Source organism: Rattus rattus, chromosome 12, assembly GCF_011064425.1.
Source record: "Rattus rattus isolate New Zealand chromosome 12, Rrattus_CSIRO_v1, whole genome shotgun sequence".
In the NCBI taxonomy this organism is placed as follows: domain Eukaryota; kingdom Metazoa; phylum Chordata; class Mammalia; order Rodentia; family Muridae; genus Rattus; species Rattus rattus.
In genome coordinates, this window is record NC_046165.1 from 67,095,743 (window position 1) to 67,157,551 (window position 61,809).

At 47.9% G+C, this 61,809-nt stretch overlaps 1 protein-coding gene across 1 annotated transcript; it reads left to right on the top strand.

The window, feature by feature from the left end:
* The first annotated feature begins 8,433 nt into the window (after positions 1 to 8,433).
* On the top strand, positions 8,434 to 59,359 carry Lats2 (large tumor suppressor kinase 2). Its single transcript, XM_032917685.1, has 8 exons — positions 8,434 to 8,671; positions 19,713 to 20,216; positions 47,259 to 47,391; positions 49,153 to 50,447; positions 51,729 to 52,311; positions 52,833 to 53,015; positions 54,612 to 54,718; positions 57,228 to 59,359. Exons 2-8 carry the CDS (start codon positions 19,875 to 19,877, stop codon positions 57,708 to 57,710), a joined length of 3,126 nt encoding a protein of 1,041 aa, XP_032773576.1. The 5' UTR covers positions 8,434 to 8,671; positions 19,713 to 19,874; the 3' UTR covers positions 57,711 to 59,359.
* The last annotated feature ends 2,450 nt before the right edge of the window (positions 59,360 to 61,809 follow it).

Genomic DNA, 61,809 nt, shown 5'->3' on the forward strand with positions numbered 1-61,809 from the left:
TGAACTCCTGATTCTCAGGCCTCTGCTTTCTAAGTGCTGGGATTACAGGTGTGCCTACTGTGTCCAGCTTTGTACCTGATGGTGGTGGTTGTGGTCTGTTTATTCGGGGTCTCCATTACCCAGTCCTTGAATTCTGGGCTCAATGGATCCTCCTTGCTTGGGCAGCTAGGGACCACAGGCGTACACTACTGCCTCATTAGCTTTTAATTTGACGATACTTAACCACACAGCTATGTCATCTCTTCTACCCACTCTGTTTACTTCATGTCCCTGCGCTCTAACATCCTCCCTACTCTCTCAGAGTCCATTCTCTGCATGCCTTAAATACCAGCTTTCCTCCTGACTTTGTCTCAGCCCAGTTCCCTTGCTAAGTAGCTTTATTTTAAATTCTGATCCTTCCTCTCACCTCTGTCCTTAGTCCTTGGGGATTAGTTCCGGGACATTCGCCCAGTTCCAACTCTTCTTGGCCTTCCATTAGCCATAATCAAAGGCAGTCTTTGATTATGCAAAGGCAGCAGCTTCCCTTTGCTCTGCACTCCGGCGCGGCCAGGGCTGCACAGGCCTGCACTTCTGCCCTGGAGTCCACTCATCAGCCTCTGCTCGGCTTTCCTCTGGCCACGTTTCCCCGAGCATCTAATGATAACACTTACTTCACTTTTCTTTTCTGATCTGGTATCTGGTAGATAAAGGAAAACAGCTGGTGTCTGTTAAAGTAAGAGTTAACCACCCAAACAGCAGCTCGCTCACACTTCTGTTCACAATCCGAGGTAAACATAGATCTCGAAGCCAGTTCCTTTACAATCAATTACACAGATAAATATGTTTGGTGATTGAGGTTAGCTGGGTCCTCCCGAGTGACTTGGAAATCTTTATTTTGTTATAGAAATTGACTGTGATAAGACAAAAGCCTTGGACTTATTCTTCACAAAGTTTACCGATATTTGATACAAAATAGTACATTAAAATTGTTAGCAGGTGTGGCAACACACGGCTACATACCAGCAGGTGGAGGGGGTTGGGGGACAAGAGTTCAGGCTCATCTACATGAGATCCTCTCTCAAAAACAGGTGAATAAAGAGCGAATGGCTTTGATGAGCCAGCTGAGGCTTTGCATGCAGCTCCAGTATTTGGGAGACTGAGACAGGCTGTTTGGGCCCAGAAGTTTGAGACCAGAGTGGGCCAGAGATACTATTTCCTTGTTTAATGTTTTTGTCCTTTCCTCTGGAGACTAGATGTTACGATATAACCTTAACTAGCCTGGAGCTCACTCTGCAGGCCAAGCTGCCCTGGAATCCATAATGATCCACTTGCCTGTGCCTCCCAGGTGCTGGGATTAAAGGCTTGTTCCACCAAACCTGGCCTGTTTCATTTTTTTTTCTTTTTAAAATTAATTTTATGGATTTAAATTTAAATTATGTATGTCTGTGCACCTCTTGTGTGTCTGGTGCCTGAGGAGACCAGAGGTTGGAATCAGATCCCCCAGAGCTGGAGTGACAGCCAGTTGTGAGCCATCAGGTAGGTAGGTTCTCTGGACGAGTAGCCATTGCTCTTAACCACTGGGCCACCTCTCTGGCCTGTTTCGTAGTTTTGTTTTTATTATTATTATTTAGACAGGGCCTCATTGGCCTGGGAATCACTCTGCAGACCAAGGTCGCCTTGAACTCAGATCCTCCAGACTGCCTCCCAGTGTTGGGATTAAAGGTGTGCATCCCACTCCTGAGCCTTCTTTTAGACACACCAGAAGAGGGCATCAGATCTCATTACAGACGGTTGTGAGCCACCATGTGGTTGCTGGGATTTGAACTCAGGACCTCTGGAAGAACAGCCAGTGCTCTTAACCACTGAGCCATCTCTCCAGCCCCTTGATTTTTTAATGTTTTAAAACACACAAAGTAAAAGCATGGCCTTTTCAGTGGAACTTTTCCAGACACAGACCTGGGTGTGACCCAGGAGTTGCACCCCACCATAACTATATTAAGGAATATTCAAGTAAGGGCAATCAGCACCAGGGGAGTGCAAAGGGGGTATGTTAGGAGACGTCTCCCTTACTAGCTCTCCCTCTTACCAGTACGAGCTGTCAAAGGATTGTTTAAATGAGAATGTGATTCCATCCTTTGTGCTTTCCCAGGAACAAGCCTCTCCTCTCATTGTGCAATGCTCATTTATGTAACTCCTCGTCATCCCTTATCTAAGACACAGAGAGGCTATTTGGAAAACGAAAACACCTGAGTATGACTGGAGGCATCCGGACGAGCAGGTCCGCAGGGTCCTGGGCCCTGAGCTGCCCCAGCTGCATAGGACACTTCTGTGCATTTTCTAGGGCAGTCTCTCTATGATAGCTAGAACTAAAGCTATCAGAAATCATTTAAAATCGGGGACGAGTTCACACTTTAAAACCGCAAGACAAGCCTGAGAGCTGATATTCTATTTAGCCCTGATATGCAAACTGTTTCATTGCTGAGAAAAATACTTAAATGTGGCTAAGGGCCTCAGTGGGACAGCTCTTGAAATGCCCTGGGTTAAGATGCTAATTGGTGTTGTTTTGGCTTTTCTTTTCTTTCTTTCTTTCTTTTTTTTTTTTTTTTTAATTTTTGTCTTAGTCCAGATTTTACTTCTATGAACAAACATGACCAAGACAAGTCTTATAAGGACAACATTTAATTGGGGCTGGCTTACAGGTTCAGAGGTTCAGTCCACTATCATCAAAGTGGGAGCATAGAAGCATCCAGGCAGGCATGGTGCAGGAGGAGCGAGTTCTACATCTTCATCTGAAGGCTTCTAGCAGAATACTAGTTTACAGGTAGCTAGAATGAGGGTCTTAAAGCCCACGCCCACAGTAACACATCTACTCTGACAGGGTCACACCTTCTAATAGTGCCACTTCCTGAACCGAGCATATACAAACCATCATAACACAATTTTTAATTTTTTTTAAAGAATTATTTATTGGGCTGGAGAGATGACTCAGCGGTTAAAAGGACTGGCTGTTCTTCCAGAGGTCCTAAGTTCAAATCCCAGCAACCACATGGTGGTTCACAACCATCTGTAATGGGATCCGATGATTTTTTCTGGTGTGTCTGAAGACAGTGACAGTGTATTCATATACATAAAATAAATATAAAAAAGAATTACTTTATGTATATGAGTACACTGTAGCAAGAGGGTATCAGATGCTAGGAATTGAACTCAGGACCTCTGGAAGAGCAGTCAGTGCTCTTAACCACTGAGCCATATCTCTTGTCCTGTTTTGGCTTTTCTAAAAAAAAAAAAAATGTTTTTACCTTTGTCTGTCTGTCTGGCATTGTGTGTGCCCGACACTGCAGTCAGTTCTCTCTAGCCAACACGTGGATCCCGGGTCAGGTCATCAGGCTTGCTGCTGGCCCTTACCTGCTGAGGTGCACACCAGCCCTTTTTGGTTTGTTTTTTTTAAGATACCATCTTACTTGCTATGAGGCAGAGGATGATGACTTTGAGTCCAATCCCTCTTGCTTTTCCATCCCATGTGTTGGGTATCAGCCTAAGACACCACACTGACAGCCAGACTTGATAGGAGAGGAGAAAAGGGGCCTAACACCTAACTGGAGAAAAGGCAGAGGGAAAACCAAAGGAGAGTGAAAATGTTTTCCATTTTCCATTTCTACTTTACTTACTTCTGTTTGTGAAAACATGGGGTGTGCCCGCCAAGTAATCGTCTGCAGACAGAATGTCCTATACGCACTCCTGTTGTCACTGGGGTTAAGAGTCAGATTCTGCAGTTTGAAGGCTGGCCTATTTTAGATGCCATTGGTTTACAACCCTTTGCAACTCTAGCCCCAGGGGATCTGTTGTCCCTCTTCAGGCCTCACTGGGCATTGCATGCAAATGGTACAGAGATATACATGCAGGTAAAACGCCCATACATACAGAATAAAAATAAATACGCTGGGTATGGTTGAGCACACCTTTAATCCTTACAGTGGGGAGGCAGTGTGGCTCTCCGTGAGTTTCAGGCCAGCTTGGTCTACAGAGTAAGTTTCAGGACTGCCAGGGCTACACAGAGAAACCTTGACCAGAAAAAAAAAAAAATAAATAAATAAATGAATTTTTTTTTTAAAGGTTTAAAAAGGAGCTCAAGGCATCATGGAAATGTATCAGGTAACTAGCAAAGGAATACGGTTAACTCTTCTGAAATCTCTACACCTCACCTTTGAACCAGGGTAGCCAAGGATCAGCCAAGAAGGAGCTCCCTGAAGCTGGGTCAGAGACAGATAATATTTCATTCACGCATTCATACAGGTGTCTTCATACAGTCTAGGCTGGCCTGGAACTCTCAGTCTCCCCATGCCAGCATCCTGAGTGCTGGGATTGTGGGTTTGCACCACCACACTTGAGCAGAAATGGTTCATGCTTAATCTTTGATATTTGACACAGTAAAGACGGCTTTAACGTCTATTTGATGTGCTTGTCAGTTAGGAGGCTCTTTATGGTTTCCTGTTATGCAGGAAGCTGTAGCCCAGTTAACGAGAGGCAAACATGGGAAACCAACTCCTAAGGAGACAAGTCAGTGTGCGCCTCTTCCCGGCATCCGGGCCTTTCTCCATCTGACCTCACCCTGCCCTTTATTTTCATCACTGTTGAGAGAGCGGCTTTGCAGTGAGACGGATCCGATGAGTCTCCATCACACTGGTGACAAGTAAGGAGACAAGAATGTGCCCGAAGACCAGACCGGCTCTCCAGACACCCAATGGCACGAAGGACGTTGAGTCAGTAGTCAGGATTGTTGCACTCAGAGACAACGTGAGCAGGATGTCAGTCTTGAGGGACATTCTCCTTGGGTGGACCCTAAACTATCCTCTCTGAAACTCAGGAGCCTTACTGGAGAGAGGATGCCCAGCCCTAGCCAGGTCTGTGACAGATGTCTCTGCTTTGTGCTGCTTCCTCTCTTCCTCCCTCTGCAGACATTTCTTCTTCCAGTCACACTCCTCTCTTCAGACACTGCTGGGGACAGCTTAGTGGCACAGTGCCTGCCTAGCACCTGTGAGGCCCTGGCTCCCCTCTTCAGCAACACAACAACCAGCCAAGAACAGCACCTGAGTAAAGGGGTTAATTTGGCTTGTTTCCGTGTTTATGACTACGTTGTAATCATGACTTCCCGTGATTACCTGAGGAGAGCCTTATAATTCAGTGCTTCTAAGCTATGCAGTTAGATCTACCTAGATTCAAGTCTCAGCTCTTTGATCCTGGGCAAATTACTTGGCTCCCTGTACTTCAAGGCCTTCTTCTATCAGAAAGGGTTAATAACATGGTTCCTCTAAAGACTGGATGAGACAAAATGTATGTTTGGACCATCACTCTAGGCTACAATACAGCGCACACAAAGAACATATCAATCTATACATGGCAATTTTGTCACTAAAGACGACGCTGTGCTCAACTGGCCTTGTGTTTCTTTCTCTCAACTACATACATCACGTAAGTGTACTTATTTTGCTAGTCTCTTAAGGTTTATTTATTATTTATATGAGTGCACTGTAGCTGTCAGACACACCAGAAGAGGGCATCAGATTACATTATAGATGGTTATGAGCCACCATGTGGTTGCTGGGAATTGAGCTCAGGGCCTCTGGAAGAGCAATCAGTGCTTTTAACTGCAGAGCCATCTCTCCAGTCCCTTATTTTACTAATTCAAAAAAAAATTTTTGTTGGCTATCCTACTATTGATGTATCAAAAGTTAAAGATAAAAACATCACCTAGAATCACTATATTCAGATACTATACTTTTCTATTATTATTATTAATTATTATTATTTAAAGATAATGTCTTGCTGGCCTCAAAGCTGGACTAGAATTCACTATGTAGCTGAGGGTGACCTTAACCTCAGAGCCTCTGGCTGACACCTCCTGAGTGGTGGGACTATGGGTACACACAATGCCTGACTTGACTGACTGTCAAGTAGTTTCTTCTTCAAAGCCCTATCTTGGACACTTGTTTCCAATTTGTTTCTAGTTTCCTTTTTTTTTTTTTTTTTTTTTTTTCCAGAGCTGGGGACCGAACCTAGGGCCTTGCGCTTGCTAGGCAAGCGCTCTACCACTGAGCTAAATCCCCAACCCCTGTTTCTAGTTTCAAAATACATGTATTTAAAAACATTTTAAAAATTAAAGGCATACATAGTGTACCATCACCTTTGTGGCTCACAACCATCCGTGTCTCCAGTTCTAAGGGATCCAATGCCCTTTTCTGGGTTCCACAGGTACCCGGCTCACATGTGGTACACAAGCCTACATTTGAGCAAAATACTCATACACAAAAATAAATGTAAAAAAAAATTAAATGTTGAGAGTTTACCTTTGGCTTTTTAATAAAAGCAGCAAGCACTGTAGATTAAGTTAAAACACTAGTTTGCCCTCCTCAGCCCCATTTCCACTCCTTCTAAAGAGGCCACAGCTATCATGGATGTGCTATGGAAGAGTTCATACTTATACTATGAGGTGAGCATAGGTCCTAAAGCCTGTGTTTATTTGCAGATATGGTGTCACAATATATGCACACTTCTGCAGTTTGCTTTTGTTCACCCCACACTGGTTTTGAATTCTGCCTGTAACCATTTGTCTATTGGCAAAACTAAAGGTAGCCTCTTCCCTTAGCTGCCGTATGTATTCCACTGTGTGACTTTTCCCTCTCTGCTGCTCCTGCAGTCAAGATGTTCTTGGCTTTTCTCTATTTTAACAGTCGCTACAATTGCAAAAAGTTCTTGTTTTCAAAAAGCTCTTGTTAAAAAGTTAGAGGCATTGGTGCGTTCCTGCTGGAAGTGTAGCAAGTGCTTTGAACGGCTAAGCCCCTTCTCCAGTGCAAACAACTGACTAAGTATTTTCTATATGGACAGAAAGAGTCTATTCGTATCAGTAAGCAACTTAAAGGAAGTGAAGAGGTGACTGGCTTCAGAGGTCTGTGTCTGTGGTGGTCAGCTGGCTTTGCTCTCTGGGTGAGATAAAGCTGCTCACCTCATAGGCACCATGGAAGCAAGACAGGAAGAGTCCCAACATCCTCTCCAATGGTACACACTTCCACTAGGCCCCACTTTCGAAAGGTCCCAGTAGGGTTCAGGTTGGAAGTTAAATCTTCAGTACATGTACTTTTGAGGGATATTTCCATTCTAAACACCACCACCACTTACTTTATAGCATTTTTCATTTGACAAAAGCTACCCCCCATCCCCCAGCCACCACCCCGATTCTCTGTGTAGCCAGAGAATTGCCCTGGAATTCTCTCTGTAACCAGGTTGACCTTGAACTCAGAGATCACCTGCCTCAGCCTCCTGAGAACTGGGCTTATAGGTGTGCACCACTTAATGGCTTCACTAACGTTTCTAAGTCTTTAGACATACAGTGAAGGTTGCCAGCATGCTTCCGAGATGGGAGAGGACGTTCACAGGTGAGTGGCCAGACTCCTCTTTGATAGAGCATTACTTGATGCCTTGGTTTCCTTCACTGTGCAAGGCGTCAGTGTAGCACACAGGGTCTGGCTGACTAAAGAAAACGAGGCTAATCTGCAGGAGGCTTAATTATTAAAGTTCAAAGGACAAAGAAATGAGAACTCTGAGAAGATTCTCTGGAAGACGCCTTAAGGGATTTAAGAGAAGGGAGGGGGACAGCCCAGGACTAAAAGCTGGTGAGGCAGTTAAAACGGTCCTGACAAAGGTTCCTCTGATAATACAGCCTGAATGTGGCACAGAAGGTTCGAGTTCTTTCCCCAGGACAAAAATAAAAACTGGTACAAATGATCTTCACTCTTGAGAATTTCTTCCGGAATTGAAACTCCAAATGTCACGTTTGTTAAATAAAGAGGAAACCGGGTTGACTTTGAAGACTATTTAGTCCTCACCATCACTTACCACAGACCGTAGGTGGTGAGAAGTGTGATGTTAGACAGCCAATAGTAAACGAAGGACTTGGCTTCCACGCTGTTATTTCTCAGCGTCTGTCCCTGGACCAAATCCCCAAATGGAGGATAGAGGAGTGGCCGAAGTGTAAACGCCAGTCTCCCTGGTGGGTTCATGCACCACTGATGTGTTTCATAAAACCTATAAGGCATTTTCCTAAAACGTGCCCGGGGAGGGAGCTGGTTATCCTGCGTGCAGTTGGGCTCGGTTTGTCAGGCGTCCCAGTTTATTATTTGATGCCTGGGTCTCAGCAGCGGGCTGCACTTTCTGTAGCTGACACCCGGGCCTGTGAACTTACTTTTCTCACCGACTGGTACGAGGCGTTTGGGAAAACCGGCGCTCCCGGGCTGCCGACTTCTGACGCGAGCCCAGCGTCGGGCAGGTGGTGGCCGGGACAGGCGGACGGCGCAGGAAGCGGCCAGCGGGGCGGAGCGGGCGGCGGGGAGCAAGGCCGCGGGCGCCCCGCCCGGGCTGGTATGCGGCCGGGAGTGACGCTGGAGGAGGGGTCACGTGACGCCCGTGGAATGCCAACAATGTAGCGAATGTCCCGCTTGGGTCTGCGCTTCGGAACCGCGGCGTGAGCGCCCCGGGAAGATGGAGCCGCCGCCGCCAGCGCCGCCGCCGCTTCCCCGAGCTCCCCCGACCCTCCGGGGTCAGCAGCCACTGCCGCCACCGGCGCCCGGTCTCCCGGCGCGCGAGGTCCCGGAGCCGCGGGCCAGGACGCCGCCGAGGGTGTAGAGCGCTCCCGGAGGTGAGGGGCCGCAGCCGGGAAGTTTGTCGGGACAGGGCTCCGCCCGGTTCCACAGGCGAGCCGCCCTGCGGGTCACCGACAGCCCGTCGGGTGGGTCTCGGGCGGGTGCGGGGCAGCGGGTGGCGGCGGCGGGGCGGCTTTGTTGTGCTCGCGCGGCGGCGTCCGGAGGCCCAGACCCCGGGTCCCGCGGCGCCGACCCCGCCCAGCCTGGGCCTCAGTGCGCCGCGCCGTCCACCACGCGCGCTCGCGGCCTTGCGCGCTGTACCTCCGGCCCTCGGTGGCGTGGTGCCCGTCCGGTGCCCCGGCTCCTGCCGAGCCGTCCGGCGGTCAGTCGGTGCGGGGCAGTTGCGTAACGCCTCTCTTGAGCCGACTTCTCCGGGGCCGGCCTCCGCTGCTCCTCCCCGTCGCGACTCCGCGGCCTGAGTCCGCAGCTCCAGTCCCCAGCCCTGGTCACGCACACACAAGCCTCGCCTGCGTGGCCGGGGTCTCACCCGGGAGATTTTGGCCACCAGCGGCGTGCTGGAGGCCTCCGGGTGAGAACGTATGCCTGGGAGCGTGAGCGGGAGAGAAGTGGACGTGCAGATTTTGTTGACGAAAAAGTTTGAGCGAGGACTTTTCACGCCTTTAAATTTCCCCTGCTTGCCTGTAATGTAGCCGTTTATTAGCGAATTTGTACCAAATCTTGCTCCGTATTTTTAGTTTAACCCCAGGTTTGGTCTGTAAATGATGCTCACCAGTTTTGAGTGCTAAATCTGGAGACAAGGCTACTTTTTGTGACCCCCCCCCTTTAGCAACTGTTGTAATAAGGGGCTAACAAAAAAATCTTACAGCACTGGAATGCAGGCGCTGCTTAGAAAGCCTGTTTTAACTTAACTATAATTAACAAGACATTACAGTATTGAGCCTCTCGTAAAATTTTGTCTGGTTAGCCAGGTATAGCAAACTCAGTTGAACGAATTCACCAAGGTGAAAATTGCTTAACTTTTACCACATTTCAAAATGTCAGCTTCATATGGTACCAACAGAGGCTGCTATGCAGAATTAGAACACAGTTACAGAATCCGAAGTTTTGAACTGAGCCTCGCCATCTAGTTGGAATAGTATACATGTAAATTGGAGCTGTCCGTATTTCTTCGTGAATCACGGCTTTGGTGGGCGGGACTTTCAGTGATGGGCGGGACTTTCAATGGTGGGCGGGGAACACGTTTACAATAAAATGCCTTGTTATTTTAAATGCTGTGTTGTAAATAGCCTGCCCTAGGCTCTTAAAACCCACTGGAGAGTGGAATGGAGGTTGGAGCTGGTAAATCCACACTAAACTCGTTTGAAAGCTATTGGGGAGCCATGTGGGGTAGGGCAACAGGGGTGGGGGTGTTGTGTTTGTATCGGGAAACCTAGACCAGCACATATTTATTTCATGCTTGTAATAACGCGAAACTTTTCAGCAATATTCCGTACTATTTAAGAATAGTATGCTTGAAGGACCGCAGAATATAAATTTAATGCATTTATATTGTCTGTGCTGTAAATGTGTTCTAAAAATGGTTGACATGTTCCGGTCCACAGAAGGAGCGTGTCAGCTTCGTGGAAGCTGTAGAAACTCCCAGAAATCTCGGTTCTTCTAAAAAGCCCGTTGCTTGGGGTTGTTCTCTGGAGCAGCTGGAGTTCAGGGAAGTGTAAAGGCACAACTGCTGTGTCACCCTCTGAAAGGCAGCCCGAGTTTTTAAGGACCTGCTTGGGCTGCTAATATCCCTGAATGTTATTTAACTGCTCTCTCAATGCTTGCTTGCTTGCTTATTTATTTATTTATTTATTTATTTATTTATTTATTTATTTCTCTCAATGCTTTAAAGCTGAGTGTTTCATCTTGAAGCTATAATAAAAAAGTAATGTTGGAAATAAAGATAATTGGGGGGGGATGCTAAAATTAGGGAAATTTGGCACCGCTTAATGCTTACCATTCACTTGGCAAGTACTTTATGTTGGTTAATGTCTAGACTGTGTCGACATAATTGAGATTGGGGATTTTTTTTTGAAAGTTAATTAACAAGTACTTTTTGTTTGTGTGCCAATATTTGACATACATAGGATTGTTTTGGAGGGAGAATGAAAAGTGTCATATTTCATAGCAGGGCTGCATTGCATGCATTTCTTGTTAACCCTGATACCTTTGCAGACCCTGCAGACCTCTAAGTCAGTTAGGGTGGCACCGACCTTGAGGAATGGAAGTTGGTTTTTGAAAGAAGTAGGGTTTAGAATGCTAACCCCTCTGCCCTCAGCAGTTATCTGAAGTAGGAGAACTGAGGGCTAACACTCTCCATTACTAATTAACTCCAGCCTACCTCCCGAGGCTTTCTCTTGTTTTGTTTTATTTCATAAACATTAAAAGTCCCCCAGACAGCACCTGCCCCCTCCCCTGCATTGTCTGACTGCCTGGTTCCATTCTTCATGCTTGTGTTCAAGCTTTTACACAGGAGTTGGAGAGTCCCAAGAGTAGCTCCACACTCCTCTGTCAGCTGTAGTCCTCCAGCTTTTCCTGTTTGTGTAGAATGTGGTCTTAGACCTGAAAGACTCATGCTCTTGCATTAAAACAGGCAGGCGAACACACACACACACACACACACACACACACGAATGCTTGAGCAAGGTTGATCTCTGGGGTTCTTTAATAGAATGCACATTATGGGGAACGTGGAGAGGGGTGGGTTCAGAGGAGGCAAAGCTTGTTCAGATGTGGAATGCTGATGGAGGTGGTCTGTCCTTTCCTCTTTCACCGATTGCTCTTCGATTCTGCAGGGAACACTTGTCTACTGTGGCCACTGCACATAGACTCACCAAGGTCTTATGGTGACCTGATTATTGGACTGTGGGGAAACTGTTTTCCTGAATCCTTAGGAAGACAGCAACTGCTTTCCTTGGGGAGACCCTCCTTAGCCAATGACTTTCTGGGGTAGGCGGGACTGGGGTGGTATCTATGTGGCGGTATGTAAATCTGACATTTTGTGTCTGGCTCGAGGCCTGGCCTCTCTGCTTGATTGGTTTCATCTTTGCTAGTTACTTATGCTGGGAATGAGATTTTAATAATAATTGGAGGTTTTGGTCTAAGAAATGCTGTTTTAAAATATGCTCCCCGTCTTCCCCCCCAGAAAACATATAAACAAATGAAACAAAATGGGAGCATCGAGGCAAACATTTGCCATCCCAGTGCAGGGGAGCTAAGGCAGGTGGACTGTGCGTTTGAGGCCAGCCTAGGCTACACAGACCATTCACAGACAAGGCTGGCAAGATAGCCCAAATCTAATGACCTGAGTTGGGTCCCTAGAACCTGCGTGGTTGAAGCTGCAAGCTGCAAGCTGTCCTGTGACCTCTCTGGCATGCTGTGACATTCATACATACAAACAAACAACAACAAACTCCACTAAAGTAGGGTCAGCATGTGCACAGGGACAGGCCTTGGCTGGTTTGACGTTTGATATGTGCTTCGCAGCCTGTATGGGATTGGAAAGCAGGAGGAGAAACTTTTGAGAGAAAGACATCTGCTAGCATTCATTGTCCTGGATCCGGGAGGACTGGAATTGGGTTTGGTAGGAAGCATGGAAGGAATGCTTAAAATGCTGGCTCAGTGGCTGGGAGCCGCCCAGCCCTGCAGAGCATTTGGTAATGGGCTCTCATTTTGCAGTGAAGTGGTTTTGTTTCCTGATTTGTTGCAGGTTTTTTGTTTGTTTGGGGTCTTTGTTTTGCTTTGCTTTGAGGTAGGGATTCATTAGGAAGCCCTGGCTGGCCTGGGACTCACTGAGTAGACCAGGCTGGCCTCCTGAGGGCTGGAATTACAGGTGAGAGTTACTTAGTTGTTTCTGGTTTCCGTTTCACTGTCTTCTCTACTCTAGAATACATTTAAATCAGTTGTTAATGCCAAAAAAAATTTCTAAAGCCGGATTTACTTACTTGATATTCCCAAGGGTCATATTTATAAACTTATTGATGAAGGAAAAATTTCCATCTGTCAGGTCTGGTTAAAATGGCGTGGGAAGAGCTCAGTGTAGCTCATCCCCATCTGTAGTCTTCATTTGCCTGATGAGTACCTCCATGAAAATTTCACTTAAAAATTCAAGATTTGGCTATAACGCCAGGGTTTAGTCTTTAAACCTTAAAAATACAAGGTCTGTGAGCTGTGACAAGAACTTTTCTTCTTTATGACACTGAAAGGATGCTTCTTTCTAGATGATTCTGTCAAGGACCAGGGACGCCAATAGGTAGGACCAGGGATGTTTTAGAACCAGCACTTCCTACAAAATGTTGGGCAGAGATGGAAGGAAAAATCAAAACACTGAAGAAAACCAGGTGGTAGCTTTATGAGGTGTCACTGAAGAATCTTCTCTGCCTGCCTGTGCTTCAAATTGATCATGAGTCCGGAAAGGGCAGGCAGAAACAAAACACTGCTGTTCCAGGCCCCTAGCTCAGCTCCACTCTCACACAGAAGGGTCTTGACTTTTTCCGCTCTGGTCAGCTGTTTGTACTGTGAGACACAAACTCAGTATAGCCAAGGGTTCTGAACTCCTGCTCTTCCTGTGCACCCAACCTCATGGGGTTGGTTTTGTTTGTTTGTTTGAGGAGGGGTGGATTGTGTAGTAGGACTTGACATGGCTGGAACTCAGGGCCTCCTGCTTACTAGGTAGGTGTCGTACACTGAACCACACTGCCAGTCCCTTGACTGGTTTTATGACTGGAGTGTTTGCAGAACACATGCTGGACAATCTCTGAAAGTCCTCCCTTGGTGTTTTGGTGTCTGAGTTAGAGTGACAGAGGGGTAGGATGGTGTGTGAGCCACCCCTGGCATTTAGTCAGAGTGGGAACCAGTGTCTGGGGGCAGTAATGTCAACTAGAAATCATGGTTTAGAAAGAGAACCAGTGTGTGTGTGTGTGTGTGTGTGTGTGTGTGTGTGTGTGTGTGTGTGAGAGAGAGAGAGAGAGAGAGAGAGAGAGAGAGAGAGAGAGAGACTGTTTGCAAGTATGTACAGTCGAGTCCCATGACATAAGATGTATTCTCGTCACTGTGTCCAACGGCATTTGTCTATTACCTAAGACTATCATGGACATCAGGCCATCACTTCCTGTCTCCTTGCTTCTGATCAATCTCTGTTCTGTCTCTGGATTTGCTTACTCTAGGTATGCAATGTGAGCGGAGTGGTACAGTGTATTTTGTGAGCAGCTACTTACTCAACACCATGTCTCTAAGATCGTCTATCTACCTTGTGGCCTGTCTGTCATGGGACTTCCTTGGGAAGACCAAGCACTAGTGTGAGGGCATGTGAGGCTTTGCAGTGGTCCTGGGAGAACTGTCTTTAGCCAATTTATTTATTTATTTTTTTGCTTGTTTTTGTTTTATTCTGTTTTGTTTGAGAGACAGGGTCACGGTTTGTAGCTCTGGCTGGCCTGGATCTTGCTGTGTAGACCAGGTTAGCCTTGGACTCACAGAGGTACACCTGCCTCTGCCTCTGGATTGGAGGGGTGGGCCACCATGCCTGGCCCCACTGAGTGACATTTTGTTTGGCCATTGGAGTCATACTCAGAGGCAGGGCATTGCTGTGGATGGAGCACTCTCCCTGCCCAGCCCAGATCTCTGTGCTCTACAGCACCTGCTAAGGATGAAGGAGGACTACTGTCAAACAGGTATACCCTGGCTCTATGGGGCCATGTGTTAGGTACTAGTGGGGGTGAGCAGAGACAGCCCCCTGCCTGTCTCATACACTGCTTGCAGAAAAGCCCACTGGTCCATCTTATAGGCAGATGTTGCATTGGTGTAGGTGTGAAGTGACAATTGGACCCTTAAGTTGCTGTCAGGGGAGGGGGGAGAGCCAATTCTCAGTGAGTTTGTTCTCAGTGTGCCATTTAGAAGTGACGAAAGACCTGGTGCTTTTAACTTGCATGGGATCTCAGTGTCTACTCTGACGAGGCTGTTGGGCCAGAGGCTGAGCCACTGCTCAGATGTGCACAGCCTGGTGCCTGGCTGCAGGTCTGTGTTCAGTGGGCTTGGGATATGATTGCACCGGCATTTTCCCTTGAACTTTTCTCCTCCTCCTCAAGCCATCCTCCCACCCTGACTGACCAAGGAGGCACGTGGACGGACACGCCGGCTTCTGTGTTCATCGTGGCATCTTTTCTGCTATCCCTGCTGAATTTGGGCTGGTTCTTGTCTCTGGATCTGATATGCATCACTGTAATATACTGTAGCCCTGTCCTGTGAGCATCACTAGTTCCATTAGGCTGGACCACTTACATTTATCCTCTAGACACTAGTCTGTGTGACGGCCCAAGCGGTTTTTAGTTTTTGTTTTTTCCCCCATTTTCTCAAAACAGGTTTCTGGCTGTCTTAGAACTTACTCTATAGACCAGGCTAGCCTTAAATTTAGAGATCCGCTTATTTCTGCCTCGCTAGTGTTGGGATTAAAGACATGCACCACCACCCCTGGCTTTCTTGTCAAATTTTCATCAACACGTTTCATACAAGTTTTAAATAATTGGTTGTTTGTCTCTCAAAGTCTAAGCTGCACGGTCACAGGTGGCCATCTTTTAATGCCTAGTGAAAGGGACGCCTTGTATCATGTTCAGCTTGTGCACTGGTTCAAAGTCCTACATTGTGAGATTCCTATCACAAGTATAACCATTTCTTCGAGAGTATGTTTAGCATATATGAAGACTCTGGGCCACTCTCAGAGGAGCTGGGCAGCAGCCAGTCCCAGTCCTTGGTCGTCTCATGTACCCTTTCTGCAGAGTATACATGGCCACCCTCTTCTGGGACACGTGCTGAGACTACTCCTGTTTCCCAGTGCCTGGAGTTGGTCCAGCCTCTACTGTCCTTCCTCACACCAGTGTCACAGCAGCTGCCATGGGCTCGCCAGGCCTGGAGGAAAGCTTTGATGTGGGAAGCAAAGCCTTGGAGCAGACCACTCACTCAGCCTCCTCCTCACTACAGACCATGAGCTTGTGTCACCAGGCATTAGTTCTGGGAGATCTGTACAGGAGAAGAGCACCTAGCCAGAGTGATGGCTGCTGCCACACATGACATGGATGAGTGAGCAAGTATCATGCCCCAGTAGCAAAACAGAAGCCAGAGGCTGTGTAATCCCACAGTAAGAAGGACAAAAGCTGGTCAAAGGGATTGTCTCAGCCAGGGTTCACTGCTGTGAGCAGACACCATGACCAAGGCAACTCTTAAAAAGGACAGCATTTCATCGGGGCTGGCTTACAGGTTCAGAGGTTCAGTCCATTATCATCAAGGTGGGAGCATGGCAGCCTGCAGGCAGGCATGGTGCAGGAGGAGCTGAGAGTTCTACGTCTTCATCTGAAGGCTGCTAGTGGAAGACTGAACTTTCAGGCAGCTAGGAGGAGGGTCTTAAACACACACCCACAGTGACACACCTCAACAGAGTCACACCAGTCCCTGGGTGGAGCGTGTATAAACTGTCACACTGCTCCTAGGTGTTGGGTTTGGGCAGCGGGTGGTAGTGGCTTGCTGCCTCATACAGCTGCTGCTTCTGAGCACGTGAGTTCCCTGTGAATGCTGTCAGCCTAATAGTGTATGCACTGGGAAAAGATTGCCATGGCCCCGTCCATCTGCCCTTCCTGACTTCAGCAGCCTCTGTTTCAGAACAAATTTCAGGGGCACGTGGAAGGCTTGAGCTCACTGGGGCTCCTTTGTTGCCCTGTGACCAGGCCTTGGCACTGGGTTGGGCAGAAAATATGGCTTAACATGGTGTAGTCTATTAGCGTCCTTTGGTGGTAGTCTGGCTGTGACAGACCACACCTTCCCAAAGGAAGGGAGGAACTTATAGCCTCTGTCCTGATGGCGTGTGTGAATGGTTAATGCCTAAGACTCTTTTGGTCTCTCCTTGTGCCTTTAAGCCTAGATCACTGGTTTGTTACCAAGCCCTGGAGCCGTCTCTGTTTCCTGTCCCAGCATCTGTGGACTGGAGTGTTGCACTGGCTCTAGCTAGCCTCTGGGTTCCTGGCCTGGACCCTGCTTTTACCCCAGCTCTGCACATTTGCCAAAGGCCCTTCTACCTGGAGTCCTGCTGCCCGCTGTCCTGGGTTTGTGCTCAGTCTCTGGGAAAGCCCTGTGGAGACTGCATTCTTCCCTCCAGCTGGAATTCCACTCCCACCCCCTCCCCAGGCAGACTCCTTATCTATTCCGTTTCTCTGACCTTCCCCTCCATCATCCAGCCTGTGCTGTGCTGTGGATTCCCCTCCCCTGCAGCCTCTCCTCTGCTGCTCATTCGGTTACCTTCCTCACCCTCTGCCTCACTTCACTGAAAACTGCTGAAGATGAGGTTCTTCGTCATCTGTCAGTGCCTGAGACTTAATAGGCATTCGACCCATGCCTGTAATCTAAGCTATGGGGAGGCCGAGTCAGGATTGTAAGTTCCAGGCTTACCTTGGCTGTATAGCAAGGCCTTATCTCAAAAAAGATGCCACCAGGGGCTAGAGAGATGGCTCGGAGGTTAGGAGCACTGGCTGCTCTTTGGTGCACATCCGCACAGAGGCAAGTACTCATACTCTCCATAAGAAGACACTCCTTCCCCACTTACAGAGTAGATGGGGTAGGCACAGTGGAGGAGGGGATGGATGCATTATGTCAGGTCCCCTTCTTACACTGTCATTTGTTATAAAGATGGATGGTGTTAGTTTTAATTGTCAACTTGGCACAACCAAGTATCACGTGGGAAAGAGTCTTAGTGAGGGGTTGCTTGATCAGTTTGGCTTGTGGGCCTATCTGCAGGCATCAGTTTGATTGTATTCATTGAAGCAGAAGACTCACACAGGCCCTGCTGTTCTCAGGATGCTGGGCTGTGTCTGTGTAGAGAGTGAGCATGAATGTGTGTGTTTATTCTCGAGTACCTGCTGTGTGATGTCCTGCAATGAGAGGCTGTAACCTGGAGTTGTGAGCCAAGCAGAGCCTTCCTCCCCTAATTGCTTATTGTCCAGTGTTTATCAAAGGTGTGTTCACAATTCTAATTTTTGAAAGAAAGGGAAGAAAGTGGAAGCTTTAGAAACTGATTTTAGGTGAATTCTGAGTGGAAAGGCAAGTTTGTAAGTTCCTAACCGAGTGAGTCCTCCCAGGATTCTCCACACATGTTTAGCAGGCTTGTAGAAACTGTCCTGGTTTTGTTGGAATGTGAGCTTATGGTTTTAGAAATCTAGGTCTCTCAGAACAGATGATCGGTCCAGGAAGTCCCTGGAAATGAGTGTGGTTGCAATATGCCCCATTTTACATCAATTAAGCAGAGCTCTAGGCTTCTGGGCTGTAGCCAACCTGGGGCCTGGGGACTCAGCTGCCTGATCTCATAGCTCACTATCTATATTGCCTTACACAACCATTTCAGTAGCTCAGAATACTAGAAACCATATATTAAAATGTAGATTTCATGTTGGGAACTTTAGTCTACTTCTTTTAATGGATTCTTGTCAGTTGTACTAAGAGATTGGATAGTTACAACAGTGAAGACCACTGTCCCCATACAAAGCACAGTCAATATAATGTCATTTCTAATATTTCCTGCTGTATGTGGTTATGTAAGAGCATGTAACTTAATTCATATAAAACTTAGGACAGTGTCTAGCCTGTAGTAGGTAATGGATAATGTTAGTTACCTGTATTTTTGCCCCATGTGAAGAAGTCTGTTAAGCAGGGTCTTTTTTTGGGTTATGGGGTTCTTTACTGAACTAGAAGTCCCAATTCTTTGCCTTTCTTTAGAGGGTACTCTTCTGGGGGTCAGTTTGAAACTCCAAACAAAGTATAGCCTTTGAAGCAGATTTCTGCGCTCTTTTGAGTGAGAGGGAGTCAGAGGGAGGAGTGTAAAAGACTGGTATGATCTGGGGCATGTCAGTCTGTCTTTCCTACAGAGGGCACTGTGCAGGTGAAGACCGTGTGAGTGGCGAGGGCACAGTGTCTCACTATGGGGAGTATCGATGTTTCTTGGTTCGTGATTGGGTTACCTCTTGATAAATGCATCATAAAGTGGAAATATTGTAAGTAGAAAATATATTCAATCCATAAACCCTACAGCGCACAGCTCAGCATCACAGCATACTGAAGAGTATCATGCTTTTTTCTTGTCATCTCAGGGCAGCTGACTGCTCTGGACATTGATGAGCATCAATCACCAGGGCATCAGACCACGTCTGAGAGCCCAGGGAAAAGGCCTGGTGCACATCGTGAGGGTGGCGCCTCCCAGTGCCCTTTTCCTGCTTTCTGAGAGCTGAAGGCTCCTGAGCATGGCTTCCACTGGAACACTCTCCAGTACCTCACTCCTTTAAAGCGCATTTACTTCATGTGCATGAGAGCTTTGCCTGCGTGTAGTTAAGTGACCGGTGCCTGAAGGGCATCAGAACGTCAGATTCCCTGAACTGGAGTTAGAATGGTTGTGGTTACCCTGTGGGTGCTAGGAATTGAACCCTGGCCCTCTGGAAGAGTGACAGGTGATCTTAACCGCTGAGCCAGCTCTCCAGCGCTGTCACTTTCATTCTCAGGGTATTGTGTGGGACACTTTGAATTATAGTAAAGAATACCTTCAATAAGGCAAGTTTTGGATCTGTTTTCTTCAGAAAAATTGGGGAGGGCTTCGTCAGGAAAATTTTCAAACAATGCGAAGGACCACAGCCTCAGGTGGGTGAAGATGTTGGGTGAAGCCACAGGCTTAGGGACATATGGATCGGGAATTGGTTGATATTAGGGACAAGCTAGACGTCTATTTGGTGTCTTGAGCTCTAACCCCAGACGTGGTTTTCAGACACATTACAGACCGTGAGTTTGCCTGTTGTTGAGATGCTGTCACCCTGGGCGTTTGTGGATCCACCTGGCTGTGGCTGCCTGTTACAGGGACAGCTCCAGAGCCAAGTAGCACACGACACTTTCTGAAAGTGATGCGCTTGCGCTTTACTCTCTAGGTGGAATATTTCCAAAATCACAGTGCATTTCTGGAAAGTAGCTTTAACATTATGTGAGATCCACAAATGAATACTCTTACTCCGTTTTCTTTTTCAGAAAGCGATGGTCTTCAAAATGAAAACTCTGGAAAATTTTAGGTTCTCTTTAGGAACGACAGAAATTGAAGGAAGTTGTTTTGGAAGCATGTTTACAACTCACTGACACTATTACCTGTTCTTGAGAAGATTGTATTTATGGTAAAAGGAAACTGGACTAACGATGAGGCCAAAGACTTTTCCTGCTACAACTTACTCTGGAAATAGCCGGCAGCGACTGCAAGAGATTCGAGAAGGACTGAAGCAGCCGGCCAAGTCTTCCACCCAGGGGCTGCTGGTGGGACCAAACAGTGACACTTCTTCCCTGGATGCCAAAGTCCTGGGGAACAAAGATGCCTCCAGGCAGCAGCAGATGAGAGCCACCCCAAAGTTCGGACCTTATCAAAAAGCGCTCAGGGAAATCCGATATTCCCTCCTGCCCTTTGCCAATGAGTCAGGCACGTCGGCAGCTGCAGAGGTGAACCGGCAGATGCTGCAGGAGCTGGTGAATGCAGGATGTGACCAGGTGGGTCCGGATGCCAGCGGCTTCAGCAGCTCTGTGCACGCTCTGAACTGTTCTCACACTGCCTCCTCTGTGCACCGTAGCCGGTGGCCGCCTTCTCCCCAAGGGCCTTAGGCACTTTTCCTTCTTGAAATTGCCCCTTGCTGTAACTTTGTCACTCTGCTGTGGGTTTGTTTGTGTGTAGTGTATGGAGCCCAGGGCCCTGTGCATGCTAAGCATCCGCTTCCCTGCTCAGCTGTGCCTTCTTCCACTTCTATTCTTAGCCCTCTTCTTGGGACCTGCTTGGGGTTATTCTGAGCTTCTGTGGCAGGAGACTGGCTCTCTTACCGTGTTTTTGGTTTGTACATTCATTTCCTTCCTGGCCGAGTGCTGTTCATATTTAACATGCGTCAACCAGTCTCTGTTCTTCTGACGACTCTATACCTGTCCTTATTCTGATTCTTATTTATTATTTTAAGATGAAGTTTCACCTAGCTCATGCTGGCCTTGAATTCCTGATCCTTCTGCCTGCCCCTCCCTAGTACTTACTGGGATAGAAGTGTGCCTCTGTAGCCAGGTGTTTTCTCCTACTTCAAGAACGAGTGAGTACTGTTAGAGAGGATATAGCCGTGCTCAGAAAGCCAGAGGCATTGATAGACAAGACATGGGAATCATCAAAATGTGGTTGCTCAGAACCCGTGTCTCCATTGGTGGAACACGGAGCGTCTGTTACATGGCAGCATGTAACTCAGAACCGAGTATTTAGGACACCGGCACAGGGTACACATCTGACTGTGTTACAGTCATAGCACAGGCTAACCACGCCACCCTTTACTTCCAGAGGGAATCTCACTAATGTCTGGATCCCAGTTAGCACAAGCTAACCATGTTACCCTTTACTTCCTAAGGGAACATCAGTCCTCTTGTAGTTTACTGCTGAACTCAGAGGACTGGCCACTGTGGGAATGTCTGTGAAACATCCCATGCTTTGTGCCTCTCGGACACTCGGGATGTGCTGCAGTTAACTTGGCTCCTGGCGAGTTACCTTTGTACAGAAGAGTGTTGTGAGTGGCGTGTGGCCTGCCATAGCATTGGAGGCTGACAGTAGCCGCATGGCCTGTCTTGTCAGAGTCTGAAGTTAAATATGCTACCAAGTGCTGCTCCCTAACAGAAACAACATGGCAGTTTAAAAGTAGAGAAGGAACAGCTCTGGGGAGACAGCAAAGTGAGGTGGAGGAGCAGGCTTTCCTGCCAAGAGCAACTCTTAAGATCCTCTCCTACTGTAGATCAGTTGCGAGCGAAGGAGGCAGCCAGAGCCTGAAATGTAAGAGAAACAAGTCAAGCAAACAATCCAGGGTACAGGTGCGGCTTATTGAAGTAAACCCCATTAGCGGTAATTGTGAGCAAGAAGTGAACTGAGTGCTTCTTTAATACAATGAAATACAAATACAGGGAAGCTAAGGCAGGATGCCTGCAAGGCCCATCCACGTTAATTTATGTTAATTGCTAGCAGAAAGGCCTCCCATTTACCATAGTCAATGCTCCCGAAATAATTCAGTCAGTTTGCAGTCTAGTGTTACTTTAAAACTTAAAACAGCTGCACCCCTCCCCCTCCAGCTCAGCCGAGAGTGCATTTGCTTTCAGAAGGTTCTGGTAGGAAAGTCATGCTGTGAACACAGACTGCAGGAGAGGGGACTGACAGTGCCCTGGAGTGTGTGTGTGTGTGTGTGTGTGTGTGTGTGTGTGTGTGTGTGTGTGTGTGTGTGTGTGTGTGTGTGTGTGTGTGTGTGTGTGTGTGGACTGAAGCTCCTTGCTAGATCTGTGCACTGGGGAAGCCATTCTTACCCAGGCCCTAGTGCATTAGATGCTCTCTTTTTTTTCCTTTTTTTTTTTTTTAAAGATTTATTTATTTATTATATATAAGTACACTGTAGCTGTCTTCAGACACACCAGAAGAGGGCATCAGATCCCATTACAGATGGTTGTGAGCCACCATGTGGTTGCTGGGAATTGAACTCAGGACCTCTAGAAGAGCAGTCAGTGCTCTTAACCACTGAGCCATCTCTCCAGCCCTAGATGCACTCTTTAGATGCAACTTGGTCCTCCCTATTTTGACTTAAGTGCCATCTTTAAGTTTCCTGTAATGGAGCAGAGTGGCCATAGTGCCATGTTTCCTGGTGGGGCACAGTGGTGGCGGCCCATGAATTTTCCACACACACTATTTCCTTTTTGAGCCAGGTTCTTGCTATGTGTCCAGACTGGCCTTGAACTCTGGAACTCAAGTGAACCTTCTGTCTTGCTCTACTGCACTTAACTCACAAGTAATATCTTATCTGTGCACACACATTTGCTTTTCTATAGTGTTTGTACTATGATATTTAAATGTCATTTTAAGGTAAAATTTACATTTTTTTTTTTTGTTCTTTTTTTCAGAGCTGGGGACTGAACCCAGGGCCTTGCGCTTCCTAGGCAAGCGCTCTACCACTGAGCTAAATCCCCAACCCCAAAATTTACATTTTTAAATGTCCACAATTTATAAACTTACAGCTCCATTAATTTTCACACATTAATCACACCCATATCTAGCATATTAGGGTACTTTTGTAATTAAACCTTTTAAAATGGAAGTATCCGGAAAAAGTGCCATTAGGATATTTTCAGTGTAACAATGTAAAGTGTTTGCCAGATGATATACCATGTACATAATATGTATAACTTTACAAATAAAGCACATGAAGCTTCATAGGCAAGTAACTGCGTTAATGCTGTAGAAGGAGCTAGCTGCTCTCCAGCTAGCGATTGAGGCCTTGGAAGGTGAGGTCTAACCACACACCACAGGTGTGGCAGCATTTCTCTGTGGGATGTGTATCCCTGCTTGAGTTGTAATGGGTGGCAGCAGGAGGGGCAGCTGCATGGTGAGTGTTGCAGAGTTGCTGGGAGACAGGCGGAGCAGGCACATGGGTACAGAGGTGTCGCTTGAAGGCAGGCGGGTCTTCCTCATGGTGCACACGTAGAGGTGCTGCTGGGTGACAGGCAGAGCACATGCGTGGGGCCGAGTGTTGCTAGGTGCCATGGCTAAGGCTCAGGGGTGCTGCTGGGACAGTAGACTGCTTCTGCAGCCTTCACGTGGGATACTTTTTGGTTTCCTGTTCTCAGGGAGCCTGGGGTGTTTTGGAGCCTGAGGTCTTGAGTGTAGCTCCAGGTGCAGACCCATGGCTGCTGGCATTCTTCTAATAGCACCTTCCTCAGGCTGTGTCCCCTAGGGACAGATTTAGATGAGAAATTTCTTTCAGTAGGAGTTCTAGGACATGGCTTTGCCTCCCTTAAAGAATGCTGTTTTTGGGGTTGGGGATTTAGCTCAGTGGTAGGCCCCTAGGAAGCTGCAAGGCCCTGTTGGTCCCGCCCGAAAAAAAGAAAAAAAAAAAAAAAAAAAAAAAGAATGCTGTTTTCCTCCTGCACCCCGAATCTGACCTGTGGTTTGTGCTTGTCTAACCAGCCTGTGGGCTGCGTCTCCGTGTCCTTACCAGCTCTTCGGTCCTGGGTTTCCATGTCAACTGTAGTTTCCCTAACCCTCCCCACATGTGCTGAAGTACTTCAGGCCTTTAATGGAACCAGGGCAGAGAGAATGTAAACAAACAGACTTTCTGCACCGCACAGGCAGTGGTCAGGATGTGCCTTCTTGCAGGCGGCTTCCTGACAGGAGGCCCAGTGCGGGTGAGTGGGATGCTCTGGAAGTTAGTGAAGGAAGTCAGTTCGTGACATTCTTAAGCCATCAAGGGAAGAAGGCGAAATTTTCTCAGCAGTAAGTCTTTGGCAGCTCTACAATGAGGCAGAGTCCCCATGCACCAGGAGCTCAGCTAGGAGTGAGCGAGCTGTTTGCAGCGGGTCCTACATGCCATGTGGCGTGCCCTATGTGCCATGCGAGATGGGTTGTAGGCCCAGTTTTAAGCTACAGTGAGTTGAGGAGAGTCAGAGAGAGCCCTTCCTACAGAGCACTTGCAGACTTGAGGACTCGGACTCTGAGTGGTAGCTAGGAGTTCTGGTTTGACATGCGATGCTTGTCACCAGGCTCAGTGCTCAATGGCTGTTGGCTTTTCTGTTTGTTTTCTGTGTGCTGTAACTTCTCCCTCTTTTTCCCTCACATCCTGCTGAGGGTGTGGGTTATCAAAAAGCCTCTTCTGGCCGAGTACACAGCCCCTGCAAGCACTGGTCTCCTCTGCTCCAGCTGCAGCTCTGGCCCTCAACACGCTCTGACAGCCCGCTCTCCACCAGGGACAGATTTCCTGTCTGCTTATTCGGACGTTCAGGGTTGTATTCTGTAGTTCCTACCTTCTTCACCGAGGGATCCTGGTGTCTATCAAGCTTGTTTTGTTTGAGCAGCAGCCTCTTCCTGAAGTCCCTATGTGGATTTGAGCTATTCTGTTTAGTTCTCTGTAGCAATTTGTTTCTAACTCATAGGGCACTTGGTTTGGGAGGCCTGTGACAACAGACTATGCTACTGTTGTTTCACATCCCCTGCTCTGAGGCCTGACTTTTAAGGGTCCCTCCAAGTGCCCCACAGGCCCCCCAGCTGCTGGTTAATGAGATGTGACTCACATACTGGTCCAGGCAAAAGCCTCCATCGCCTCCCCCAACACCAAATGAGGGATGGCCCATAATCCACCAAGCAAATCTTTATGAAGTGTATCTGACTAACATGAAGAGAGCCATCAAGAGCTAGACGTGTCGTGCACACCTGTAAGGCAGTGCTGAGTTTGAGTCCTCCTGGGGCTTTGTAGGGAGACCCTGTCTAAAGCAAGGAAAGGGGAATGGGAGGAAAGAATGTGCAAAAGGCTAGGCCAGGCCGCTGTGCTTGGCTTTGTGACAGGGTCCACTGAGGCTCCTGAGTCTCTTGAGTACAGGTAGTGGCCAGTGGCAGGACAGTGCCTTTTGATCTCAGATATTTCCTCCTCCTCCCCTTTTTCTGGAAAGAGACCCGCCTTTTGACATGAACCTCCCTGAAATACTAGTAAGTGGGGAAGGAGGAAAGCTTGTTTCAGTTTGCCCTGCCGCTGACCGGAAATGGCTCACAATGGTCTTTGGGTGGGACAGTTGTTTGCCTCACTATCTCCTCTCCTCTTCCTCTTCCTCCTCCTCCACCTCCTTCAATGGCTTTCGAATCATTTGGCCCTTACAAAAGGCAAACCACATACTTTGTGGAAAAGAATTTTTTTTAAAGGATTTCAGGGTAGCTCCATGGCAGAGTATGCGCCTAGTAGCATGTGCAAGGTCCCATTCTCAGCGCCTCATGAAGCCCAATAAGTAGATAAATAAAATGAGAGTTTCTACCCCTTGTCATCCCTGCTCCTGGGTCTTCTTTCTACTAAATAAGGCATGCCCCTTGTGGACGTTTAGCACTAGAGACCTGGTCTAAGACAGAGTTGAATACCTGCCATCCATCCCAGCCCTAGCCAGGCCCAGCCTTGCCTTTAGCATGGAGTTAGGTAGATTCACGGAACTGTGGCTGTAGAGAGGTGGCTTGTCATCATAAGAACGTGGATATGACCACGCTTTAACCTTTTAAAATTGAGCAATGTTTCCTAATTTAAAAAAGCATGTATTAAGCAGTATACGAATGTACTAGGCATGGCTTTTAAAAAAAACCAGCAAAAAAATGTCTGTCATAGTCTGTGACCGCTCTCTCAGCACTCTTGAGTCTTTTCACAACTGGAAACATTCCCCACCATCCTCAGAGGGGCGCTAGAGAACCTGTAGCCGTAGGCTACCCTGTGCCTTTTGTCCTCTGGTCCTATGGATTTTGTTCTCAGACTTCCTGGTGCTCTCCCACCCTACCCCCAGGCTGTCTTCAGGCAGTTTCATTTGACCCTTTCCCCAACCTCCATTTAAATTAGATCCCTTTTTCTCTCATCACCCTGTAATTCATTCTTGGCATTTATCAGAGCTTGTTGCTAAGTGCTAGAGCACTGTAAGCCACAGCCAGGAAACAACACCACCAGTTTCTGGAACTCAGAGCCAAGCAAGCACAAAGATACCTATAAGCAAGTCAAGGGACAGACATTTCAACATGAACATTTTCATGTCATTTAATACCATTTTAAAACATGACTTTTAAAGCTTCATTGTAGTCTGTTGCTCACATAACTGTCCCTTATTTTATCATAAAAAGCTGAAATGAGCATCTGAATCTGAACAGACGATTCTCCATGAGCTGCACTGACTTCCTTAAATATTAGGGTAAATGGCATTTTAATAGTTTTACCCGTATTGCTGAATTGGTAATTACGCTTAGGCATGCAATCCCTGCTCACTTGGACTAAGAAACAGCATTGCAGTAGTTGTCTGTCATGTCTGATCTTGGCATGGATATGTGCTAGCAACCTAAGTGGTGGCAGTTGTTAGAGGCTCCCATTGAGTAGAGGCTGACCTGCTCCTGTTCACTTATGAAGGTATCTCTTTCCTCTCCAATAGCTACATTTGTGATGGTGCAAGTTTTAGCTGACTTTAGAACCCCACTCTTTGTCAATTAAATTTTTGAAAGAGCTGGCAGTGGTCAGGGAGATGTGTGAGCCCTGCTTGTTGGGGAGAAGCCAGCAAGACACTCTGGAGCTAGGCTTTCTCTTCCCTGCTGCAGCAGCCAGGGTCCAGAGGTTGATCCTCACGGCCCCTCACTGAGCTGAGACCCTAGCCTCTATTTTAAGCAGCCTTTCCCCGATCCCAGCCCTCATTCAGTACAAATGCTAGCATTTTCTCTGTGTGCCACAATGTGAAGATTGCTGGCAATCATGAATAGATTTACTTGAAGCCCATTTTGTCACCCTGAAGTTTTCTGTCACAATTATGTGGTGGTCAGCCGGGCTCCCAGGCCTTACGTAGCACAAATGTGGCTCAGATTAGGAATCATAGCAGTTTGACGGGAGGGATCTTGGGAAGACTCTGAATTCCAGTCTTGTGTTTGCACTGCCTGCCAGTGACTTTAAAAACTTTCTGTTGCCAGCAAACCATTTTGTGGATCTAGAGTAGCTTCCCTGGAGAGATGACACAATCAAGAGCACTGGCTGCTTTTCCAGAGGACTGGATTTGATTCCCAGCACCCACATGGCAGCTCACAACTATCTGTAACTCTGGTTCCAGGGATTCAGCTCCTCCTTCTGGCCTCCTCAGGCTCTGCGTGCACAGTGTGCAGACAAGCTATGCAAGCAACGTGCTGAGATGTTGTTAAATGTCCCTTCGTCTTTACTAGGCTGAGGGAAACTCTTGGGGACTTTGCTTTTTGACCCATGTCCCTCAGCTCAGCACTGCTCTAGCACCTGCCTCCCTGTGTTGGGAACAAGGTGCTCAGTTGTAGTGAGAATTCTGGAATTTTACTTTCTTTAAAATACACAAAAATATTATATGAATGTGTTTCCATTTTAATCTCAGGTGTGGGATATGGGACTGCTTCAGATCGTCCACAGCAGCGGACTGTGATTTGTCCTGTGCTCTAGCAGGGGTGTGATTTTCCTAGCTGCAGATAGTCTCTGCAGTTGTGTGAGATTTGGAATTCTGGGAACCTTTAAGAGAGTATATAAATGCTAGGGCCCCAGAAGTAGGGCTGGGGTGGGGTATAGGTATTTGGTTGTTGGTGGTCATGGTTTGTTAAATAGTCATGCACAAAGAAAACACAACAAGAAGAAATTAAATATTTGATGGCGAATATGGAACTTGATGTCTGTAATCAGCAGGAATTAGTCCACCGTAACGTTGCCTCCTTTCTGACCCCTGACTTTACTCGGGGATCTCTTTCCTTTCCTCTCTATGCTTGTTTCTCTCATCTAGTGTTAGGGTGAGAGGGGTGGAAGAGAAGAATCCACAAAGTGACAAAGACAGCTGTACTGGGTGATGCTCCGAGTGTCAGAGGCAGACAGACGGTAGGAGCGCCACCTGAGCTGGCCATGCCTCTGCTGGTGAAGATTCCCAGTCCCAGGGCTGACTGCCATAGAGAGAAAAGGGCAGCTGGAGTAGGGCAGAATGTGGCTGCCAGGTAAGTAAGGCACATGATGTCTTTAAGGGCCCAGGGGTCATCCTGTGCAAGTGGCGTGTTTTCATCCAGGACAGCTTCCACTCTGCTAGCTCTTTCTTCTAGAGCTCCCTCCCTAGGCTAGGACCTGGGGACTAAGGCACCTCAGCAGTTAGCCCGTCAGCCAGCACAAGGCCACCCCTAACAACGCTCAGTCAGGAGGGAAGGAAGAGAGTGGGGCTCTTATTAGGAACCTGCTGTATAATGGCATCATCTGGAGTCACCACCAGACAGACTCTTGTCTCCAGATTATTGAGTTAAATACTCTTGCATCGTGAGATGCCTTGAGGAATAGAAAAGAGTACCTTCTCGCACGGTGGCTGGCACATGGCTGGAGCATGTTGGAATATGCCATCTGCCGTATTTTGTTAAACACAAAGATAGTTGTCCTCTGACCAGCTTTCAGGGTTCTGGTCCCCTTTTCTTTGGAATCACATGAATATTTCCTTAAACTTAAAGATCTGTGTATCAGATGGGTATACATTTGGCTGGTTATGATATAAGAAGAATTATTAATCATATGATAAACATAAAGTTGTTTTGTTCAAAAATAAATGATTAACAACAAAAATTTTATCCCAACTAGCAAGTAAACATTCAGTGTAAATTTGACATAATGTCATTTGGTTTATAAACACTTTTATTCAGCAAAAGAGCGTTGGTGACAAGTGACATCTAGGAGTTCCCAAGACTGTGGCAGAGTAGAAGAACAGAGAGAACCCTGTGTCAGCTGTCTCAGTGTCTTAGAGGCGGCTTCAGGAAGCTCTGTGGCTCCGTCCCTTTCCTCTTTGCTTCCAGCCTTCTGTTCAGCCTTGCTGTTGCTTCCTGGCTTTCTGTTTTACTTTGGAAACGTTCAGGCGGGCAGCAGTAGCTCCCCCAGCGGGAATGAGCCCATGGACCTTGGCAGGATGGTTGTTCCTGTTCACTGCTCTGCCTTCGGGTGTCCCAGAAGAGTAAAGGACCTCAAGCAGAGACCCGCCCCTCTTTCAGATGCCTAGGAAGGTTTCAGGGCCCTTCCTCAGACAGGAGCTCTGCCACCTCTCTCTCTGGTGCCTCTCCCTTCCTGCAAGTCCCTTTTGCCCCCTTACCTCTCTGTTTGTCTGCTTGTCTGTGTTTGCACCACATGGATGCAGTGTCCCTGGAGCCCTTAAAGAGAGCATCAGATCCAGTGGGACTGGAGTTTCAGTTGGGAGCTGCCTGAAGTGGGAAGGAGCCTGAGCCCTCTGCAAGAGCTGGAAGAGCTCTTAACAGACCCTGATACTTTTGTTTGTGTCTTGCAACATCTTGTATGTGTTTTGTTCTGTGCGTTGAGTTTGTATCCTGAAACTTTGTTAAAAGTCTTCACCAGATCTGAGAATTTTCTGGAGGGGTCTCCAGGAGAGTTTAAGTATAGGATTATGTTATCCTCAAATAGTAATAATTTGACTTCCTTCTTTCCTGCTTATAGCCCTGTCATTCTCTCCCTTTACTGATCTGACTACATATTGAAGCTCTTTATCATGTAAGCTCAGTGAGAATGGATAGCCTTCTTCATCTCCTTCCTGATTTTAGTCTAATGTTTGCTATAGTCTGTCATATACAACACTTATTATCCGGATGCCGATGTAACGTCTATTGCTAATTTCTTCAGGGCTTTTATCATAAGAGAATTTTGGACCTTGTCGCAGGCTGTTTCTGACCCTCGTGATGATTTTCTGGTTTCTATCCCCAGGCGTACTTTTGCTGTCTTGCATTCTTACTTTTCATACGTTGAACCAGCCTTGGACCGAACTGGCTTGTTTGTGCTATGTATTTTTTCTCCTTTAATTTGCAAATGTCTTACTGAATTTTTCTAGCTGTACTCATTAGAGAATTAGATGTTTTTGTTTGTTTTCTGATCTTGTTGAGAAACCCTGTGCGTTAGAGCAGACTAAGATTTGTTTTGGTGGGGAGGGGCTGTGACAGTATGAAGAATCATATTGTTTTGATTTTAACACACATTTTCTCTGTACAGGAGGATGATGTTGTGCTCAAAGCTGAGCCCAGCGAATACTTTTGTCACCTGCTGTAACCATCCTTGTTTCTGGGAAGTGTAGGAGGCAAGCATTCTTGCCAATCATGACTGTTGGCGGCTGTATGTGCTTTAAATGGACAGCATCCCTAATGAAGGCAGCTCAAAGGAGGAAAGATGTATACTGGCCACAGCTCTAGAGAATGGTCTGTCATGGCAGGAAAGTCATGACAAGTAGCTTGGAACCACTGGGTGCACTAAGTGTTTGCTCTCCTTCTCCTTTTGCTTGGTCTAGAACCCTAGCCTGCAGAGTGGGCAGTATTTCCTACATTACGAGTGGGTCTTCCCACATCAGTCAGTCCATCCAATCTAGAAGCTCCCTCACAGACATGCCCAGAGAGTTGTTTCCATGGCGATTCTAGACCCCATCAAGTGACAGTGAGCTGCACACCACACCAGTGTTGTAAGTAGGACATGGTGTCTCTGTGTTTCTCTAATGTGCCCTAGTCTGAGTGCTGGTACAAAGCTGAGACTTCTCTGTCCTCATCCTTGGGAAGCTGTACTTGATAGTGACAGGAAAGGTCAGCAGGTTAGTCCATAATGTTGCTGGGAAGCATGGGAACATGCAGACAGACATGGTAAATGCAGCTGTTTGAATGTTTGTGGAATTGTCTGTGGGAAGTTTCCTAGTTTCTCTTTGTGATGTCCCTGTTCCTTGTGCTGGCTCAAAGAGGCAGCCTTTCCCTGCAGGTCAGTGAGAGCTTCTGGGTAACTCAGCTTTTCTACAGGCTGCTGCTATTTCCTAGGCATCAGATGGGGTCAGATAGATGTAAAGAAATTTCATTGCAGATGAGAACTTTCTGGATGCTTTTAGGGAAATGAACAGTACAGAGGAGAAGCAACTTTATTTTGCAAACTTCTGGTTTTCAAAACCAGATTGTCTAATTTTCTTTTTTTTTTAAGATTTATTCATTTATTATATATAAATACACTGTAGCTGTCTTCAGACACACCATAAGAGGGCATCGGATCTCTTTACAGATGGTTGTGAGCCACCATGTGGTTGCTGGGAATTGAACTCATGACCTCTAAGAGCCTTAGTCGGGGCTCTTAACCACTGAGCCATCTTTCCAGCCCGTCTAATTTTCTATAAGGTAATTTTTTGAGTTCTCTGAAATCTGCATAGGGGAACTATTTAGGAGACATTTACAAGTTTCGTGACGTAGGGTTTCCATTGCTGTGAAGAGACACCATGACCATTGCAACTCTGATAAAGAAAACTTTTAATTGTGGCTGCTTATAGTTTCAGTAGGTTAGTTCATTAATGTTTCACTGGGAAGCATGGCAGTGTGCAGGCAGACGTGGGCTGGAGGAGCTGAGAGTTCTACATCTTGATCCACAGGCTGCAAGGAGAGACTGTACCACTGGGCGGGCTTGAGCATATATGACCTCAAAGCCCGCTTCTACAGTGACATATTTCCTCCAACAAGGCCACACCTCCAACAAGACCATACCTCCTAATAGTGCCACTCCCCGTGGACAAGCCTTCACACGTGCGAGTGAAGGGCCATTCCTATCAGAGCCCACACTGGGTATTAGTAAAGCCAAAGTTAATTGGCTTGTTGTCGCACGACAGCGGTTTGTCAGGCCTTCTGAGGTTGTGGTGAATGGGGTGCACACTGTGGCTTGCAGCTCTTGATGGTGTGTGCCTGTTTCCCTCACTTCTGTCTCAGGAATTGTGTCCTCTGAGGATCAGATATCCAAAGTGTTCTAGAGTCCTAGTCCCCTCTGTATCTGAACTGTGGGGTGTCTCGCAGGGCAGGATCCTCAGGGCAACCCCAAAGCTGCCCAAACCCCACCCAGCCCTCCGCCAGGCACCATGACATCTCCACGCCCGTCCTCATCTGTGCTGCTGGCCTGCACATCCTGGCATGTGGACGAAAGGAGGACAGCGGTCCCTCCCAGCGTCCCTGCATTCTGAGCTTCAGTCCCTGCAGAGAAGGGTTCCCAGACTCCTTCTGTGAATACAAGCTCCATGGGCATGTCAGTCCTTTGTATGAAACCGTAGTGTCAGGGTGAGGCGACACATGCCTGTAATTCTAGCACTCAGGAGGCTGAGGCAGGAGGGTCAAGCATTTGAAGGAAGCCTGCACTACGTGACAAAACTCCGTCTCAGAGTGCTCACGTGGTGTCTGTGCAGAGCCGATGCCCAGGCCCTGTGCAGTGTAAGTAGTCTTCCCACTGCTCAGTGTGTAATGCCTGTTTTCATGTAAACGCCACATACGTAGCTGTTAGACTGTAGCGCTTAGAGAGTGAGAATCACAGCCGAAGTGTGGACATGACTAGTACACATCAGTTCAGTTTTGAATTTTGTTTTTGATAGGCTGTAGTCCAGGCTGGTCCCATTTCACAATCCTTTTGCCTCAGATGCTTCCTGAGAGTTGAGATCACAGGCTTGGCCACCCACACCCAGATATTTTTTAGTGTGTGTGTGTGTGTGTGTGTGTGTGTATGAATATGTGTGCAGGGGTGTATGTCATGCATGTTCATGTGGAAGTCATAGGCCAATGCCAGGTGTTTTCTTCAGTCACTGTCCACACTAATGTTTTTGGAATGAGGCCTCTCACTGAATCTGGAGCTCACTGATGGCTAGGCTGTCTGTTCAGCAGACTCTCTGATCCCTGATACAGCAGTTGAGGGCTACAACGGAGCACAGCATGTGTACCTTGGCCTGACTGGGCTGTGCACTGATGGAGAGAGAGCATTGCAGTGAAACCTTTCTAGTAGATGGTTTCCTAGTAGACCATCAGGCATGGTCTGTTCCAGGGCACTTCTCCCTGTCCTATTAGCTTCATAAGCTCATGCTTGATGATTGGGTCAGCATTCGGCTAAAGCTGACCTAATGGTAGCAGCAGGCCTTCAAAGGGTTGGCTTAGCGATGGTTGATATTTTCAGGGGCTAGAGTGTTCCAGTGCTGGATTTTGTTTCATATAAATGTTCTGACATGACAAAATGCTCTCCCATTGTTACTTAGCTATGGGAGAACAAAACAGGCCATTGGACCTTGGAAGTGCCCATCTGTGGTGGTTTACATGAGAATGGCCCTCTTAGGCTCATATATTTGAATGCTTGGTCCATAGTTGATGTTTGTGTGTGGTAGTTTAAATGGAAAATGTCTTCCATAGGCTTGTGTATTTGAACACTTGGTCCCCAGGTACTGTTTGGGGAGGTCATGACATGGATCCTTGCTGGATGGATGAAATGTCACATTGAAAAGAGCCTTATACTGTTTGACTGTGTGTGTTTGCTTTTTTTTTTTTGGAGACAAGGTCATACTATGTAGTCCAGGCTAACCCTCTGCCTCTTTATTGATGGTATTATAGGTGTGAAGTTCCCTACTCAGTTTGATTAGTGGGTTTGCATGAGAGAAATATAGCTGAATACAGTACAGAGGCTCTACCACTGAGCTATAACCTCAGCCCAAGATACAGCTGAGTAAAGTCACTCACTGGAAAAGATGTCTCTTCTTGAACTGGCTGTTTTATGATGAAACCAATACTTAGAACAACGTTCCCACTCACCTCCCATCCATGTTTCTGGGTCCAGTGCTAATGCAGTTCTTGTTTTGGTGATTTTGTTTGAGACAGGGTTTCCATGCATAGCCCAGGCCTAGTGAACTCTGAGGCGCTGTGCCTTAGCCTCCTGAGTGCAGAGCTGCATGTGTGAGATCCCATTCCTGGCTCTCGCCACTTTGAAATGGGCAATGCTCGTTTCTAGGGCTGCTGGCAGGGTTTACAGAGCAGCACCTGGCCCCGTAAGACTCTGCTCATCCTACAGGCCTCTCATGCTACCATTTCCTCTGTAAGTTTGCAAGGGCTTAGACTCTGCTCACTGACTGTCTAGCAAACGTGTAGGGTGGATTTTCTAAACTAATGGTAAGGTAGTGCTAGACAGGAAATTTCCCAGAGAGTTAGACACTTAGTTAACAATAATGTAGTATTCTGTCCTGTATTTTTTGGCTTTGATCTGAGCTTGGAACTTGACAACAGCCAGCATCCTTCAGACCCAGGAAAAGTGCACAATAGGTGTTAAGATTCCTGGAGCATGAAAGACTCACTGCAGCAGTAGAGACTGGACCACCACCCTGCCATCATTCCTCACAGGGAGCCTCTTAGCTGATGAGAAGAGCCATCTCAGAAGATGCTGTCCACTTGACACCTGCCGTGTGAGCTTTTGTCCTAACCTTAGTGTGAGTGTGTATAGTGGCCACACTAAAAACATGAGTCTCGGAGCTGGGAAATGGCTCAGTCAGTAAGATGCTTGCTGAGCATACATGAGGACCCAAGTTCAGATTTCAAGCATCTATGTAAAAAGCTAAGCGTTGCAGTATGTCCTTGTAATCCAAGCTCCTGGGGATTCCTGGCCAACCAGTCTAGCTAAATTATCCAGCTTCAGGCCAGTAAAAATACATACGGTGGACTACAATAGAGGAGGAGAAGATGCCCAGTTTCAGTCCCTGTCCTCTAAACACCCACACACACACACACACACACACACACACACACACTCTCTCTCTCTCTCTCTCTCTCTCTCTCTCTCTCTCTCTCTCTCTCTCTCTCTCTCTCTCTCTGCCCTGTTAGGAGACATCACAGTGACAGTGCAGATTTCTTGTGTGTCTGAGCCCTTGGCAGAGGCCAGTAGGAGCTGTAGGGACTGGGATTCCGACTGACCCAGAACTGACACAAGCTGACTGGGGCTTGTGAAGAGGAGTGGAGGCTTCAAAGAGTAGTTAAGAGTCTGACGAGGCAGAGAGCACCTCCTGGGTCTGGCCTGCTTGGTGCTTCACCAGTGTCCATTTCTGTAGAACTTGTCACACAGCCACTGCTGTGCTGACACATTTGTAATGCTAATTTCACAAAAGCTTTCCTGAGCCTAGCGATGTGGGTGTTCCTGTTTCACGTGCCTTGAAGAACTTTGCTTATCAAGATGCTGGGTGGCTGGCAATTTTTTTCTTTTTTTCGGAGCTGGGGACCAAACCCAGAGCCTTGCGCTTGCTAGGCAAGCGCTCTACCACTGAGCTAAATCCCCAACCCCAATTTTTTTTAATCCATAGGCAAAACTCAGTTTGTTTTTTTTTTTAAAGAAACTCTTGAATTTCATCTAAGATGAAATTCAAGATCATTTGTGAGAAGAAAAATGTCATGTAGCTTTCAAGATCAGTTTCTGCAGACCGTCTTAGAGGAGAGGGTAGCAGAGGAGCAGGCCCTAGAATAAAGTCTGTCATGCTTCTGAGTCAGGGGGAGCCTACCTACCTCTTGGAGCTGACCATGCAGCTGTAGTGGCTGGCATTGCTCCCTTTCTTCCTCCCTCCCTCCCCTCCCTCTTGTAACCGACAGTGGCCATAAACACAGTTTCTGGCCCAAAGAGCTGACAGGACAGGGAACAACAGTGGAGAGTAGGGCTCGGAACCACAGTCTAGGTGTTTACTGCCACTGCAGGACCCAGCTGGTGTTGACCGATGACAAGTAATGCTGCCAGTGTTTATGAAAGCAGTAAGAGTAACAGAACATCTTCTCGTGTGTGTGTGTGTGTGTGTGTGTGTGTGTGTGTGTGTGTGTGTGTGTGTGTGTGTGCAGAAGCCAGAGGCAGAGGACAGCTTAGGTTTCTTCAGGCCTCATCCTCCTTTTTGTTGTCATTGTTGAGACTGTTTGCTCACTGTCCTGAAACTTGCCAGTGGGTCATGCTAGCCAGACAGTGAGCCTGGGTCAGTTGTCTGTTCCCCCTGGGCTGGAATATCAAGTCTTTGTCTCTACACCTTGCTTTACTAGAAGGAGTGCTGGGATCGTTTGTTTGGTGTTTTCCCTGCATGTATGTGCATCGCCTGTGTGCCTGCAGAGGTCATCAGTCCTGCAACTGAGAGCAGATCCCTTGGAACTGAGTCACAGACAGTTGAGCCTCCAGATGGGTGCTGGGACTCATGGAGGGCTCTCCAAGAGCAGCCATGTCTTCTGCCTGTTTCAAAGACCTAAAAAGAAGTGCCCTGTGGCATGTGCCGCAGGGTTACTTATGCTCTTCACGGCCCTTCCCGTGTGCCTGCTTCTCATCTAGAGACAGACTATACCTGCTTTATGCACTAGGACCTTGTGATCCACCTTCTTCATTGTTTGGTAGCATTGTCTGTAACGATGGATGTGGCCAACTCATCTCAGCTGGTGAACCATGAACTCTGTGGTGACACCTGTACCACTGCCCTTCTTGTTGTCACACTGAAGACCGTTTAAGTAGTCTAGTTTCCATTGTAGACAGGGAGGCACACAGTCTGTCTGCTTGTGTGGGGCAGTCACCAAGAGTGGCCATGTTATCTTGGGCTGTGGGATTTATTTGAGTATCTTTAATTTTGGGCCAGTTCTCCTTTTTCCTTGTGTCTGTGCAAATCCCTAGCCTTGCTGCTGCTCTCGGGCATCCTGGATATTTACCAGCGTAAGGTCGTGTGCCATTGCTCCTGTTTTGTGGAATGATGTTCTGGGTTTACTAATGGCTTTCAGTTTCTTTGACGATTCGGGTTTTGTCTGTTAAGGCTCTGGGGCTGAATCCAGGGCTTTGTACTTGCTAGGACGGGTGTTCTATCACCGACCTCCAGCCCCAGTCAGACCTTACCTGTGTGAACCTAGGAAGCAACTACTCACATGGCGATTCAGCCTCTTGGTCTGGAAAGATAAACGTCTACGATTTAGAGTGAAGAGCATAGGAACCATGCTCACAGCTCCTGGTGGTTGTCGTTGTCGTTGATGGTGGTGGTGGTGGTGGTGGTGGTGGTGGTGGTGGTGGTGGTGGTGGTGGTGGTGGTGGTGGTGGTGGTTTTCAAGACCTGGCTGTCCTGGAACTTGTTCTATAGGTCAGTCTGACTTTGAACTCAGAGATTTGCCTGCCTTTGCCTCCTGAGTACTTTGCTCAGTTCCTGGGTCTAAGCATGCCTTGATCTCGAGTCATTCTTAGGGGTGCTGCCACCAATTGGAAGGGACCCTAATTGTCTAAAGCAACAGGAGCTAGGCAAAGAGGTTGGTTGGTTGAAACTGGCAAGACCCTCCTGAACAGAGGAGGCCCTGACAGTCTCAGGAGAATCGTCTGGACCTGTAGTTCAGGACGGAGACTGGCCATGGCAGCTGGACACACTGCTAAGACACCCTGTCTTTGGTGTCGCACCAGCCTGTTAGTATAGCTGCCCACCGCTGCCCTCCTGGGTAACTCTCCAGAGAAGTGAGGTTGAGGATACAGAAGCACAGCTCTCACCTCAAAAGAAGTAAAAACACTTATTCTGGAGCCAGAATCAGAGAGACCATGACCCTGGAACAGAGACTTTGGTACCCTCCAGATCCACGTGCAGCTTGGTAATGGTGACATGAAGACTTATGGTAACCAAATAAGAAAGTAATAAACCAAGGAGCAGGAAGGTCTCAGCCGTTGACCCCAGATGCCATCTGATGGCATTGTTAACCTTCGGATTAGTGGAAGTTAGAGGTCTATTTGTACATTCCAAGGGGATTTACCTCATAGTCACAGAGGTGTTAGATCACTCAGGTAGACAAGGAATGGCAACTAAGGGGAGTTACACATAGTGAGGGCGTAGCAGGGGTGCTGAGTGGCTTTTAAGGGGATGGGTCAGGATAGGGACAGGTTAGGAGGGACTTGAGTTCCAACAGCAGCAGTGGAGGGTGCTAACGCCACCTTTACTAAGCCCAATTTCCTGACCATATAAATAATACAGAACTCTCAGGAGAGTCTCGTCTCGTTTAACCACCCAGAAATCCCTGTCCCTATGCTTGTGTCCTTTCTCCAATGTGAAAGCCCTCAGTGTGCTTTGGATGAAAAACTAGAGCCCTGATTCAAACAGTGGTGGCCATTGCCATGAGGAAATCTGTGGGCGGAGCTGCGAATGGTGACCCTCTTCATTATTTTGCACGAAGGTTCTTTTCATCCTGGTTCACGTGCCTCCATCACATCACTTTCAGGCCCCTTTAACTTTATTTTTTTATATTTTGTGTGTATGTGCCTGAGTTCAGGCACATGTCACAGTGCACATGTGCAGGTGTGTCAGGACAACTTTTGGGAGTTGGTCTCTCCTGCCTTGTGGGGCCATCAGGTCTGTGCAGATCAGATCTACCTGCTGAGCCAGCTCACGCCCCCAGGCCCGTTACGTAAGAAGCCACTGTCTGTGGGAGGTAGGAGTGGGCTCGACTGCCTCTCCCTCTTCAGAGCCCACCATCAAGTCAGGGTGCTTCTCTTCCCAGTGCTGCCTGCAGTCCCCTAACGTCGTTTAGGACGAAGCTTGTAGAGCCACCTTCCGGCTCCTGCCCAGCCCAACCCCATCTCACACGCTGGGCTCTGCTTCAGGGGCTGGCTCCCTGATTTGTCGTTAGGTTTTCTCTTGCTGGAAAACGTGTGTCTGCGTACGTGGCAGGTGGTTTCTAGAACTTTCCTCTGCACTCCTTCTCTGTCTTCCTTCCTGTGCCTGGGATGTACCTCTCCCGTGCTGGCTGTAAAAGACTTCCTGCTGGTCTCTGCCTGAATGATTCTGGCCTCCCCAGCCTTCCCTACATCCCCCCTCTCCTCTCTCTCTCTCTCTCTCTCTCTCTCTCTCTCTCTCTCTCTCTCTCCCCCAAAAAGGGTTATTTCCACTGAAAGTAAGGCACACGATCACTCACTCTGTAGATTTCCTCTATGTTTGCTTTGGGGCTTTTTCTTGGGGTGAGTCACACACAGTGGCTTATAGAGTATCTGAGGCCTTAAAAGTAGGGATGTCTTGGTTAGACGGATAAGAAAGGAGGTAGATCCCACTGGGTGAGACTTTGGTGTCTTCTCAGGTGAGTTGGTGTCACCTGGGGCTGTTAGAGCCGAGGACTTTCTGCCAGCAGCTGTGACAGAAAGGAGCTGGCTGCCTACATGCACATGCACACGCCTGTGCCCACTCACTCCTCAGCGTTCCACTACTGTTTAGACCACGGCAATGATTATTAAGGAAATGCTGCTACTGTGACTGCGGATTCTGTTAAAGGGCGACTCCCCCTCTCACCTGAGTAGTTCCATAAGTGCTTTTTCTATCTGCTGTTGGTTTTTACTTATTAAAGATTGAAGTCTCTCTCTCTCTCTCTCTCTCTCTCTCACACACACACACACACACACACATAGATTGAAGTGCATTTTCACAAAGATTGGACACAATAATAGAGTTTGACATACCCAAAAAGGATAAAACGATGACTCAGGTAACTATTAACCCAGTTAAATACTTTAGAGCCCATAAGGACACAGATTGCTAATACCTCAGCGCTGTTTACTGGTGGGGTGGTAGAAAGCTAGAATGTACTACACCGAAGGGAATCTCACAGCTTCTAACCTTAGAAGCATCAGCGGTCAGGGTCGGGTTACTATCTCATCCCATCTCATCTCATTAGCAGTCTGTTAATAGCATACATTTACCCTTAAGAAAATATTTTGGGTCTGGAGAGATGGCTCAGCGGTTAAGAGCACTGACTGCTCTTCCAGAGGTCCTGAGTTCAATTCCCAACAACCACATGGTGGCTCACAACCATCTGTAATGGGTTCTGGTGCCCTCTTCTGGTGTGTCTGAAGACAGCAACAGTGTACTTATATACATTAAATAAATAAATCTCAAAAAAATAAAGAAAGAAAATATTTTGATCTTTTGGGGATGTTTTGTTTTGTTTTGAGACAGAGTCTTACTATGTAGCTCTGGCTGTCCTGAAACTCACTATGGACACTAGGCTGGCCTCTAAGTCACAGAGATCTGCCTGTCTCTGCCTCCAGAGTGCTGGGATTAAAGGAATGAGCCACTGTACCTGGCAGATGGAAATATTTTAACCTGAAGAGCAAATTTGAGTTTATCCAGGTAAAAACTTGGGAGCTATAATCATTCAGAATTTAAAGACGAGTGGGTATATCTTCCAGGTTATGGACAGAGAAAGCAATGGTTCTGTTATTGGCGCCGTGGAATCAACCATCCTATACCTTAAAAGCAGCGGTGACTCATCATGGCTTATGACTCCAGTTTGGCTAGGCCCTGCTGAGCAGTTCTGCTCTCTGTGGAGTCTGTGAACTTCCGGGTGGAGCTCAGTCCTGCCCTGCTGGGAGTGGACGTAGACAATAGCTTCACTCATAGGTCAAAGCTGCAGCATGCTGGCTGGGTCAGCTGGGTGTCTCGCTGTATGGACTGGAGGAGAGGAAACGGACACAGCCAGGCTCTGTGAGGGTGAAGCCCAGACTGACATTGCACTGGCCATGAATAGCCTTCATGCCAGGCTATTGTTGGGAGCAAATAGAAAGCCTGGGCTTGTGCAGACAGTGGGGGCGGGGAGGAATTGCGGGTGCTCCTAACATAGCCGGGGACAGAATAGAAAGATAGACCCACGACCCCTGAAGTATGCATGCAGCTGTGCAGAAACTGATAGGGGTTGTGGATAAGTTTCCGACAGCTAAGCCATAGGTTCTTTTTTTTTTTTTTTTTTATTATTATTATTAACTTGAGTATTTCTTATATAAGTGTTATTCCCCTTTCCCGGTTTCGGGCAAACATCCCCTCCCCCCCCTTCCTTATGGGTGTTCTCCTCCCAACCTCCCCCATTGCTGCCCTCTCCCCAACAGTCTAGTTCACTAGGGGTTCAGTCTTAGCAGGACCCAGGGCTTCCCCTTCCACTGGTGCTCTTACTAGGATATTCATTGCAACCCTACGAGGTCAGAGTCCAGGGTCAGTCCATGTATAGTCTTTGGGTAGTGGCTTAGTCCCTGGAGCCATAGGTTCTTATATCTGTACATGGTGGTGGAGTTTTCTTTATTTTGTCACACATCTCTGTTTATAGAGTTGAAAGGAACTTTGGGACACTTGTCTCATACTCATCCAATTCACTTTTAGTCTGGAGAATTTAGGGGATCTGACCATCCATAATTAGAAGATAAAAATAGCACAGGCAGTTTTGATTACATTGAGATTTGATGTAAACAAGTGTTTTTTATCTTTAATAAAAAAATTCATTACTTCAAATTGAAAACATTAAGCCGACTTATTTTACACTTTTCTAACTAAGCTCCGTTTGAAAGCCTGCTGGGTTGGTACCAGGAGACAGTGTTCCCACCCTTGCTCTTGTTGATCTTCTGAAGAATGTGCTGATAGAATTGCCACTGTGGGCTTCCCCATGCCCGTGCTGCATGTACCTCAGAGTACACAAACATTTGGCCTTCCCCTCTACTAGGAAGGCAGGTTGGCTCTTCGTCGCTCTCCCCCACTGCTCCTCTTTGGGGAGCAAGTAGACCATGGCCAATGTTATTACGGAGATTGGCTTTTTAACAATGGTGGCTCCTTTAAGTAGCCGGAAAGTAAATTTCAAGAAGAAAAGTCTTAATAATTTTTAAATTACTTAGTGTATGTGTTAGGGTAGTGTGTACGTGTGTAGAAGCAGCCTGCCTAAGCTGGTTCTCCTTCTATTTCATGGGTTCTTGGGACCAAACTCAGGTGGTCAGTCTTGGAGGCGCACACCTTCTCCTACTGAGACATCTTACTAGCATAACTTTTCATTCTTGATGTTTTGCAGCTTTATTTTATGTGCATGGATGTTTTGTCTGCATGTCTGTCTGTCTGTACACCACATAGCCCGGGTGTTGGAAGAAAGAGTATCAGATTCCCTAGAACTGGGGTCACTGGTGGTTGCTGGCCACTGTGTGGGAGCTGGGAAGCTAACCTGGTCTTCTATGAGAGCTACAAGTGCTCTTACATATCTAGTCAGTGCTCCAGCTCATAATTTTTTATTCTTAAAAATATTTGCTTGAAAGTGTTTGTTTTGGGGTTTTGTTTTTTATTAAAAACCTTATTTTGGTGCTGACAAGCTAGAACACACTTTTTTTTGTTGTTGTTGTTGTTGTTAGTGTTTGATCATTGACAAGGCTGACAATTTCTCCTGTTGGTTTCATTTTAGAACAACATTCCTCACTAAGTACCTTTGAAAATGTATTTTCCTTAGCAGTGATCAGTGTGCAGCCCCGGGGGTAAAGAAACTGTGAAGGAGAGGGAACCGCACCTTCCCCAGCAGGCTCAAAGGCTGGGTGGATGCTCCTATTTGGGGCACAGATGTGAAGTAGTAACTGTTTTTTCTGTCTTGTACACCCATTGAAAACGCCAAGGCCACTTCTGTTCTTCCACTACGCTTCTGGCTTTCGGGAACATGCTCTCAGAGCCCTGCCGAGCCTCTAGGCTCTCTCCACAAAGCACACGATGGATAGATACCCTGGGTAGAACTGAATTGTCAGTGGGAGGCTCTGAAACTCTATCCCTGTGCTTCCAAAGGTTCCTGGAAGCAACTTCAGAAAGGCAGCAGTCAGCCTGAGAAGGACAGCGTGGAGCAGGAGGCCTTGGCCACTACTTAAGCCTCTCTGGCATCCTCTACTCCTCCCCAGCCTGGGGAGCCACTGCTTCTTCCCTTTCTTTGTTCTCTCCAAGAAATGAAATCTTAGGCTTCGAAACAACAGTCACCATGGTCTGCAGACCCAGCCCCTTCAGCCAATCGCTCCCACCCTTGGACTAAAATCACAAGTTGTGTGAGAAACCCAGTGACCGTGGCAGCCACAGACTGATGCAGGCACTGGAAGACCTAGCAAGTCCAGAACACTCCATTCCTAGCTTTTCAGCCAAACCTCAGAGCTGGAATGTTAGAGCATGGGATATGGCTTTGCTAATGTTTGAAAAATGCTTCCTCACCAGGAAGGGTGGGAGAGGATCTGCATAGGAAATTCTTTCCTTCATACATAATAAATTGTCACTGAATTTAAATAACTCACAGTCACAAGGGATGCTTGTAAAACCATAGAAAGTATAAACTTTATAGCAACTGTAAGCTCAGTTCCTGCTTGCCTCTGAGCTGGGTGAACCTGTAAGAAGAGATTTGCTCCCACAGCAGCCCCATGGGCCTTAACTTGTGCACACAGAGAAAGTGTGGAGAAGTGAGCTGCAGAGGAAGAATAAGGTCACTGGTGGGAGCCTGTAGTTGGTTGGTTCCTGTCCTGTGGGTAGGCAGGCTGACAGGTAGAGTCTCCCAGCCTGAGCTGAGCTTGGACAGAGCAGATGTGAGTGATGCCGCAGCTGCAGCAGAGAAGTTTCCCTCAGATGCAGAGAGAGCAGTCTTGAGCATCCAGAGGGCAGCTGAGCCCCGTGCCTAGGACCCGGTGCACAGCAAGGTTTAGCTAATATCAGTAGGAGCCAACTCTGTAGGGGAGCAGTGTTCAGGCAGTCTTCATGGGGATAGGAGCAGCTTTGGTGAAAATTCTCTGTACACATTATCAGTATCCACCTGCGGATCAGGGGGAAGGGTTTACCATCTCCATAAGCCTAGTCTGGGCTTGAGGTAACCCCGAGAAAACCAGAGATAGCTGTTCCGGCCTGGTGAGGGGAGCGCAACTCAGTGTTTATGTAATTATGGTTTAAAGGATAAAGTATGAAGTATTAGAGGTATTTGATACCAAATGCGCATAAATTCTACAACTTTATATTTCTTTATATTCTTTATATTCATCTTTATATTTTCTGCCAGAGACACATAAGGTGCTTCTGAGAAGTATAGCAGCTGATGTTGAAATGGTCCTGGGACACAAGGATACCAGTGGCCCACTCAATCCCAGAGCAGCCCTAGGTAACCTCATTCCTCAGATGAGCAGACATGCGCAGAACAGGTAGGAGGTTTGAGAAAGCTGCACAGATGCCAGGCAGCAGTAGAGTGTGTGTGCAAACACACGCACTGAGTAGTGTGTGTGCAAACACACGCACTGAGTAGCTTGCCCATCTAGCTAGCTCAGTGCGCTATCTTCTGGATTGGTCAGACAGTTCTAGATCAGGACTCCACACTGACTCAATGTTTTGAGAAAGGAAGGGGAGAGGCCACACTCAGTCCTCAGGCAACCTCCTGCCATGCCCCATTGTAACTCTACATGTATTGTCCTTGACACTGAGATCCCTGCTCCTGGTAGACTTAGAAACAGACTCTGGACTTCCTTTAACTTTTTTTTTTTTTTTTTTTTTTTTTTTTTTTTTTGGTTTTTTTTTTTTTGGAGCTGGGGACCCGAACCCAGGGCCTTGCGCTTCCCTAGGCAAGCACTCTACCACTGAGCTAAATCCCCAACCCTTCCTTTAACTCTTAACTAAAGACCTGAAGGGGCTGGGGGTGAAGATTAGTAGTAGAGCATTGCCAGCATGTGTGAGGGCCTGGGTCCCAGCCCAGCACTGCAGAAGCCTAAGTGTTTGGATATGTGCAGGAGCATATATGAGAGAGAGTTAGTGTTTAGAGACTACAGGCTTGCTAACCATGTAGTGACGTGTGACAGATTACAAAGGACAGAACTGGGGGTTTATTTATAAGCATGCTGGTTCATGAATGTCTCTTGGTCTTGTGATTTAAAACATGCCTGCCATTCCAAGTCTTTGCCTGAGGTTTCAGTAGACTCCTCCTGGCTAAGTCCCTAGGTCGGAAGCACGGAAAGCTCACAGATCTTGAAGTCAGTGGGGAGTTTGGCTTCGTATCTTACCCTAAAGAGACAGCCAGTTCACACAAAGAGCAGCTGGGCTGTTAGTGCCAAATGGCCTGTGGTTAGGGGCAGCTCCACTTGGCACATTTTTAATAGGAACAAAAGACTCCAGGTGGCGAGCTCAGATGCGGTCTTGAGCGAGTGTAGACATGACCTCATCACATAGCTTAGCTGTGAAGTAGGGAAGGTGAGTTTCATCACCGACTGCAGGTGAGGTGGAAAGTGCTTCATGTCTGAGCTCCGCTGTCTTCCTACCTGGCAGTTCCGGGTGGTGAACATTGGTTCTTCTGTCAAGCAAGGTGCTGCCTCATATAATCCCCACCACCCTTTCCCAGCCTGCTCTTCAGCTCTCAGGTCTGCTCCTCCTCTTTGTAGTGGTACCTCAGACCTCTGTCTGTTCATCCTGCATCCTTTGACCCTGCCAGATCTGGCCGTGACTTTACGGTGTGCCCTGTCACTTGGCTGTCAAACAGCCAGGAACATAGAACACGATTTAATGATAGATGATTGATGGTTAGTTCTAGGTACTATGAAGTGGGTGGATGAAGCTGGGATGGATATGGGGCTTCAGACTCTGCCAGATTTCTCACAGGTCTCCCTCCCCCACCAAACAGGGTTTCTCTTTGTAGCCCTGACTGGCCTGGAACTCAAAGAGATCCACCTGCCTCTGCCTCCCAAGTGCTGGGATTAAAGGAGTGCCCTACCATGCCCAGCTGGTTTCTCCCAGTCTTAAGGAAGTAGACTAGGATAAATGGCCAGGCGTCACCAGGCCTGGCCAGGAACATGGAGGGTAGTGCTCTTTCTCCAGAATACTACTCTGCAGCTGGACTACCTACTATTAACCAGCTCTCTGTGCCCCTATTGCCTACCATTCTCACCAGATCTGCCCCCTCTCACTGCCTTCTTCCCAGCCCTAGAGAATCAGATGCTTGGCCCCCTGGCCCAACCTTCTGCTTCCTACATCTCTACCTCAGAGCCTGAGCTCTGCACCCCACTCTACATCTCTACCTCAGACTGCCTGAGCTCTGCACCCCACTCTACGTCTCTACCTCAGACTGCCTGAGCTCTGCACCCCATTCTACATCTCTACCTCAGAGCCTGAGCTCTGCACCCCACTCTTGCCCCCAGCCTCATCTTCATACTATGTGCATCTGTGCTTGGAAGTTCCCTTGGTATTGCAAACAGGCAAAGGAAGCCATAGCCCAGCCCTAGATGGGGGTTCCCTGTCCCATCACATGCCCCTGGGTGTTGCCACCACCCTCCTGGTGTGCCCTACAGCTCTGAGTAACTTTCTCCACCTTTTCCAAATACATCTGTCCTCAAAAGGATCTATGCCATGCTTTACCCTTGGGTAGAAGGCAGCCATCTCTACAGCTCACAGTTCTGTCACTTTTTTTTTTTTTTCCGGAGCTGGGGATCGAACCCAGGGCCTTGCGCTTCCTAGGCAAGCGCTCTACCACTGAGCTAAATCCCCAACCCCAGTTCTGTCACTTTTAAGGGACAGAGCTGTGCAGATGTGGACAGAGCTCTAGGGGCTTCATGAAGTTTGTCTTGGGCAACTCCTTAACTGTTGTAGAGAGCAGAGGACATTGTCAATGGGAGGCGTTCACTAAACGTCTCATAAGTTACTTCAGCAGTTGCTTCCTGCACACATCCATGCTTTCAACTGACCCTAGAGCTAGCATAGAGATGAGCTGGGAGCAAGACCAGTTTCCTTCTGCCATACTTCTTTAAGGTAACATGTCTGCCTTAGGTTCATTCTGGGTCCAGCAATCCAGTCACTAAAGTTCCTTCCTTCCTCCCTCCCTCCCTCCCTCCCCCCCCCCCCTCCCCCCCTCCCTCCCTCCCTCCCTCCTTTCCTTTCCTTCCTTCCTTCCTTCCTTCCTTCCTTCCTTCCTTCCTTCCTTCCTTCCTTCCTTCCCTATGAGTGCTCTGTCTGCATGTTCACCTGCAGGCCTGAAGAGGGCATCAGATCTCGTTACAGATGGTTGTGAGCCACCATGTAGGTGCTGAGAATTGAACTCAGGACCTCTGGAAGAGCAGTCAGTGCTCTTAACTGCTGTGCCGTCTCCTCAGCCCCATCATTAATGTTCTTTAAAGATCCCGAGCCTCTTTCAGACCAACCATCAGAGACCCCACACATTCTTTTTTTTTTTCTTTTTTCTTTTTTTTTTTTTCTTTCTCGGAGCTGAGGCCTGAACCCAGGGCCTTGCGCTTGCTAGGCAAGTGCTCTACCACTGAGCTAAATCCTCAACCCGACCCTGCACATTCTTGACACAAGCTCTTGTGTCAAGTTCCATGGTATACTATGTGCAGATGATCACAGTGGCCATCTGCAGCCACAAAGGAGGCACAGTTGGCTTTGTGGTAGTAAAGATGATGACGACGACGATGATGATTATGGCGATGACAGTGGTGACATGTCTTGCTTCCTTCTTAGGAGATGGCTGGCAGAGCGCTCAAGCAGACAGGCAGTAGGAGTATTGAAGCCGCCTTGGAGTACATCAGTAAGATGGGCTACTTGGACCCCAGGAATGAGCAAATTGTGCGAGTCATCAAGCAGACCTCCCCAGGTGAGGCTGGCTGTGCCACAGGAAATGGTTTGTCTGAGAGCTGGAGGCCTACACAGAGAACCAGACCTAGTCAACCCTGGGATTTAACCTAGGTGCTCACATGACCCTGACCTCCCTTTACAGCAGCCTGTGTTACTGTCTAGAGAGTTCATGTGTCTGCTGAAGTTTTTCATCTTTCAGGGGAAAAAAAGAGTTAAGAGTTCAAGTTTTTAAAACCTTTTTTGGGCTTAGGAAGGGTCTTTGAAAAGAGAGACTTATCAATTCCCAAATCACCTTTTTTTCTCACATTCAGTAGCAGGCAGCTGAAGGGATAAGGGATACCTCCCTGACTGCGTTGGCCGTGGTCCTCTGCAGAGAAGGAGTAGATAGTCTGTGGCTCCTGTGGTGTGACAGTCTTCCCTTGGTGAATGAGGACAGCACAAGGCTTCCCAAGTGTTTGCATTGTGGTAGGGATGCACAGTTCTGTGTGCCTCACCGGGTTCTGGAGTCTGCCCTGGAGAATGGCGCTGCAGGGAACAGCCCCGCTGTAGCCACCGCCTTCCTTCTTGCTTTTGGTTGTTGTGCTAGTGACGTTTGCTCAGTCCAGGCTGCTCAAAGTCCTCCATCAGCTGAAACTCCTGCTCAGTGCCAAGGCTGCCGGGTTCTTCCTGCCAGGTGTGTTAGGGGTGGTGCGGGCTGTTCCCTCCAGTGGATAAGACGCCGCCTGAGCAGAGGAGTCTGTGTAGGAGACGAAAGAAAGGAGCCTTTGTCCTCTCAGACGTCTACTTTACGTGAGGAGAGAGCTTCGAAATGGAGAAGTCAGGAGTAAGGACACAGCGGCCACCTGTGCCTCGGTCTTGGTTAAGAGAGGGACTCTTTGTGAGTTTCGTTTTTTTTTAAAGATTTATTCATTTATTATATATAAGTATACTGTAGCTGTCTTCAGACACACCAGCAGAGGGCATTGGATCTCCTTACAGATGGTTGTGAGCCACCATGTGGTTGCTGGGAATTGAACTCAGGACCTCTGGAAGAGTAGTTGGGTGCTTTTAACCACTGAGCCATCTCTCCAGCCCGTGAGTTTCGTTTTTTAAAGGAATCTTAAAATGACTTGTATTTTACTTTTAATGGGAACGATGCACTTGATTGCAGTGAATCCTCTAAAGCTGCAATCACAGGCAGTTGGGAGCTACCTGACATGGCTGCTGGGAACCAAATTCAACTTCTCCGTCTCCTCTCCGTGGTTTTGTTCTTAGTAATGTTGGGTATTTATCACTTTGTTGGTCCTTAATAAAGACAGAAACCCAACAGAATTTTAATTTGGAAAATAGATGAAAGGAGAATGAATGTTTGGACGGTGGGTACAGTTCTGCCCTCTGTTAGGAACAGTAGACTTTTCCACCATGGCAGTACGTCAACGTGGCCCCTCCCAAATAACCACACGCCACGGAGAGCACAGTGTCGTCTGTCTGTCCAGGTAGTCCCTAGCATGGCAGAGGCTGACTGACCTTAGGTGTTGTGTCACCTAAGGCACTGGACCCCCTCTGGCCCATAACCTTCCCATATGCTCTTTGACCTTTAGCCCCGCGAGCCATTTCCCCCTACCTTGCATGCCACTTTAGTGTGACCAGTTTCTGCTGGGGCAGGACACATCTTGTCAGGAATCTTGAGTAGACCTTACACATTTGCCCAACCCCAAAGATTAGGCTAGTCTGAGGCCCACCCTGCGAGTAGCAGCCCACCATGTGCTCGGAAGCTGACTTCTCCTCCTTTCCTCTCTAGGAAAGGGCCTGGTGCCCACTGCAGTGACTCGACGACCCAGCTTTGAGGGCACAGGGGAAGCATTCCCATCCCACCACCAGTTGGGCGGTGCAAACTACGAGGGCCCCGCTGCCCTGGAGGAGATGCCACGGCAATATTTAGACTTCCTCTTCCCCGGGGCCGGCGCCCACGGCGCCCCGGCTCACCAGCATCCCCCCAAAGGCTACAGCACCGCAGTGGATGCGGGCGCACACTTCCCAGGCGCACACTATGGTCGTGCTCATCTACTGTCAGAGCAGCCTGGGTATGGGGTTCAGCGCAGCCCCTCCTTCCAGAGCAAGACGCCACCAGACACCTATTCCAGCCTGGCCAAGGCCCAGGGTGGCCCTCCGGCCAGCCTCACCTTCCCTGCCCATGCTGGTCTGTACACCACCTCGCACCACAAGCCAGCGGCTGCAGTACCTGGGGCCCACCCCTTACATGTGTTGGCCACCCGGGGCCCCACGTTCACTGGGGACAGCTCTACACAGGCCGTTCTGGCACCGTCCAGGAACAGCCTCAATGCTGACTTGTACGAGCTGGGCTCTCCCGTGCCCTGGCCCGCAGCTCCACTGGCACGCCGTGACTCGCTGCAGAAGCAGAGTCTAGAGGCCTCCCGGCCGCATGTGGCCTTCCGGGCTGGGCCCAGCAGGACCAACTCCTTCAGCAGCCCACAACCTGAGCCCTCACTGCCCGCCCCCAACACAGTCACTGCTGTGACGGCTGCACACATCCTTCACCCTGTGAAGAGCGTGCGCGTGCTGCGGCCCGAGCCTCAGACAGCCGTGGGGCCCTCGCACCCCGCCTGGGTGCCTGCCCCCACAGCCCCTGCCGCCGAGGGCCTGGAGAGCAAGGAGGGCGGTGCAGGCCCACCCCCGCTGGATATGGACTTCGGGGGCTCCGAGCGCAGGTGCCCACCGCCTCCCTACCCAAAGCACTTGCTGCTGCCCAGTAAGTCTGAGCAGTACAGCGCTGGTCTGGACCGCCTGTGCACCGGTGTGGAGCAGAGTCTGCGCGGGGCCACCGAGCAAGACAGGAATGACAAGGGCCACAAGGGCGCTAAGGGGGACAAAGCTGGCAGGGACAAAAAGCAGATCCAGACCTCCCCAGTGCCTGTCCGCAAGAATAGCAGGGATGAAGAGAAGAGAGAGTCTCGAATCAAGAGTTACTCCCCATATGCCTTCAAATTCTTCATGGAACAACATGTGGAGAACGTCATCAAAACCTACCAGCAGAAGGTCAGCCGGAGGCTACAGCTGGAGCAGGAAATGGCCAAAGTAATGTCTCACTTCCTTCCTACTGTGTGCACTCTCCCCTCCCCACCGTAGCAGCCACACACCTTCATCACATGCCCATCTCATATCACAGGCCTGGGTATGAGCCAGACACGTGGAGAAGCCTCCGTGTGTGCACGGCTCCCTCCTCCTTCCCCAGCCGCAGAAGACTCCGAGGACCCTGGCTAGCAAGTGATCAGCACCCTGGTTGGTGTGCTGTGTCTACTCTGAAGAGAGCACACAGGGAAATCAAGGGTTACCTAGTGTTAACATTTTCAAAGGATGAAGAAAGCTTTCTTAATTAGACATTTTAGTGAAAAATACAGTATCATTGGCTCACCAATCCACATTAGAACATGATGTTGGGTTGTTTCTTTGAGCCAATGTCTTGCATTGCCTGCACGGAGCTGGGTCTCCCAGCCCTGCCCAGCTTCCAGTGCCAGGTTGGGAGGATTCCCAGAACCGAGCTCAGGGTGGAGTTTTATGTTGATTTTGGTTTGTTTTGTTTTTTTGCTCCTTACTGTGTGTGCGTGTGTGTGTGTGCGTGTGTGTGTGTGTGTGTGTGTGTGTGTGTGTGTGTGTGTGTGTGTGTATGCATGCATGCATGCTGTTTCTCTTTTATGTGTGTGAGTGTTTTGTCCGCATGTCTGTCTGCACACTCTGTCTGTGAAGGCCGGAGGAGGGCATTGGAGCTGGAGTCACAGGCGGCTGTGGAGTCACCTGTGGCTTCTGAGGATGGAAATAGAGTCTGTGAAGGAGAAGCGCAGCCCGTGCTCCTCCCCACAGCCATCTCTGCGGCCCCGGTACATGGTAAACATTCTATGACTGACACTGTGAAGTCTTCTAAATTTATCTTCTAGTATATTTACAGCACATAAATTAGTCACTTCAGATTCTAAGGCTTAATTTGCGTTCTCATTCTCTGTTCCAGTCATTGCTTGGTTTCTATTCTCCCATTTTCTCTTAACTCCTGAAATACTAACTAGAGTAAGGATTCTAGGAATGTTTCCACAGGACATTTTTATTTTTGAAGTACCAGTGGATTTCCTTGGTTTTTACAATGTAACTCACCCAGACAAAGGCTTTTCTTTGGGTTCCATATTTGCACGTGTGGGGATGAATGCTGCGGATAGGGGCAGATGTATGTCCGCCTCCACATGTAGAGATGGCGGCTGGCTGCTGTCTCCTGTGTTGTCTGGTAGACCTAGTCTGGAGTCCTCCCTGCCCTATCTTGGCTGCCGTGGGGTCCGTCTGACATGACTTCTTGGATTTCCCTGTGTGCAGGCTGGACTGTGCGAGGCTGAGCAGGAGCAGATGAGGAAGATCCTCTACCAGAAGGAGTCGAACTACAACAGACTCAAGAGGGCCAAGATGGACAAGTCCATGTTTGTGAAAATCAAAACTCTGGGCATTGGTGCCTTTGGAGAAGTGTGCCTTGCCTGTAAGGTGGATACTCACGCTCTGTATGCCATGAAGACGCTGAGGAAGAAAGATGTCCTGAACCGGAACCAAGTGGCCCATGTCAAGGCTGAGAGGGACATCCTGGCTGAGGCAGACAATGAGTGGGTGGTCAAACTCTACTATTCCTTCCAGGACAAGGACAGCCTGTACTTTGTGATGGACTACATACCTGGTGGGGACATGATGAGCCTGCTGATCCGGATGGAGGTCTTCCCTGAACACCTCGCCCGCTTCTACATCGCAGAGCTGACTCTGGCCATTGAGAGTGTGCACAAGATGGGCTTCATCCACAGGGACATCAAGCCTGACAACATCTTGATTGACCTGGATGGGCATATTAAGCTGACCGATTTTGGCCTCTGCACTGGATTCAGGTGGACTCACAATTCCAAGTACTACCAGAAAGGTACTGCTTCAGGCCTACTGTGTGCACCTCCACACACACACACACACACACACACACACACACACACACACACACACACACACACACGGAGAATAGCCGCTCTAGGCAGCTGTATAGTCCTCATGGCTCCTTCTCATTTCAAAATGACCTGTTGCTGTCACTGTAATTTGGTGTAGCAAACTTTCGTCGTAAGGAGTGTGGCAGGACATGTGTGAGGTCGTTTTCTTTTTACAGTACTTTCTTGACCACTAAAGGCTTTGTTAAAAAAAAACACCACACTACCCTAGTAAAAGAAAAATAAATCTCAAGAGTCCTGGAATCGCTGCTCAGTAAAAGGTACCTGACTGGCAAGAAGGTCCTGGGTTCATCCGTGGAGATACCTGACTGGCATGTAGAAGGTCCTGGGTTCATCCGTGGAGAGGAATTTGTGCTGAGAGGAATTGACCAGAATTGTGGATTTGCTGCATTGTTGAATATTAAAGCTTACATTCTTTTCTGTCACTTCACCTTCCTCCATAAAGGGAACCACATCAGACAGGACAGCATGGAGCCTGGTGACCTCTGGGACGACGTTTCCAACTGTCGCTGTGGAGACAGGTTGAAGACCCTGGAGCAGAGAGCACAGAAGCAGCACCAGAGGTGCCTGGCACATTCTCTGGTGGGGACACCAAATTACATTGCTCCTGAGGTGCTTCTCCGCAAAGGTATGCAGCCCATGCCCTTCTCGGCTCATTTCTGTAATTCCACGTGTATTCTTATTACATGCTTACACCCACCTAAGCCTGTGAGCCTAATGGTTTCCCTAGCAATGAGGCTCCATCATCTTCCTTCTGATCTGGAAGGGCCTTTGCTTCCCTATGATTAAGCCAGTATTCCCTCACCCTCTACCCTGGGTCCTTGGGTTGTGGGCTTTTTACCTCAGATCCAAGGGAATGAGACTCAAACTAACTGGCTTAACTCCAGGTCCAGGGGGATACAGTGCCCTCTTCTGGCCTCAACAGGCACTGCATGCACATGATGCACACACAAACATGCAGGTAAAACACCCATATACATAAAAATAAATTAATTAACTTTAAAAAATGCAGGGTGAACTGATGGAATTGTTTGGGGCTCTAGAGCCACTGCCTTCCCATCATTCTCAACGCCCATCATTTCCAAGCTCTGCTTTCCTCTCTCTTGTCCAGGCTGGGCTACTCCCTGTCTGACACACAAATTCTTGTCCGGCTCAAAACCTTAATGGGGATCAGATTACTACTTGTTGGTGAAATTGGTTTCCTGGATAGATGGTCAGGACATACTATCTGCTTCAGAACTGGAGGAACCCCAGGGGGACCTCTGGTCTGTAGTGACAGTGGATGTCGGCTTGACTGTGTGGTTAATCCAGACACAGACCGTCTTTTGGTTCATATTGTACTTCAGACCAGTCCAGCCCGGTTCAGGCTCTCCATCAGCACAGTGTCTGATGTAGGCTATTGATCCTCTCAGCATAAGCACAGAGGTGTCTCCTGAGAGCTAATACACGCTGATTCTGGTGCCCAGGAGTTGCGTAGGAACCAGGGCTGGGGTTAGTCTGCAGGCGTCAGTGCTAGGAGGCCTGATGAAGACAGAGCCCAAAGCTTTACCAGCTGCTCCTGCTCCAGAGTTTACTCAAAGTGGCTGAGACGTGGAGAGCCTCTAAGACAAAGGCCCCTTCTCCACGGCCTCCCTTGGTCAGCCTGAGTGCCACAGGCGGGAGCTCTGGGAGGACACTTGGTGAGCTGTTCAGTTGTCCACTGCCATGGTGGCTGCCTACTTTTGTTTTTGAGACAGTCTTTACCTAGTCTCCATGTTCTTCAACATCATTTTAAACTGATTTATAAACTTCTCTGTGAAGCCATCTGCTTTCTGCACCTGACAAACAACCAGTGAGTAGAGAATTGGGCAGCCTGAGGTCAGTCCCTGAGATCCATATGGTGGAAGGAAGTAATGACTCCCAGAAATTGTCCTTTGACCCCCAGCATATGCCGTAGCTTGCATGCCCACTCAGTCACATGAAACACTAATGCTAAGTCTTCTTACTAAACGCATCCTCTGTTCATGAAGACCTGATTACAAGAAAACCCAACTGTCTATGGCCTGTGATATCTATTAGCACCTCCCTGTGAGCCCATTGTAGCTGCCAGTCTGAGCCCCTTGCCTGAGGACTTGCTTTTAGTAGCACAGAGGTACCTCTGAGCCTTCTCACTCCGTCCTCCTCAGCCTAGACACCCAGGACCCGAGGGAGCCTGTATGAGTGACTGAGAGATGCTGTCTTCCAGGGTACACCCAGCTCTGTGACTGGTGGAGTGTTGGTGTGATTCTTTTTGAGATGCTGGTTGGGCAGCCACCTTTCTTGGCACCAACTCCCACAGAAACCCAGCTGAAGGTAAGCTTTCTAACACGTCATTATGTTATGTGTGTGTCTGTATGATGCAGCGTGCCTTGCCGAGCCCTCGGACAGTTTTGGACCTCTTACTCCATGTAGACTAGAAATGGCTGATATTTATAGTGGGGGTTTCCAAAGAATCCAAAGAGAGGACCTCTTATTTTTACTATACTTCTAAATTTTTGATAATAGAACAAAGCTAGCCACGAGTTTTGATGCATGTGTGCACCTGTGATTTTATGTCACCCGTAGCTACCTCTTGTTGTTTCCAAGCGAGTGGCACAGTGAGATACAGTGGCAGCTGCCGTCAGCCCCTGCAGAGAAGTCACCCCTCTGGCCTGGTGCTTATTCAGATGCCTTGTCACTGGCTGTAAGGACCAGCCATGTGGTCAGGCCAGATGTGCGTATCCCCTGTACTCACTGAAAACAGTAGCTCCTTCTAGAGTCACACCACTTGCTTTCCAGATGAGTTAATCCTTACTCAGAGCTAAGCCGAAAATCTGAACTCTTTGGTCAGTGGATTTACAGAAGCACAATTCTAGGGAGGTTTTTGGTTTTGTTTTTTAATCCAGATATATCTATGGTGGAGCATAAGAAACTTTTAAATCAACTGGGTGGGGGTGGTGCATGTCTTTAATCACAGCACTTAGGAAGTAGAGGCAGATGGATCTCTAAGTTCGAGGCCACCCTGGTCTACAGAGCAAGTTCTAGGATGGCCAGGGCTACCCAGAAACACTGTCTTGTCTTGGGGTGGGGAGAAAAGAAACTGAGTAAAACTCAGATCAACTGAACGATACAATTGGTTCTGCATTATTTCCTGCTTACTACTTAAGTTGCTGAGCTGCTCACTAATTTGCCTGATGATAGTAAGCCAGTTTATTTTTTATTGTGGTAAAATAGATATGACATGAAGTTACATGCAACTATTTTGAAGTGTGTGATCTGTTGGCCTTAAGTGTGTTCACATGGGGCTGTACAAACCATTTCTGGATGTTTTCGTCTCACGTAGAAACTTCGTACAAGTGAACAGCTGCTCCATCCCTGTCCCCAGCTGCTTGTACCCTGCCTCAGAAGTTGACTGGGCGCCTCCCAGATGTGGACTTGCGCTCTTTTCTGTCTTACCTGCTGTCTTTCACTTAGCATGCTGTCCTCGAGGTTCATCCTGCTTGTGTGTGTGGATTTCCTTCCTCGTAAGCCTGAACTGCAGCTTTTTAATATGTGCCCCTTGCTTTGATTATCCATTCATTGGTTAGTGGGTGTCTGGGTGTCTCCTGCCCTTTGGCTACTGTGAGTAATGCTGCTGTGCACAGGCCTAAGCCTCTGCTCCAAGCCCTCCTCACAGTCCTCCTGGATTTATACACAGAAAGGGTTCTGTGTCCCTCTCAGAACTGCCAGACTGTTAACAATAACCACACGATTTTATATAACGCATCTTCTCAGTCTTCCTGCTTTTTTTTCCGCTGAGAGGCTCACCATATATAACCCAGTGTAGCTTCAGACTTGAGGCTTCCTGCTGTCTCAGTCTCCTCAGTTCTGAGAGTACACATTGAACCATTCACTCTGCTGGGGTACGCAGGCTCCATTTTATCCTTGGCTTTGCCACCGCTTACTAGTGTGCATGTGCCTTGGCCTCCTGAGTGCTGGGGTTTGAGATGCGCATTATCATACCCAGCCCTACCCACTCTTTGGAATAGCTGTTATCCTCCTGGGTGGGGTGGGGTGGGTATCATTGCACCTTTCATCAGTGATCATCGGTGCCACTGAGCATGTGTCCCTGTGCTCACTCACTGTTTGTGCTTTTCAAAATTCAGAGCATTGTTGGCGTTCTTTGTGCATTCTAGATGTTAAGTCCTTTACAGGCGTGTGCTTGGCAGGCAGTCTATTTTATGGGTAGCATTTTCGTTCTTAGTAACTTGAGTTAGTGAAGTCCCAGTAGTGTACTCCTAACTGACCTGGAACTCACAGGTAGACCAGACTGGCCTTGTGGCTTGTGACTTGCCTATCCCGCTTCTGAAGTGCTCAGGGTTCTAGATGTGGACCACCATACACGGCATAACAGTTTATAATTTTCATGAAATCCAACGTACTCTTTCTTCCCTGCTGCTGTCTTGGTATCCAGGAAGACCTAGGTTACATTTTATAGTTTCCCCACTAAAACATTTACTGTAGATCCGACCCTCAGTCCGCAGACATTCTACTATCTGGTTCCACGAAGGCCTAAGCCTGACAACACAGACAACCTTAGGTTTTCTTCACATGGCTTCATGGCAGATATTTGATGACCTCCCAGATGAGTTCAGTTACCTCAAAGAAAAGAAAAATTCCAAGGCTACCCTCTAGCCTCAGTAAATACCAAATTGAGCATTGTGGTGGCCCAACAAAATCCCACTGCCTTAGCTGAAGATGTGAGAGGCTTGCACTTGCTTGTGTGTGAGGTGGGAGCTGTGCAGGCTTAAGGCCTAGGAAGCATAGGTAGCCTGAGCTCTAACAACGGCTCTGCTACCCACAGGTGATCAACTGGGAGAACACGCTGCACATCCCTACGCAGGTGAAACTCAGCGCCGAGGCCCGAGACCTCATCACCAAGCTGTGCTGCGCGGCTGACTGCCGCCTGGGCAGGGACGGGGCAGACGACCTCAAGGCACACCCGTTCTTCAGCACCATCGACTTTTCCCGTGACATCCGGAAACAGCCTGCACCCTACGTCCCCACCATCAGCCACCCCATGGACACCTCCAATTTTGACCCAGTGGATGAAGAAAGCCCCTGGCACGAGGCCAGCGGAGAAAGTGCCAAGGCCTGGGACACGTTGGCATCCCCCAACAGCAAACACCCAGAGCACGCCTTCTATGAGTTCACCTTCCGCAGGTTCTTCGATGACAATGGCTATCCCTTCCGGTGCCCGAAGCCCTCAGAGCCGGCTGAGAGTGCAGACCCAGGGGATGCAGAGTTAGGAGGTGCGGCCGAGGGCTGCCAGCCAGTGTATGTGTAAGGGGCCCGTGGCCTCAGTTGACCACAACTTGAGGAAACCCCAAACCAGATGTTTTTCAAAAGACAAACTGAAGCTTAGAAATCCTTCATTTTTAGCTCTGGTTAATGGGCAACAGGAAGGGTCACCATGACGTCGAATTATCCCTTTGAGGACCTTCACTGCGTTAAAACAATATTTTTAAAAATTTAGTACAGTATGGAAAGAGCACTTATTTTATGGACACCCATTTTTTCTTACTAAATTATAAGGACTGACTGACAAACCATGCTGCTGTTACTCCCGTTGTGTCGTATCTGATAGCACTTGTCCACATTAGGAAAGGAAGCCCTGAAGACCGCGTGGTGAGAAGTCTGTGCAATAAGAGAGAATGAGGCCGGGCTCTGCTCCAAGTCAGGAGGACCGTCTATCTACACAGTGGCTTTGTTTTGCATTTTCCCACATTTCAAATTGTGATGTAATGTTAAAAAGCTGCTTTTGTGTGTTTTTCCTTTGCATATTAGAGTTCCTAGAGTGAGCGCAGAGACGGTGGGTGTGACTCCGGTGTCTGGTGTGGAGAGAGAGTACTGCATGAGCAGAGCTTCCTAGTCTAAAGTTACCGTATCTTGCCATTCACAGCAGGTCCTGTGAATACGTTTTTAAATGAGGTATTCTAGACAGTGTGCGGATAATGTATTGTGTGGGTGATGATTGTAGCCCTTATTGTTAAAGAAGTGCATATGTATAACTGAAGTGTGACTTTTTTTTAATGTGTGTGTCTTGAATATGACTGGGTTCTTTGGGAGGCAAATGTAAACGTTTGTCATATATAAAACACATCAAAAGGGATTAAATCAGCTATGCCAAAACATTGGACGTAATTAGAGCGTTTTGTCCATTTCTCTAGTCCAGTACGCTGTCAGCTTGGTGTGTAGACAGCTAGAGCTGGGACCCTGCTACTTCATACGTCACATACAGGGTTCCCACAGCAAAAGGTGATGTAAGTCCTTCCTGCTCTCTCGCCAGCCAGGAGGTCCCTGAAACTCAGTCCTCTCTGCCTCTTTTATATGTGAGGTGTCTGTCACCTCTCAGTGTGGCTTAATCAATACGCTTTTCTAACTTTGTAAAAAGAAAAACAGATTCTTCAAAGTGACATTGGAGTACAAAAACAAGCCATACTTTTTTTCTTAGACATATAGGTGTGTATATAACTATAGATAAACACACAAAATATTCCTTATTTCAAATTAGTACGCTTCCTACATAAGGTGATTTATATTTGAGTACATTCAATTTCTTTTGCTTTTTAAAGGATGGAATGCATCACATTTTCGTCATACTATTCCACATACTTTCATTGAGGTTCTTAGCACAGTGTATCCGTTACTTAGTATGTATCTAGGCAGAAACACTTACAAATTTATCTATGTCTAAGAAACATTCCCGTGTCCTGGTTTACATTTGTATGAATGGCATGTTCTGGTCTGCTGTGCTTGTATTGTGACTTACAGTATTCTCGCTATTTTGTAGTAATGCCGTGTTATTTACAGCGCTCTGACATAGTTTCATGTGGTAGGTTCTTTCTCAGGAACTCAATTTAACTATTATTTATTGATATATCATTGCCTTTGAAAGCTTCTACTGGCACAATTTATTATTAAAACTTTAAACCCCAGTCTCTTCATTGGTGGTGTCTTATTGGAATTTGTAAGCTCTTACGTACTCAGCATGCCGGGGCTTCCCATACTCTCCTACAGCCAAGTTTCTTACATGAGCGGGCAGAGAGTCTGTCAACCTGAGATCCATATTATAACATCATCTGTAAAATGGGGATAAAATATATCTGCTTAGGGTTTTGAATGGACTGAGATCCAAATACAGGTGGCAGGTGATAAACTCAAGGGTGAACAGCTGCAGCTCCACCTGTGTTGTCAGCAGGTGATAAACTCAAGGGTAAACACCTGCAGCCACCTGCGTTGTCATGACAACCATGGAAGAGGGACACCTCTGGGTTTGCATGTGTGGCTTCCCCTCAGGCTGTTGGTGCAGTGAAGAGTAACCTTAACCCAGGGATTAACCCTTGCTGGATCCATTCACGGTATTGGAGAAAGTAGGTGAGGTGTAGCAGGAAGCTACTCCCCGGGGATGCGTGCCCTGCCCTGGCCCTCTCCCAGCTCTGCTTTCTGTCCGTTGTCAGGTGAGTTGTTTTGCTGAGTGAACAGCCTCACCTCAGGCCCACACATAGGATGTGCTGACCACAGAAACCTCTGCACCCATGGACTGAGGTAAATCTTTCGTCCTCTGAGTCAGTTTTGCTTGTCCTACCAGGAGACACCAGAGAGACTGACAGAAGCCCGCCAGTACACCGTAGCTGTCTTCAGACACACCAGAAGAGGGCATCACATCTCATTACATGGTTATGAGCCACTATGTGGTTGCTGGGAATTGAACTCAAGACCTCTGGAAGCAGTCAGTGCTCTTAACCACTGAGCCATCTCTCCAGCCAGGAAACTTATTCTAAGCAATGCTGAGATTGAGCCCAAGGCCTCATGCTGAGATTGAACCCCCACCCCCACCCCCACCCCCACCCCACAAGTGCTATACTACCTCGACGCTACATCCCCACCCTCCCACTCTCTTTCATTGTTCATCGCTACAGCACAGTATTTCATTAGGGTTTTAGAAACAACTTCCTGTATTGACATCAGTAATGGGTATGTTTGTTTTGAGACAGGACCTCACCATGTAGCCCTGACTGCGAACTCACTGTGTAAAGCAGGCTGGTCTCAAACTCGCTGAGATGACACCTACCTCTGCTTCCCAATGCTGGGATTGAAGTTGTGTGCCAGCCAGGCTGTCCTCTGTTTTTTTTTTTTTTTTTTTAAAGACTTATTTATTTATTTTATATATCTGTCTTCCAACACACCAGACGAGGGCATCAGATCTCATTACAGATGGCTGTGAGCCACCATGTGGGTGCTGGGATTTGAACTCAGGACCTCTGCAAGAGCAGTCAGTGCTCTTAACCACTGAACCATCTCTCCAGCCCTGTCCTCTGTTTTTTGATTCTCACAATGGCCGTTCTCACAACCTTCCATTTCCACTACCGAAGGATAAGCACTCCTTCCACATCCTTGCTAGTACTTGTTTTCTTTTTCTTTTCTTTTTTTTTTTTTTTTTGCGGAGCTGGGGACCGAACCCAGGGCCTTGTGCTTGCTAGGCAAGCGCTCTACCACTGAGCTAAATCCCCAACCCCAGTACTTGTTTTCTTAACGATGGCCGCTCTAACTTCTCTGAGAGACACCTCAAAGCTGTTGAGGTGCATAGTACCTCCTCAAGCTATCGATGCTGTGAGGACTGACTGGATGGTGGGGCTTGGCTTTAACCCAGGAGTGGTTAAGGGTGCTGAATGCATTTTTGGTTGTGAGCCTAGCCTTTTTAACGGCTGAGCCATCTCTCCAGCCCGCTGAATGCATTTTTAAAGTAATTGTTGGCCGGTGTGTTTCTTCTTTGTCCACTCTATTAGCATTTTATTGATTGTATGATCGGGCTTTTTATTTATTTTGGTCTTTTTTTTTTTTTTTTTTTAAATGAGTACATTGTAGCTGTCTTCAGACACACCAGAAGAGGGCATCAGATCTCATTACAGATGGTTGTGAGCCACCATATGGTTGCTGGGAATTGAACTCAGGACCTCTGGAAGGGCAGTCAGTGCTCTCAACCGCTGAGCCATCTCTCGCCCTTATTTTGGTCTTTAACGTACATCCTCTGTATTAATCTAGTATGGTAGGCAATGATTTCTTTCCACATCCTGTAGCCGGACTATCTTAGTTATCTTCCATTGTTGTGATCTAACACCTTGATCAAGGCAGCTTACAGAAGAACGTTTGTTAGGGCTCGAAGTTCCTGGGAGTGTCCTGAGCTGCTCCTGCCTTAGCCTTCTGGGTGCTGAAATAAAAGCGTGGCATCACACCCAGCTCTACGTGAGTTCGTGGAGAGTTCATTAGGCACAGTCTCTTTCCAGCTCTTGCTACTTCTCTCCAGACAACCACGCTTGCCTTCAGCTTTGTTCCAGGGTTCCATTAGATCCTTAACATGTTTTTAATGATTTATCTCCATTTAC

What these genes read in the sequence shown, in the direction of transcription:
- Lats2 (XM_032917685.1), top strand. Translation starts at nt 19,875, where the DNA reads ATGAGGCCAAAGACTTTTCCTGCTACAACTTACTCTGGAAATAGCCGG. An exon ending in TGAATGCAGGATGTGACCAG is followed by an intron (nt 20,217 to 47,258) that starts GTGGGTCCGGAT and finishes CTTCCTTCTTAG; the next exon opens with GAGATGGCTGGCAGAGCGCT. An exon ending in TTCCAAGTACTACCAGAAAG is followed by an intron (nt 52,312 to 52,832) that starts GTACTGCTTCAG and finishes TCCTCCATAAAG; the next exon opens with GGAACCACATCAGACAGGAC.